A 62,548-nucleotide genomic window follows, 5' to 3' on the forward strand; every position below is an offset into this window, starting at 1 on the left:
AGTTTTTCGTTAATATATATATTTAAAAAAATTGTTTTTATTAAAAAACTTATTTTATTATTATTATTATTTTAATTTTTACTGAAAATGGAAAGGCAAAGACGGAAAGAGACAAGAGACACGAGCTGCGTGGCAAAGCGAAGGGACAGGGGTAAGAGAAACGCAGCATCTTACCATAATAATAGCAACGCAGCAGCATCTTTTCGCACGAACCAACAAACAAACAAACAATGCTCTCTTCTTCCATTTTCCTTCTCAATCCACCACTCTAACCCTCGCACGCTTCGTTCAGTGAGTCTTCTTCTCGCTATCCCCTTTTCATTTTTTCTCTTAATGCTTTCTCGGATCTGAATTTTAATTTTCCCGTTAACAACTAGATTGTTAAGATTCTGAATTTTTTTTTATAGTTTCGTCGATTTACTGTTTCTTTTTAATTTGTTCCACTTGAACTTCTGGAATATTTTTCGGATTTTTATTTTGTTTATTGAAGTTTGTGTTTGTAAATGCGTCGGTTTTGAACACTTTTTGCATGTCTGCGAGCGTATTTATATGTTGTCGTTGAGAATTTTTCGGAACGAGGAAAATTAGGGTATTGTAGATGGCAGCATTTTGAATCCGTTGAGGGGTTGGATAACTTGGGTTGGATGTTGGTGTTGAACAATTGAGAAAGAGATTGTTGTATCATTGTATGTGGTGGAAACTGGAATGGAATTGAGGTATATGAGGACGTAGTTTCGGGGTTACTCAAAGGTTGACTTGAGACCTTTCAGGGTTTTGACGCCTTGGTGCGAGATGTGTTGATAGCTTGCATGTCTAAAGGAAGAAAGGCGCCAATAGTTTGCGTGTCTAACCTAAGAAAGGCACCAGAGACTGTACAATTTGTTAGATGTCTGGACATTTTAGAGTTTTTTCCAGCTACTAGTAGGGCGTGCCTTGTGTGGACCAAAAAGGCTTGCCAAAGGTTGCATGGGCCTGGGACAGGGAAGCGCCCCCTATCAGCAGGAGTGAGGAATCACTGATCCATTCTGCCACCTCACAAAACTAGTTTTCATGTCTAACGGAACAAAGGCGCCAATAGCTTGCATGTCTAATGGAAGAAAGACGCCAAAGAGCAATGGGCAATTTGTTAATTTTTTTTTATGTTCTGACTGTTTAGCCCAATTAGAATCAAAGTTAGCAAGTTAGATGGCTGGACATTTTGGGTTTTTTCTAGCTACTAGTAGGGTGTGCCTTGGATGAACCAAAAAGGCTTGTCAAAGGTGCCATAGGCACGGGCCAGACAGTACCTCAATCAGCATGAGGAGCAGATCCACTCTGCCACCTCATCAAGTTAGATGTTCCTTATGGTGTATTTGATATGCCACTTTTCTCTGTTCAGCTCTTCTATGGTAAGTGAAATTTTTTACACCAACTAAATACCAGGAAAAAGTATATTCTTTCCTGAATTGTACACCAAATGCTGGCAATTAAGCAGATAGTTTCCATTAAAAAAATGGAGCCTCATTGATATTTATTTAAATCCTAAGGCTACTGGCTCAAAATGGAGTCTCAAACACCTGATAGTGGAACTACTCATTTATTTTGACTTTTTATCACTCCTTTAGTGTAACACTCAACTATTTGGATGATTGGGCATGTTATGTTAATTGTTATGTTATTTATGGCTATCAATTACTCCATCCGTTTCAAAATAATTGCCACTTTTGGGTTCTCTAAAGCACTAATTACTATTTTCAACTTATCCTTGTTTTTTTTGTTGGTATTTTACTTAATGGAATGAGAGGGTAATGTAGTCAAAGGAACTTATTTTTTCTTAAAATTGTAAATATTTATTATGCTTAATCCTTGTGCAAAACCTTAAAATGACAATTATTTCAAAACAGAGGTAATTGGTGGGTGTTAAAGGCACATGTCTGACTTGCAACTCGAAAGTCAACGAAACTGTAGGTAGTGAAATATTTTTAAATCTTTTCTTTAATTGGAATAACAAATGAAACAGTACTTGGCCTTGACTTTAATGGCATTTTGGGAACTCTTTAATTGGATAATGTGATTCTGATTTCTTGGATTCCATGCAGCATATAAGGTCTTGAATACACATATCATCCATTGATATTCCAAATTAATAGCACATAAATTATTTTATTATCATTTATCAAGGCTTCATATCGCATAGGATGCCTTTCTTTGCAGCCTATCTTTGTGGGTGGGAGAAGTAACCTCCCTTTCTTTCCCTTAACCTCGATCACCCAGTGAAGGTGTGATTATAAAATTACTGTAAAGCTATGCCTGGGATGCCAATTGAATTTGTACAACTGCTACAAAAGTCCTTGACATTTTTTTGACCATTTTACATATGATCCCAGTATATATTATTCATTTGATATGTGATAACCTTCAATCTAATTTTCATTTGTGCATCTATTTTTATATACTCTTAGAATGTGAGTTTGGGCCTAACTCAACCCCAAAAGCTAGCTCATGGGGTGAGGGTTGCCCCTCACTTATATAATCTATCTTGGTCTTGTCTCTAGTCAATGTGTGACTTGGATTTTTTCCAATATATATGTTTATGTATCTGATTTTTCATGTTTCTTTCTGGATTTGCCTCTAGATTACAAAAATGGACAGATCAACTGGCCGTGGTGGTGGTGGAAGTGTGGACATGTTTCTCCGAAATTATAAGTTGGGAAAAACACTCGGCATTGGGTCCTTTGGCAAGGTGAAAATTGCTGAGCATGTACGGACTGGTCATAAAGTTGCTATAAAGATCCTTAACCGCCACAAGATTAAAAACATGGAAATGGAAGAAAAAGGTCTGAATCATTTGCATACATAATTTTGACTGTTTATCTAACTGCAGGATCTGATTTTAATTGTTTTCAGTTTTCCTATATTTTTAAGCACAAGTATATGTATATATGTATGTGTATGCGCGCATGCTCGTGCACACACACAATTGATAGCTTAGTTGCTTTATCTATAGTTTTCAAATTCTACATGTTTGCTACCACAAAGTTTTGGCTGGTTAATATTGAAAATTTGCCTTAATTGCGGTCATCCGTAGGCTGCTTTAATTGCAGTCAATTTAGAGTTGGTTGCCAATGTCTGAAGGATGAGTGAAACATCGTAGTGTGTAGCTGTCCAAACATCAACTCTTGGGGGGTTAATATCACACATTGACTAGAGATAAGGCCTAGGTAGTGCTTATAAACCTTGGACAATCCTCACTGTACAAGTCGATTTTTTGGGGTTGAGTTTGACTCTAAACTCAAATTCTAAGATGGTATCAAAACCTATCCAAGACTCGTTGGGCCACTTGTATTGCCATGCTCAAGACCCATAGCCTTGGGCATGAGGGAGTGTGTTGGAAAGCCACGCCAGTTGCGCTCACCCCTAGCCCGCTTTAATTGCAGCCTGTCAAAGCCAGTTTCCAATGTCTTGTAAAGGACTACCTATGAAGGGGCTGACCAGAAGGGCTGAGTGTAGTGTCTTAGTGTGCAACTGTCGGGACATCGACTCTTAGAGGGTTGAGATCCCATATTGGCTAGATGTAAGGCCTAGGTAGTGCTTATAAGGCGGCATTCCTTCCCGTACAAGCCGGTTTTGTGGGGTTTAGTTAGGCTCTAAGCCCAAATTATTAGGAGTTACATATATAGTAATATTTTTTACCTTCATTTTTGTTGTATATGTGGAGTTTAGGGATTGATAGCTGAATTGCTTTAGCTATGGTTTTTAAATTTTGCGTGTTTGATACTGGTAAGTAGCAAATGGTTAAATATTCTTACAAGTTGTAATGTTTTTATTCACTCCAATTTGTTGCAGTTAGAAGAGAAATCAAAATTTTAAGATTGTTTATGCATCATCACATTATAAGACTATATGAGGTTGTAGAAACCCCAACAGACATATATGTTGTTATGGAGTATGTGAAATCTGGAGAGCTCTTTGATTACATAGTAGAGAAGGGTCGGCTGCAAGAGGATGAAGCCCGTCATTTTTTTCAGCAGGTATAATTTGTAATATTTTTGTGTGCTTCAGAGATTTGTGCTTGCCACATTATTGAATCCAACTTATGTTATGAAAACAGATAATTTCTGGTGTGGAGTACTGTCACAGGAATATGGTGGTTCATAGAGACCTGAAGCCTGAGAATTTACTCTTGGACTCAAAATTTAACATCAAGATTGCTGATTTTGGGTTGAGCAACATCATGCGTGATGGTCACTTTCTTAAGACAAGTTGTGGAAGCCCTAATTATGCGGCTCCAGAGGTTTGTAAATAATTAAATTGTAACGGAATAGGATATTATTATTAATGTTATTATTATTATTATTATATCACTACTTCTGAGACTTTACATTTACCTCCTTGTGATTAATAAATCAAGGATAAACTGTTGTTTTTCACAGGTTATCTCTGGAAAATTGTATGCTGGACCAGAAGTAGATGTCTGGAGCTGTGGTGTAATTTTATATGCTCTTCTCTGTGGCACTCTTCCTTTTGATGATGAAAACATTCCCAATCTCTTCAAAAAAATAAAGGTACTATTTTTCTTAATTTAATTATTATTATATTTCCTTTTTCTTTTTATGGGTTTCAAAGGACTGATAGTTAAATTTCCTACCACTGTCGTGTCAAATTATATTCTTACCGGGTTTTGAGCTTGCCATTGTCCTTGAGCTGAAGGAGATTATGACTAATCCAGAATGGCTCAATACCTTTTAGGTCAATACTTATTATATCTTTAACTGTCTTTGTTTAAATGAAGGTTAGGTTAATGGTATTCCTCCCTTGTTGCAATGATAAGTTGGTTTTAAGTAACATTGCTATGCGTAAAAGGCTAGACATCTAATTAGTATATTATCATTATAATCCTTAACAAACGCATTATTAACCTGCAAGAGTAAATAATTCTAGGTGACCCACTAAAATTAGAATTATATTACATCATTTAGGTTAGTAATAGCAGTTGAAGATGGCCAGAAAAAAAATTACACTGCCTTGGAAAGAGATGGGGTAATTATTCCAAATTCCAATTACTATTCCTATTGTCATTACTATAATTCACGATAGGTGGGAGTGGGAGCGAAAGTGCTATTGAGTACTTGTTAATGGCCTGTGGTTTAGAAGATTCCTGATTTGATGGGATGGGTCCAGGTTCCAAAGGATAGACTATTGGTCATAGGGACATTAGAGAGGAAATCAATATCTCTAGACAAAGAGGTAGGATCCATAGGTAAGAAAAATTAATGAAGTATGATGGTTTTGCTAGTTTCCTCAACCTACACGGATCATGATGTATCATGCTACTCATACTATATGTTCTTGCACACATTCCTGCCATGATTCTCATATTTCTGTGTTTTGGCACACGATCTAGATTGCTCTGATGTTGATGATTTTGGATTTACCCATTGCCTATCCCTACAATCATTGATGTTACCGGTAAACAGATCTAGTTTTGCTTCTGATGTGTACCTCACTAATTACTATTTTTATAGGGTGGGATATACACTCTTCCTAGTCATCTATCACCTGGTGCTAGAGATTTGATACCAAGGATGCTTGTGGTGGATCCCATGAAGAGGATGACCATACCTGAGATACGCCAACACCCATGGTTCCAAGTTCATCTACCGCGTTATTTAGCAGTGCCACCACCAGATACACTGCAACAAGCCAAAAAGGTTTGGTTTTTACTTGTTTTTGGGCTTCTCCTTTTTTGTTAATTTTTAGTTCATACAATAGTTCTTTTGTAATATTTAATTGGGAAAAGAGTTTTTAGGCACCTTAAACTTTATCCCTTTTACAAATAGACATCTTAAAACTTTAATTTTGTCCCAATTGATCCCTAAACTTTATCCCTTTTGCAAATAGACACCATGAACTTTAATTTAGTTTCAATCAATCCTTAAATTTTACCTCTTTTACTCATAGACCCTAATTTCTGTTTCATCTCAAATAATTGTTAAAATTGACCCCTTTCACAGATAATATCTTATATTAAATTGGAGTCAAATTATTTAAAAAAAATCTTAATTGTTTATTTATTTAATCTCAACTGTTTATTATTTTTTTTACAAATAACTTTTTCAAACATTAAAACATAATAACGTTTAGAATTAAAAAATCATTTTTTTATTTATGTGATTATTTTCCCTTTATATATATATATATATCTTCTATATTTATATTCTTTATTATATTTTAAATATGGAAAAACGAGTTGCAAAAAAATGAATGATGGGCGTTTAAGATAAATAACTTGAAAAAAATATTAGTAAAAAGATAAATTTTAAAGATCAATTGAAATGCAATTAAAGTTCAAGGTCTCTATTTACAAAAAAAGTTAAAGTTTAAATATCAATCATAATAAATTTAAAGTTCATGGTGTCTATTTGCAAAAGAAGTAGAGTTTAAGGATTAATTGAGACAAAGTTAAAGTTAAAGTTTAAAGAGACTTAATGCTCTTTTCCTTATTTAATTCTACTTGATTGCCACTTGCCAAAATTTGGTAGAAAAAGCATGTTTTAGACAATGTCTTTGGAACTATGCTGTTTTTAATTGTTAAAGTTACATTAATACAGTGGTATTGGAGGTGAGTTGAAATAAGGTATTTGCTGAATCATATAAGGTTAGTCCAAAGTGTTCCATGTTTCTTTAAATTTTTCAATTTCATTTTCGTTTTGTAAATAACCCTTGGCTCATGAAATTTGTCTGTTGGCACTACACAAGCTTGCACTTTTGTTAATTCTATGTTGTCTAAATTTTCCACCTTTATATCAAAGTGCTTGGATATAAGCATTGAGTAGATTTACAAGCCATCTGTTAGGACTCCCAAGAACAGAAACCAGTGTATGAGTGTTATTCAATTCTAAAGAACTGAGCCAAAGCTCTTTCAAGATCACAACCAAGGACTCAGGTCCTTCAAGTTATTCTCTGTCAAAATAAATAAAATACGACAATTACCTTAGCTTGCCACACACCTCTTCCCTATATTCCTGCTACTCTCCCAACTGAATTGCCTACTCAGCATAACAAATTCCCTTATGCCATTCTGTTGCCTTCTGGAATGAAGTATTTGGATCACATGTTTCTTTGGGCTTTGGGTTAAATACAATAATTGTCCTTAGTCCCATTTTGCCCCATTATCTTAGTTATGCCCATAACTTAGTATCTTATCACCATCTACATTTATGGTTTTGGTTTCCTTTTGCATTTCTGTAGAATACTAAATGTTTCAGTGGCTTTTGTGTGTTTGTTTTCGAAGTCCAACACCACACGCATAAGTATTGCAGATAATATGGTGTTTGTTACTTAATATGTTATAATCCAAAAAAGAAAAAATCAACGAATATCACGGTTTTGTAGATTGATGAGGAGATTCTTCAGGAAGTGGTTAATATGGGATTTGACAGGAATCAATTGGTTGAATCTCTTAGCAACAGGATACAAAATGAGGTTTGTGATCTTTTATTTTCACCTCAAGTGTACCTGCCAGATTGTCTCATCTCACTGTCTGTATTTCAGGGTACTGTAACATACTATTTGTTATTGGACAACCGGTTTCGTGTTTCTAGTGGTTATCTTGGAGCTGAATTTCAAGAGACAATGGTGTGTTTGTTTTTCCTTTAATCGTGTAACATTTCATTAGTTGTCTGTCTTTATTGAAGTGATTTAGTCATTTAATTTATCTAATAGTTTATAAGACACATTTTTAGTCTGTTTGTAAATTATATCCCCCATGTGAAATGTGCTGTAGCAGTCCCAAAATGGCATACTATTTTGTATTAGAGCTATGACTTATGAGAAATCATGCGATTGAATATATGTATCTAGATTCTAGCCTTAACATAGTTCTTTAAGGAGTTTGTAATGTAACCATGAAATTTTAGGTTTTCTATTCTTGTATGAAGCCCTGATACTAGGTATGACACGGATATGGGGACATGACAAATTTTTTAAAATTTAGGATACAATACGGTTTGGGTATGTTAACAAAAACTTATAAAATATTTTATACAGATGCAGAATATTGGTAAAGAAAGAGACATTGATCATATCTCATTTATTCATGTTAAATGAAAATTAAACCAGAGGCATATTGTGCTGAAACCATGTGTTTGAATGGGATGTGAGTTTATAAAGGCTTATTGTTTTAATTACATATAAATAGAGGATATTCAGTTTCCTCTAAATTAGAGATTATATGCCTATAAACTACTACAATTATTACAATGAAAGCAGAATATTACATTCTGATTCTTAACAATTCATAACTATGGTAATCGCAATTTACGAAAGGATATTTGTGATCATAACAAAAGAAAAGATAGTTTCTGCCTATACCATAACCAGTCTTGGCTAACTTATCAATAAAAGCATCTTTGGTAGAACTCAAAACAAGTATTGACTCTATACAATAGCGAACAATTCAAAAGCATCATTACTAAATTACTGTCAAATACTAATGTTATCATTCTACTCTTTTCTGTTACCATCATTCAGAAGGAGAAAAAACATAGCTTCTGAGTTTAGTTCATCAAGAGAGACAACTTTGTCAATTTAAGAAGTCTAGCACCATCACCAAGTGGATCCTGTATGTCTCCACTAGTGTTCCACAAACTTGTCTCTCCTTTTTTATACAATTATACCCTTCATCTTTTCTAGACAAAAGTTGAAGGTTGGAATGCACATAAACCAAATATTCAGCCCTTTTTTGAATTGTTTTTGTTTCTCTTCAAAGAATGAACAAAGGAGTATGTACTCCAATTCCTCTTGCAACACGAGGAAAAACATGGCTGCACAAGGTTTTAAGGCAAGCTTTTCGGATGCTATTCAGATATGTATCCAAGCCATATCCTAGAAAAAAAATTAAAAAAAAAAGATTGGATACTTTATATCCTACAAAAAAAGTTAAAAAAATAAATAAAAAAAGATTTGATACTTTTTGGATAAGTATCAGGAAGTATCCGAGGAGTATCCATATCTAACACTGGTGTGAGATTGATACTTTTCCATTTCTGGATTATTTGGGCTTCATAAATTACATTTTTGTCTTTTTAGAACAGGATAGGCTTATTAGTTTTGCTTTTGTATGTGACTGCATAGGATTCTGGTTTTAACCGTATGCATTCCGGCGAAGTTGCTTCTCCAGTTGTTGGACACCACAGCACAGGGTATATGGATTATCAAGGGGTAGGAATGCGGCAACAGTTCCCTGTTGAGAGAAAATGGGCCCTTGGGCTTCAGGTGCAGTGTTTTTACTTCATAGCTGTTTTCATATTGGACCTGATTCAATAACAAGCTTTTTTTTTCCTGCTTAGTGTATTTAATTTATACTACTATCACCATTATGGTTCCTAGACTTTTAACGAAATAATTATTAGATGTCAATTGTCCTGAACTGGTTCCATCTCTCTTATGAGTGAGGCATCATTAATGTGTGTTACTGTGCTGCTAGCATTTCACTGATTGATGTCAATTTTTTGTAATTTCCAATAAATTTGAGTTAATAATAGTGTGTTACTGTGCTGCTAGCATTTCTCCATTATTAATGGTTATCAGAAATATTGAAGTTCTGATGTACTTATTTTGATGGTTACTTGTGACTGAGGTCTTTGTTGGTTATGTTTGTTAACTTGTGATAGTCTCGAGCCCAACCACGTGAAATAATGACTGAGGTCCTTAAAGCTCTACAAGAATTAAATGTTTGTTGGAAGAAGATTGGACACTATAACATGAAGTGCAGATGGGTTGCTGGCACTGCTGGTCATCATGAAGGAATGATTAACAATTCTCTGCATAGTAATCATTACTTTGGAAATGATTCCGGCATTATTGAAAATGAAGCTGTTTCTAAGTCAAATGTGGTCAAGTTTGAAGTGCAGGTAATTATCCTGACAAGCATAGTATCTATTGTGCTTGGATTCAAAATGATATGTTTAATTACAGGCTTAGTAGTATCACCCTTTTTTTTTTTTTAATACTAAACAATTAGAGTCATTTCTTTACTTCTTTGGGTGTACATTGTACAATAATGCTTTCATTGCAATGACTAGTATGCTATTATTGCTTACATTTGGCAAATGAGATTCTCTTGAATGACTAATTCTTGGGTAGTGCTATTCTTTTTTTTTTTTTACTTGAGCATTCTCAAACTCGTGTTAATTTCTTTGACAGCTTTACAAAACTCGTGAGGAGAAATATCTGCTTGATCTTCAAAGGGTCCAGGGCCCACAGTTTCTTTTCTTGGATCTGTGCGCTGCTTTCCTTTCACAGCTACGTGTTCTCTAGTGAAGCTCACAAGTCGCAAAGGAGACCTTGAGGTGTCTTGTGTGGCATGTGAATAAGCTTACGTTGTACATATCAATGCCCTTTCAGTATGGGTATATCTATCTGTTTGTACTTTTTAGCATACCCCCAGTTTTTATGGGTTATCATGATTGGGGAAACCTAAATATGGAATTTGCTTTCCTTAATCATGGTGTCTGACTAGGTCTGTCTTTTTAAAAGTGAATTGAATTTTCTTGATCCCGTGAAATCCCTGAGGATTTTATGAAAGCATTCGCCTCCAACAGAGACATCCATTTATGGTATTGAATTTTGTGTTGTAATTGACTACTTATGTCTGTCACTTGGAAGCCGAGGGGTTGTTTGCCTAGGCTGCATCGAACATGAGCTTGCAGATAAGCATTTTCTCCCCGCTTCCCTACTTAATTACTGCCTCCTCTTATGGATGCATGTTATTTGACAGTCATGGTTTATTATGTATTTTAGAATCCATGTAAACTGAGTGAGTATATTTTTCGGGCAGTCATAATGAGTTATGATTGACGAAGCTGCTTGATCCATGTGGTGGCATGTATTGCTATGTGATGACTGATGAGTATATTTTCCGGGAAGACTTAATGAGTTATATGATTCACCAAGCTGCTTGATCCAAGTGTTATTGCTATGTGATGAGTATATTTTTTGGGTAGTCATAATGAGTTATGATTAATCAAGCTGCTTGATCCATGTGTTATGCATTGCTATGTGATGAGTAAGGTGGCTTGTTGCTTTTCTAACTTCACGGCATGTTTTATTAAATGGATTAGGATGAATGTTAATAAATACTCTTAGGACATTGGTTAAACAATAGAAAACTTTAATAGAATAGTATTATTATTCTATATTGTGATTTTCAATGCATTGTCTGTGATTTTCATTTTTTATTTGTTTATTGATTCATTAACTAGTGTACGTTAAAACATTTGTCCATAGGAACTAAATACTGGATAGTCTTGACTTGAGGCAAGTTTGGGAATTTATAATATAGCTTTATTGGTCCAAATGTGTTAACATTGTGAGTTGTGACAATGGTTTTCCATGGATTAGTTATGTATAGTTTGAAACGTAGTAGTGGGTGTCACTTTTATAAAGAACTCAGTTGAGAATTCATCGTGTGCAGTATTGCTTTACATTTTAGTTTTGAATTTTATTGGTCGTGGTTCTTTAGTTTTATTGACTTGTATTGCTTAGTTTTCAGGCTCAATTTGAATGCATCTTTTCAAGATGAGTGTGTAGATCCGAAAGTAGCCAATATGGATACAAATTATTGCATGACAATGACAAATAAATGGAATTTTTTTTATTAATGTTTGAATTTAAATTTACTTAATACTTAAACATCATATTTGGGAGTATTTGAAAATATGTATTTGATTGATAATAAGAAAAGTATAAAAGAAAGAGGATAAGTGCACAAAACAGTAGTTTGGTGTTTGGAATTTGATTACTTCAATTAAATTTGTTTCGTTTTTAAAAGGCTGTTTGGATGATATTTAACTCCAATATTTAGCAATTACCACTTCGTCAACACTGCTTTCAATATTTGGCAAATTGCCTCAATGACCAAATCTTGTTGTCTCTCGAATCTTTCCATTATTATTTAACGTGGACGAGAACTTGAGCCGCCAAGTATTAATGAACGATGATAATTAAATAGAACAATTGATGGATTATAATTATTTTTAAAAAATATTGGTAGATTTGGGTATTAATTGTCAAAAGTGTTATTGAAATAAACTAATTTAATTAGCAAGGAATGAAGATCAAAATCTATGTCTTCATATGTCTAACCTAATCCCCCAATCTCCTACTACTAACTTGACCCTAGTGGTTCTATTCATAAAACAGTTATTTGCTTAGGGGAATTACAATTCTCTCTCTCTTTGAATTGCAACTGTAATATAGATGTCAATTAAAGAATAAAAGGGAAACAATTGTGAACACAAAGAGTTAAGTGTTTTTTTTGTTGAAGATCACTTTACCCTTTAGTAACTGCGTACTCCCTTTATTAATGTTAGACACTACTTCCACATATAGATTTTTCCTTCCTATAAACTGATTATTTTCACCATTCTCCATTCTATTAGACCACCGTTGAGTTATTGTCCTCTCCCATTTAATATTTTTACAATTTTCTCTCACATAATAACGTTTAACTAAAAAACACGAATGAACTTCTCTCTTATTTTATCAAAAGGTACTACAGCAATAGCCAAGAAATTCTAATTCTCCTTTGTCAAATGAGCTTAATTTCTTTTTATTTTTTATTTCTCTATAATTTTATAATTTTTTTGCGTAACCAAGAGTTGTTAGTTTATTTTTTAAAAGGAAGGATTGATGATTTATATATTTTTTACTACAACATCTCATGAGAACATTACATGTGCAGTGGGGTCTTTGGTTTCTGAATTAGAACAATCAATGTGTAAGAACAATAATATATCCATTTCAGCCTTTTGCCAACTTTCAATTTGTTAGTCTTAGCTAATGTCATTGAAAACTTTTCATCGGCAATTTTGCTTGGAGAAGGTGGATTTGGACTAGTCTACAAGTGATAAAGAAAATTGATATCCATAACTTCTATTTTTCTTAAAAAATTTCTCTAAATTTCTAACTATAGTCAATAATTATTTTTTCAGGGTTCACTAATAGAAGGGAAAGAGTTAGTTATGAAAGGATTTCAAAGAAATTTGGACAAGGGTTGGCATAAGCATTTCAATTTTTAAAATTTTAACTGCCACAAATTTCTGGCTTTGCATATCCTTCTTATCCCAAGTTAGAGTCCTTCTCACTCTATCTATGTATTAGTGATTTTATAGGTTTTCATCCCAACTCACTCTTACACATATTTTTATTTTTAATTTCATTCACTTATTACTAATATTGTTTTAATTATTTCAATAGGCCTAGCCAAAAATAATTTCATCTATGGAGTTGGAGACACAAACAAGTTCAATATATACTTTCAAATTTTTACTTGGTTTTGTGAGTCATTGAAATAAATTGAAGTTGGATATGGAGATAGGCCTTGTTACAAGAACTTCATTTATTTTTTTGTTGAGTATCTAATTATATGGATTTACTGTTTAACAATTTTTACATGGAAGATTGACCAATAAATGGGAGACAAATTGGGGAAAAGGATTTGGGGGGAGGGAGGAGAATATTGATGAACTTTTCAATTACAATGCGTAGAGAATGATGTATATTTTTAAAATTTTGGATATTGAATGACAAATGTTGATGGGAAACTTTAATTTTGTTTTTCATATTTTATATTCAACTTTGGTTCCCCTCCTTCCCTCCTCTCTCTTTTAAGTTTCTCTTCTTTTGCATATATCACCATCAACATATGTCAAACTCCTTTTAAAATTTTTTAACTCATTTAATATATTGTATGTTGCTTCAATGACTTATAAAACTCATTTTTTTTTATTTGTTTGTTTCAACATTCGAAAATATATATTGAACCTGTTTGTGTTTCAACACTTAAAAAAATTAATCTCAAGTGATTTCTACCAAGGCTTTTTATCTGTCCAAAATAAACCTTTCCACCCACATTTTTTTTTATAATTTTTTGAACCTGTCTAATTTATTGTATTTTTGTGTTTCAGGTTGCACTTGATTGTGTTTCCTCAGTTCTAAAAATAACCTCTCATTTCTAAGTTTTCAAGCAAAACCAATTTTTTTGAGTTCTTGGCTCCTATCCCTTTGATTTTTAGTTCAAGTATTTTACACTCTCAATGTTTGTCAAGACCAATTTCAAAAATTATTTTAATAATCAATGGCTTACAAAATCTTATTTTTTGTTCCTGTTTCAACACTTGAAAGGAAATGTTGTGCTGTCTTAAATGACGATTTGTAACTACTGCTTCTATCTCTTAATTTATTTTCTTTCTCCTCAGTCTATGGGTTAATCTATAGATAAGAAGGAATAATGAACTTTCCTAATTTCATATCAATTTGTCAATGCTTAATCACGATAAAAAATAGTTTCTATTTTATCTAAGCTATATGTGAATTTTTTAATTAATATTAATGTTGTTTTAATTGAAAAAAATTGATTACACTTTCATGTTTAAGGTAATATCAATTTTTTTACATATCAAATTCATTGTATGGTACTTCATTGACTAATAAAATCTATTTTTTAGTTTTAATTTTTTTAACTTATCTAATTCATTGTTTGTTAAGTCAATGTCTCAAAATTCTAATTGTCTGTGTTTTAGCATTTAAAAGGAGACACAAATGGTGATTATTTTTTAGCACATGAGAAGTGATTTTAATCCAATGAAGCAAGGCTTTTATATATAATTATTTTTTTGAGTTATTGCCTCCTATCTCTTTGTATTGCACTATTGGGTTTTTAAACTTACCTAATCTATTATATTGTTGTGTTTCATGTTATACCTGTATGTGTTTCAACACTAATCTGTTAATTTCATTAGTTTATCAAATTTAATATTTCTATTATATTTTTGAATTTTTAAATTATATCATTAATAATAAACTAATTATTTTAAATGTTGGTAAAAGCTGACTATTTTTTTTAAAAAAACCAAATTTTTGTTTATAGATCCCATCTTTCTTAACACACAAACTATTCCTTTTCTTTTCTAATTCCTAGCTTATTTGTTCTTAAGTTATATCTACACTATTTTTTTTTCACGTGTATAATCTATAATTTATATATTATAGTCTATATCCACAACCTATCTATATAACAATATATAAAGATATTTTCAATTTTGGTGTATACAATTATTTTTCCTCATTTTATGCCTTTAAAAGAGGCATGTATCAAATATTTCTTTTATCTATATGTAATTCATGTTAAATATTTTTCTAGCCAAGTATCCAATGTTTTTGAAAACCGTCCATTTTTTAATTTTAAAAATATATCAATTAACAATAAACATTTTTAAAGCCCACCTTCTTAAAAAAAAATATTTTTTAATTATGGGTCTTATCTTTCCTAACACCCAAACTACCACTTTTCTTCTCTATCTACTTATTCCAAATTCTTATCTCATTTGTTCCATTAACTTTCAAGTTTGTAGAAAGAAAATTAAGTTACCCAAAAATAATTTTCATCCAATAAATTCAAACCATAAGTAATCCAATTATTTTAATCTTCAGTTTCAAATGACTAAACGGGTTGGTAATACCAAATATTTTATACAAGTTTTGTCCATACAACTATTATTGTTAATTGATTTTTAACAATATTTTTTGAACACAAATGTTTGAATTAGAGTTATTGACTCAAATCTCATCATTTGTACACGAGAATAAAATAGAATAGAATAAAATTGAATTGTTCATGAGTCCATCCATAAAAATTGATATGTTAATTGAGTTTTAAGTAGAAAGAATAATATTTTACTATTATTTTTTATAAGTTTTGAAATGAAAAAAATTATACTTTTTTTCTATTTGTATAAATTTTCAAGTATAAGATTAAATCCAACCTATATACAACTAATTTTTTTTTTGTTTTTATCTATAAAATTTAACAAGTTTTTATGTATTGAGCTAATGTCTTATTTCATCAAAATTGTTAAAATATGTTTTACCTCAAATTCAAACCAAAATTATTATAATTATTCAATTATCATATTTTTATTTTTTTCAACTTGTACTTATGAGCTAATCAATTATTTTAGATTAATAAGTTTGGATAAAAAGATAAAATGAATAAATATTTTAACTTTATCACAAAAAAATGTAATATCAACATAAAAATACGGATACATAGATGCGACAAGTCAATAATATAGTTAATATTAATATTTTTTCATTAAAAGGATATAAACATATTAAATTAATTAGTGTAATAAAACACGGTGTGTAATAGAAATGCGGACACGGTATTTCTCCTAGTGATGATAACTGTGGTGATGCATTATGTTGATGTGAATTATTGCAACATTTTAGGAAGTTTTTCCCACTGTAGCCTATAGGAAAGAAAGAAAGCAAAATGTAAGCAGTGGGCCATTGACAGAAAACAAGACTACGTAAATCAATGAAAATAACTAATTTTTTTAGGCAAATTAGTGAATTTCAATTAATGATATCATAAATTTAAATTTTATTTTAAAAATATTCATAAAATTAAATTTTAAGTATTATATTTAATATCATTTCATAATTCAAAGGATAATTTTTCATCAATACACATGAGTTAGGAAAAAAAATTATACACTTGATAGTAATAATAATAATAATGTAAGTTTTGTATTATCATCTAATCACAAATACCTATATATGATATGTTTCTTAAGTTTTATAATAATTATCTTTAATGTTATATAATAATTTATGATTAAATTAAAACATAAAATAGTTTTAAAATATATAATTATTAAACTCATATTGTTAATAGTCTAATGATCAATACAGCTGCTTGCTTAAAAATTGAATGAGTGTCTTGTTAATAGAATTTATAATAAATTAAGTATATAAAACGAAATGAACAATTATTTCATTAAAAAAATGAGTGCATGTTTCATGCGATTCCCTTCACATCATTTAGCATTATCCTTTACTTTGAATTAGAGATTCACGCAGAGTATCAGACCAAGAAAAATAATAATTAACTTGATGGATAAAATTAAAGGGTTGGATAATCAACATTCATGCTAGTAATTATTTAATAATTACACATTCTGTAATATTTTTATTTAAAAAATATAATCTCTGACAACTTATGTGGATATAATAGTTACTATCAGAAAATGAAAAAAAAAAAGAAAAAAGAATCACTGATCGCATTACAAGCAACATCAGATATATAGCCATATGTTAGTTTATAACTAAGACAACATGGTTTGTACTATAGGCTTCCACGAGAAAGCAAAACATTATTATATCATTTTAGCATCATTTTTAATTATTAATGACTAAGAAATGTTTGACTTGCCCTAGTCTTGTTTTGGTTTATTATGTTTCAATTAAATGTCTAGATATGTTAAGTCATTCGATCGAGCGAACTATTAAACTTGTAAAATATTTGATTAAATTCACTGGTTTAACAAAAAATAAAGAAACACAAAAATTCTCAATTATATAAATGAATCAATTTTAAATTTTATGAATTTGATATTAAAAGTTCACGTATAATTTCCAGGAATGTATTTATTGAACAAAATTTGTAATTTAGATAAAAAAATAGACAAATAATATTTTACATTAAGCTAGTTCTTAATAAGTTATATTTTTATGAACAGAGTTGTATTTTTTTTATATCTTTACATGATCTACCTGTTTTTACTTCATATTTTAACATTCACATTTACAATATACATTAAGCACATATTTTTATAAAGAAAGTTATAACTGAATTAAACAAATTAAACTCAAGTTCTACATCTTTTTAAACAAGTGAAGTTTAAACTTTAATTTCGATTCATTCAAATAAATGAGTCAATGTTTGAGCAACGTTTTTTTTTTCTTTACAGGTACTACTCTACTTCACGTAGTGATTGACCTATTTTTTTTTTCTTCTTCTTCTTAAAATAAAGTTGGGTCAAATACATTTAAAGTAATGCTATTAAAATGAAAGTAAACAACTTAATTTTTATAAAAGAAAAAGAGAGAAAAAGTAACTTAAAAACTAAATTGCTTTTAAAAATAAGTTACATAAGTGAATCTCCATTTCTCTCATTCAAAAACTAGTCCATGTGAAATAATGAAACAAAACATTTAATTTAAAAGAAACTTTTAAATTAAAATTATCAAACAACTTCTACTTTATTTTTAAGAGATCTTATAGTTAACTTTAAAGTAGCTAAAGCTAGCATAAATTTATTTGCACCCGTAGCATAATACACTAATATTTCTAAATTTTTAATAAATTAAGTGAATACTAGTTAATGGATCAGAAGACAATTGATATACTTGTATGTTGGCAAACATTGTAGAATGTTAATGATAAGAAAACTTTTCTTAAAATTATTGTGATGAAGGAAGATTTCTTTTTTTTCAATGCAGGTTTAAATTCAGTATCTACTGAGGTCTGTTTGAACTTGAATGAAATAAGAAAATAAGAACTTTGATGCAGGTTCAAATTATGAATGAAGTAAGAAAAACTTTAAATTCAATGTTACTCATTGATACTAGGAATTATGAATGAAATAAGAATTTAAATAATTTCAATTAGCAGAAGATATTACTTCATGCTTACTACAAAGTCTAATGTTACAATATAGTTGTGCTCAGCATAAATAATGTTACAGAAAATGAATGGATATTGCTAATTGAATGAACCGTTTTCTAGCAAGTTAACAAAGCAAATAGGAGGAAGATCAAGTGAATTCCAAAGCAACAGTTCCCCATCAACACTTGAAGAATCCATGTCAGGTGATGTTTGTTGGTGTTCTTCTTCCTGTCTCCTATCCATTGTTCCAATGTATTCTTTCTCCTCCTTGTTCTTCTCGAGTATGTTTTTGCTACAAGCCATTTGAAGGCTTGTTAATTGATCAGCTAGTCCTCTTCCCTTCATGTTCCCTGATTCAAGTTTCAACTTCAAGCATTCAGGTATTCCATTGAAGGCATAGAGAGAAGCTGAGAACTTCCTCTCATAAGTCATTCTCTTCATCACAGCTCTAAGCATTGAAGGCTCATCGCCATAGTTCTCATTCTCAGGCTCCACAGGCTCCTCCTCCATCTCTTCAGCCATCTCAAAGGGAGAGTAGTAACTAGGTGGAGCAATGTTGTCCAAAAACTTAAAATCATGGACATCCAAATTTGTGCTTTGCACACCCAAATCAGAGCCTTCTTCTTCACTATCCTCCACTCCTGAATTGCTGTCATTGCTTGAAGTCTGTGGTGTCACATTCCTGGATTTGTATTGCATATCAATTTTAGTCCCACCATCTTTTTCAGTTAAGCATGATTCAAAGCTACTAGTAATGTAGTCAATTTGTGCACTGTTGTTGATGAAGTCATTGTTGCTTGTGCTATAATCTTCAGGGTCATTGAGGAAATCAGTGAATTGGTCAATTGAGAATTGTGTTGAACCTTCTCCATATGCACCAACTTGCTGATGCATTTGTTGGTGGTTGATGAGAAGTGAAGTGGAGGAGGACGAGGACGAGGAACAAGTGTTGTTGTTGTTCCTTTCTTTAAGCCTTTGAAGGAGGAGATTGGTGATCTTTGAGGAAAGAGCTGGACTTGTGGAGGATTGAGAACAAGGCCAGAAGTTAGTCCTTGTGTTGGTGCCACGAAGCAAGCAAGCAGCCTCATCATAGGCTCTTGCAGCTTCCTCAGCAGTGTCAAAAGTTCCCAGCCACACTCTTATCTTCTGAATGGTGTCTTTGATCTCAGCCACCCATCTACCTGATGGCCTTTGCCTTACACCAACAAACCTCTTCCTGGCTCTTTGCACTCCTCCAAGTGCTGCAGCTTGTTTCATCATCTCATCCCAACCCAAGGTTCCCTCACATAGGTCTCTCTCTTCCACGACTTCAGCAACCTTTCTCTTCCTTGCCATCTGTCCCTTTTGAGTTCTTTTTGTTTCTTGAATTGGTTAAGCTTATAGGGTGATTCTTTAAGGGTACTAAGCTTGGTTTTTTTGGTTAAACTTATAAGATGAGTATTAGAATTTAGAAGGCACTGAAGTTTGGTTGCTATGCTTTGGCTTAGCTGGTTTGTGCTTTTATATGTGGTTTAAGGAAGTGAGTGACCCTTGTCCCTTTGAACTAGTTGAGTTTTGGATCTGACCAGGTCACAATGATTAATTAGTTTCATATATTTGTTTCTTTATGATTTCGGCTTCTATATCCAAACATTTGGCGGTTTCTCAGGCATTGTAATTAGTGCAGCTTGTTTGACTTGGCCAAAGGGCACATAGATTTATTTCTCTTGTGAGATCTTATTTGAGAACTTGAGCATATTCTATACCAAGTGTAGTAGGACTGAATTGGTCATTACAATTTCATTTATTCTTTCCATGTGATCCAAACCTAGCTACAAAACTAAATTATTGTGATCTATGATGTTTCTTTAATTTCAATTTTCATTTTCTGCCCAAATTCTACCACTTTGTCCAAGGCAAGAAGTGAAATGTGAGACAGAGTTTCACACTCAGTTGCCAAGAAAAACACCAAGAAAAACAACCTGAGTAGCCAAAACCTATGGGCTATACAGAAGGAACTAGAATACTTAACAAGCTACAGTTAATGTTTGGATTTTACCTTAGAAGTTAGGTTTATATTTGATTACCCATAACTAGACTTGTTGGTAGTTTATGAACTTTTTCAACATATCCGTTCATATATGTTTTGTCTAGCCAATACAATGAGAGTGTAAAAAACAAAAGTACATTGAAGATATGGTAAGTTTAGGAAATCAAGTCTCTTAGATGCTTATTAACATTTTTTTTATGTAAGTTATGATGGAGAGTTAAAGACTAATCTTTGAGGTACAAAATTATTTAAGGGAATAATTTCTTTTAATAGATACTCTTTCATAAACATGATCTGAAAATCAAACTCTTGATAATATGCTTAAGGAATATAGTTATTTATCAATTATATCACATCATATTGATTCTTAGATACTTATTAACTAACAAACAAAAAATATTTACTCAAATTATTAACAGTAATATGAGAAGTCTCCTTCGTCCCAAAACAATGTCCCTCATTATCTTTTATCAATCATAACCACACAAAAAAGCTAACTAATGTTTTGTGTTCGTCATTGATGATGAATGTCAAGCAATGTGATTCCCCTAATGCCCCACCATGGACATGATGCCAAGTCTAACCCACTTAAAATCTTAAAGAATGAGATTTTCTTCAAAAACTTTTTGTAATGTCGTCATCAAGCATTGATTGATCAATTATTTTTGTGATCATCTAATATTTTAATGTGAAAATCTTTTATGGGATTTTCGTCATGCAGCACTAGAGATGGTGACATTTCTAACTTAGGAATCATCTTGTGAAATATTATCGATTGATGCTCATAACATATATCAAACATCAAATGCAAATAAAGCAAAAACCATTGCTAATTTTACACATCTAATTTTGCATTTCTATAATGAAATTTAATTAGAATAGAATGTACTAACAGTTTTTTATATTGTCACTTAAGAATATAATTGTTATGAATAGCAAAATTGTAAAAAAAAAATTGCTAAATTTTGTTATAATTACTTAAAAAGTCATAATTATATCTAACGTGATTTCTCATTAATTAATAATGTAAAAAAATTATACTGAATATATATTAAAATTAAATTTTTTTAATAATTATTTTTAATTCTATTTTACCCTTTAAAGCTTGCATTTAATTGAAATATATTGATATATTAAATCATATATAGATTGTTATAATTAAGAATTATTAATTTTTATAATATAATAATTAGTTTAATTAAAAGTTGTGTTTGGAAAGGTTTCTAATTGATTGAAAATATTTTTTTATAATATATCAAAATTAAACTCTTAAAACTTGAGATTTTCATTAAGCTCAATTTTTTTTGTTCTCCATTTGGAATCATTTCATTTGCTTTGACTTTCTAGGAATCTAATATTGTCTTGATAAGAACAAACGATAAATGCTGAAGAAAAATACATGTAGTCTTATTATAATAATTAATAGTAATTAATTAAAATGAATGATGGTGACTTGTGAGAAAACGAATCGCACTGTGCCGTTACACTTGAAATTATACGCAAACCAATTTTTAAAAAAACGTTAAAATTACGTGAAGATGGGACAAACTTGGCCTTTTCGCTGTTTACTTGTGTTTATTTTATCATCACATTGATATTAACTAATATCTTGCCTTAAAAAAACTAATATCATTGCTTCCTGTTTACATTTTAATTCTTAATACCATTCTTAAGCCATCACCTAAAGCATCCTACAATATTTAAATTCATACAACAGAAGAAATTTTCCTAAGAACGAGTTTTAGAGTTTTCGTAATATCTTTAAGTAGAAAAAAAAAAAGTAGCTTCCGGCATAATAGGAAGAATTCGTCTAACAAGGAATTTGTTAGAAAGTCTTCATCTATTAAATGCATATTTGGTTTACTTGATAGAATTTAAAGATTTGACTAATTCACATATTTTCAATAACTTTTAATCAATATAAAAGAAAATGTTAAAAAAAATGCGTGCTCCTCTTTTAACCATGAGTTACCATAGGCGAGCTTATGTGCTAATAGTGGTTAAAGAATTTAAAAATCGAAACAAAAAATACTTTAAGTAATTGATGATTAAAACGAGTAAAAAACATGATGCATGTGATTCTTATTTTAAGGTTTAAATTTCTTTTTACAGCATGTTTGAATTTATGTCCGTCTATAATTAGCAGGCCTCAGCTTAAAGCTATGGTTCCTTACTTTGTGTCATTTTTTTTTGTTCATTTTGACATGATTTTATCAGATTATGAGCGTCTTGGAAACAAATTTAAACACACAAACACATTAAGAAACTCTCTTTGATCACAAATCATTTATAAAAATCCTTGTTTAGTACAATTTTTTTAATGAAAATCGATGGAATGCAATTGTAATTTACAATTTTCTTTTATCTCTTCGTGTGGTTATGCGAAGATTTCATGGGTCAATTTAGAAGTCATCTGTTTTTTTTTTAAGCCAAAGAAATATACTTCATTCATGAGTTTCATTTTTCTTCAAATTGTAATCTTTTAATTGCTTTTAATGACTTATAATATTTGATATTCAGATTTCCAAAGCCAACCTCATTATGTTTTCTATAAAAAAAAAATTACTTCATTCATGAGCTTCATTTTAATACCTTTCTTTTTTCTTGAACACTTCTTGGACGATAAAAATGTATTCTCTAAAAGAAATACCAATTTCATTCATTCAATTTGCACTGAGTTTGCTAGAATCTGAAATTGTCTTAGTAGCAACCAATGTGCAAGTCAGAGGAAAAAACAAAAATATGAAAAAGAAAAAGGAAGACATATAATTGGAGAGTTTGTTTCCATCAACAACCAAAGGAGACAAAGTCCTTCATACAACGACAAATTTTGCCTTTATGTCCTTTATTCAAATTTTTCCTTTGATATTAACTAACATCGCTTTCTTTCTCTCCCTCTATATAATCATCCTTTTTTTTTATCCATAATATTGGATCACAAGTCTCATCACCAAAAAAGTGTATATGTCATATAATTATAAGAAAATAATTGAAGTTATAATTTTTCAGTTATTATTAACAACTTTCTCAAGAGTGAGCCTAGTTTTTTCTCTTATTTTTTTTATTTTTAATTATTAAAAATGAAGAACAAAACTAGCAGAATCAGGAATGCTTCATCTTGCGTACAAGAATGACTAATTATGAGCTGTTTAATTATTCTTTTTTTTAAAAAAATGAATAAAATATCCCATACAATAATCGCATATTAAGGATGACTTTTTTATGTTTCTGACGTAAAACTAAGTATATATTTACTAATAATTCATATGTTTTAAGAAGAGAGATTGATTATATTAAAAAAGATAAATAGTTATTTTTGTTTCTGAATGTGTAAAATACTAATAAATTCATCTTTGTAAGATGAAAATTCAAATTTTAGTGTCCAAAAGTGAAAAAAATAATATGATAAATTCATTCATCTGTTAACTTGTCAATAACCGTTAATGAAAAGGCCTATATGACATAAAGAGACAAAAATATTACAAAAATGATTGCTAATACGACTGCTGAGTAGATTTAATGACTGCTTAGTAGATTTAACCAAAATGTTAATAAGTTACTGTTGGACCAAAATGTTACTAAGTTATCATTGAACCAAAATGTCAGTAATTTTTCATTAGACCAAAATGTCTCTACGTTTCCATTAGACCAAAATGTCAGTAAGTCACCACCAAAATATTAGTAATTTTTTATTGGATCAAAACGTCAGTAATTTTTTTTGGACTAAAATGTCAGTATGTTTTCATTAGACTAATTTGTTAGACTCCAAATTTCATTTCATTTAAGGGTAAAATATGATTTAATCTTCATCTTCATCCTTTTTTTATCATTGCAAACATAATATTACAATAAATACGGAAAAAATAAGGAAACCAACATAATAATAAACATAATCTTGATTAATAAACATTTTTCTAAGGATTAATTTAATAGTTCTGCATTTTTGTTTGAGTTTTATATTTTGGATAAAGTACTATCACATTAGAAATTTCATAACAATAGATAGATTATACTTATTATTATATTTATTTTAATTTATGTTTGTTTCCCTATTTTTTTAAGTGTTTATTATAATGTTATACTTGAAGCGATAAAAAATAGAGAGAAAAGATGAAGATTAACTTATATTTTACCCTTAAATGAAATGAAAATTTGGATCTGACAAATTAGTCTAATGGAAACATATTGACATTTTAGTTTAAAAAAATGATTAACATTTTAGTCCAATGAAAATATACTGACATTTTGGTAAAAAAAAATTATTAACATTTTGATCCAATGAAAAATTATTGACATTTTAATAATCTAATTGTAACTTACTAACACATTTTGGTTCAATGGTACCAACGGAAGTTAACAGAAAGATTTGTTGTACTTGTTTTACTTTTCGAACTAAAATTTGAATTTTTATCTTTTGAAAATGAATTTATGAGCGTTCTACACATTCAAGAATAAAAAATATTATTTACTATATATAAAAAAAAAGAGATTGATTACAACTTTCAAAAAAATGAAATCATAAATCGCTGAATGAATATAAAATAAGCTACAGTTACATATATCAAAATTAAACCCTAAATTTAACTAAATGGTTAGAGGAAGATGCCATTGAACAACCTCGCCTTCTTCCACGTGGAAGCCTTTTAACGAATCAATTATTGTCTCCATTTTAGTAGAATTGTATTCAAACCTTGTCAAATTGACTAAGTTTCAAAAAAGTTTCTTATATAAGGGTGATGTCCAGAAAGATACAAACCTGACCTTTATGCTATATATTAACGTTTTAATTTTCCCTTTCAATCATGCCACAAAATAGTGATCAATTTGGGTGTTTGAGTGATTATTAATATTAAACTAATGCTAGTGCAACCGTCTCTTTATTTTTAATTTTTAATAGATTCATAAGCAATCCAACCCATATCCAGAATTAATAGTTTGACCCATATAATTTACATAAAATTAAATTATTTTTTTCTTTTGATTTATTATTAGTTTAATTTGATCCTCTAATTTTAAAAAATATTTAATTTAGTTCTTTAATTTTTTTGTTTAATTTAATTCTCTAATTTTTAAAATACATTTATTTTTTTAAAATGTACATTATATGATAATTTAAAATTATTTAGTGACGATTTTTTTAAACTGACACAAATTGTTACAATTTAGATTAAAAGACTATGTTGAATTGATTTAAAAAATTAGAGAGTTAAATTGAACTAAAAAAATTAAAACACTTAATTAAATCTAAAAAAATTAATTTAATCTTAATCATAAATCTTACCCAAAAAAATAAAAGCCACCCTACATATGCCAACCCCACACACACATATAGGGTGACATTTATGATTATGTAAATTATATATATGCCTCAGCAAGTAATACTTTCTCCCCCACTAGGGTGGGTTTAGTTGGGTTTTGTGAAAATTAAGGTGCTTTAGAGTTTTAGGTTGCTTTAGGTATATAAAATGGAATTTATTTGAATATAATAAGTAAAAGATGTAACAATTTCCCCTTCAAAATGAAATGGCTCAGTGATGAGGCCTTGTCAAGTGTATCGGTTTGTTGCAAGTAACAAATTCAAATCGCCCTTCAATTCTTGAGATAACAATTTCCCCTTCCAACTCAATAGTTATATATTATTATAATTATAATAAATATATAGGTATATCTATAACAAGGGTAAATTTCACCCAAAAAGTATTTTCACAAAACATACCAACAGATGATTGGTTTAAGAAGTACATATTATCAAACAAAGTTTCAAATTCAAATTTTGTATGAAAAATATTTTTGACAACAATGTTTATCCCACAATATTGTGGATGTTCCTGGATTAAATAGGATTACCTCAAAGATGAATGCTGTCTAGAAAAATAAATAATAGTCAAATCAATAAATAATATTAACAAAATCTATATATCTATATATAATATTAAATCTCTTCTACTAGTTGTATGACATCTTTCTGTATTTTCCTTTTTAAAATTCCTTTAATTTATTTATTCACTTATTTTCATTAACCTTTCATTTATTTCATCTACATGTTTCTTTATATATATATTGCATCTATATGTTTCTTGATATTTTATTTTTTCAATCTTTTAAATTTGAGGGTTTCGTAGTTATTTTTTTAAAAATCAAATAAATAGCAATAAAAAGAAAATAGTTTTTAATAAATTAAAAAATCTCTTTTATATATAAGGTAGAGAATAATCTTAGTAGCAGCATATATGATATTAACAAAAACATGAAAAACAATAATAAAATGGTAAGACATGTATTGTTGAGGGGTCTACTTCGACCGACATATCAACGTAAGTGACAAGGCCCTTTATATACTGACAATTTTGCCTTTATGCAAATTATTTAGTTTCTATCATCTCTTTCACATAACTACCGCCACAAACAAGCATCAATCACCAAAATGTGTGCGTGACGTATGAAGAGTAAGAAAATAAAAAATTAAAATTTTATATTTTTATTTATTTAAAATTTTAAAATTTTAAATTCTTCATAAAAAATATCTAAATAATAAATTTTAAATTTAAATTCTTTAATAAATAATTTTCCTCGATTAAAATTATTTATCCAAACACACACAAAAACTATAGATTTTCAATTAATATTAATAAGTTGCAAAAATTTCTCCTTTGCGTGCTTCATTTTATATTCTCAATAGTTGAAACACTGCCAGCACAATAGAATATGCTTTCCCAGTTTCCCTTGCTTAGCAATGAATGGCGAATTAACAATTGTTTATTCACTTTTATATTGACTAGAAGAAAAATGTCAGATATAAATTTGACTGGATCTGCATGTGACTGACAGGCATGGTGATTGTTTCCCGGAGATGTTATTGTGCTATGCTCTTCTGCCACCTGGAAGCTATTTCGGATCAGTTGTCCCTGGAACAATATTGTTTTTCATACCTTATTATTCAAGTTTCTTACTAAATTAGTGTGTATGTGTTTAATTTTGAAGATAAAACTAAAAAAAAGAAATTTTTTAAATTAAAATAAAGTATAAGAAGTGTAAATTTTATACGAGACTCATAATTTTTTTTTTCTTTTTTATTCTCTCTCAATCAAACACATCCATGAGTTGGGTGGTCCACCATTTCCATATTCTTTACCATCTAATTGTCTATTTCAGAAACCAAAATGCTTATACTAAACTTGAAAATCTCTTAAATATTTTTTTTTTTGTCATTGATAATTGATTTTTAATTGGGATGTCAATTTGTACTGTAAACATGGATCCTCGCAAGAATTGTTCGGGTCCCGCAGACGAGAATCTTTTTCCCTCGAGGATGAGGATGAGGATAAATATTTTTCCGCAGAGACAAGAACGAGGATCATTCCCCCCACCCCGTGGGTCCCCAGTCTGAGGAAATTATAAAATTGCTAAGAAATTCTACTAAGTAACAACTCATTTCCCGTTAAAGCTCAAACCTTTAAATAAACTCATTCACTTCACTTCTCGCTCTAGACCGCGTCGCGTCGTTCACTTCTCCCCAAACCACACCATCTGATGCAATCCTCCCTAGGAAGGGACCAGTCACTAGAACCATGAACAAGAGGCTCCAAGAAGATTGAGCTAGAGCTGCTGAAAAAGAGCCTAGGGTTCTCATGAACCTTAGGGTAGATTGCTGAGCCCATGGGTCAAGGTTGGGTCCAATTATCTTTGTACATATTAGACTAGGATGTCATTATATTTGGTCCTTGTATTTAGGGCTCCATATCGTAGATGGGGTACCCTAGAAATATAGGATTTTTTGCCCTTGTATTGAAGGCACCTAGACTAGTTTTTGTATAAGGGGTAATTTTGTAATTTCACATGCACTAAGTGGATATTGGATGTGTGTGGTTGGAAATAAATTTAATTGAATTGGTAAAAGCCCAATCCAATTAAATTTTAGAGGGGGAGGTGAGCATTTGCTTACTACACCCCATTGTCACATTATATAGTCACACTTTGTGCATGTCCTTCATGCTTTTCATGCCTTATGACACCTAAGCACACTTAGTGGAGAATCTTAGAATTGATCTTGGATTAGTGGGCTGAACCATAACTAAAATTCACTAATCATAATTAGTGAAATTTTGGCTCCAAAGTTTGGCTCCACAAATTCAATTTCAAATTCAAGTGAAATTTGAATTTCCCTCCAATTTTGTGTGACACTTAGACTATAAATAGAGGTCATGTGTGCATTTTTTTCAACTTTGATCATTTGAATATTAAAATTCAGATTTCAAAGCTCATTTAGAGCACAAAATTTTGTGCTCTTCTCTTCCTCTCCCTTCATTCATCTCCTTCTTCCTCCAAGCTCTTATCCATGGCCTCCTATGGTGGTGAGCTTCTTCTAGACTCATCTTCTCCTTGAAGTGGCGTCTCCTTTCTCTCTTCCTTTCTTCATTCCGCTGCCATTCATCTTCCAAGAAGCAAAGGAATCCATTGATGAAGAAGATCCTAGGCCTACAAGCTCCAATGGAGCTTGCATCACCATTACCACCCAGTCTTGTCACCACTCACGACCGATCACCTTAGAGTGTAAGTGTTGACTACTTTCTTTCGGTCAATGGATTTGTTTCCTACACATTACCTTCATTGCTTTTTTTTTTTTCCATGGTTTTGCTTGGTCATTTCGAAATTACATTTTACATTTGAAAGTTTTAATCTTCTATTTTCTTTGGGCATTTGGTTGCTTGGATTTCAGTTCAAACTCAAGTTTGCTTTCATGTTTTGATTGCCGAGACTTTATTTATTTCTTTGAAAGATCATTTTTTTTGTGAATTAATGGTCGTGAATGATATTACAAGTTATGTTAATGGTTCATCATTTACAATATATAATTTGGGGCTAAATTGTTCCCCTGTTTGTTTCTTGTCTTTTTTTGCCATAAGTTGTTACTTGCAGCAGAATGATGAGTGCAGTACACTGACAACAAAAGTTCATGTTTAGTTTCCCATTGATGATATCGAGGTAATGGATATATACTAATATACTATTAGTTTACTGACTTGCAACATTGGAGGATTGCTAACTTGCTGGTTGCTGAATTAGAGGACTTAGACTTGTTGGTTGCTGAGCTGGAGGGCTTAAGACTTGTTGATTGTTCAAAATATTGCAAAAAAATATTTGTAGTTTGAACTATTTGTATTATTATTGAACATTATGTTTGTATTATTTCAAATGAAACTTATTGTCCAAGTTTGTTTATTTGAGTTTAACATTATATGAATTATTTGAATTTGAATATTATGTTAATGAGATTTTTAAGTCTTTTTTAAATTTATTTATATTAGAATTTAAAATTATATATTTTTTTAAAAAATGTCCTCGCGGGGGACAGGGAGCGGAGAAGTACTCCCCCCTTCCTCGTCCTACCCCATTGACATTCATACTTTTTAACTATCGAATGATATCATGTGATTAATGAAATAAAACTTGATTGTTGTTGTATATTTATTCTCACTTTATGCTTTTTCCCTTACATAAAAAATAAAATTATAAATTTTAGTCATTACACATGTATATAAGTTAAGTTTTGGTCTGTGTCATTAATACTGTCATTAACGTGGTTAATGGTGTCACCGTTAATATTGCTAACAAAATTTCTAATAGTGTAAAATTGCTACAATTTTTTTTAGTCTAAAACATCACACAAAATTTCCACTAAGAGAGACCTCGATTTGCCTAGAACTATTGTGTTTTTTGTCATCTATTGCATTCTCAAGTGCCTCATGTCTTGATATGTTGATAGTTTAATTTAATTGGTGAATGATTAACTATTCATACCATGGTATAGACTGACGAATTATTTTCCTGTCATTACAATTTCATATTATTATTGTTACTTTGCTACTGAAAGAGCTTTCAAAAGGTAATATGATAAGAGAAAAGTTAGTTCTAGGGGAAGAAGATTAACCTAAGGTACCATGGTTTCAATAAAGCTTCTCGAAACATTTTCTGTTTATTGAAGATCAAAGGTACAGAGAAGCATGTTTACAAGTAATGGAATGAAATTGGCTATATAAAGCTGTTACTAACAACCAATCCTAATAGCTTTTCTCAACAGAAAACGGTACCAACTAACTAAACAGAAAATGGTACTCTCAGTGACAGACATGTGCCCTTCAGCAACTGCCACACGTGGATGCTTCCGCTTTGCTCAATATCATAATAGTTTCGAATTCATCATTCAGATTGAATATGACATTGGAAGATGACAAAGAATGCACTAGAACTAGATAGATCTTGGTTTCTCTTATTTTTCTGCTATAGAAGAATTATCCGACAACTTTAGACCAACCCTAGAATTTTGCAGTGATTTTACGCTATCGGAAAAATTTTGTTACGGTATTAGTCAGCCACATTAGTAGTGTTTTCGTGGACGACCAAAACTAAACTTACATGCATCATGAATGTGTAAAGACTAAAACTTTTAACTTATAATTTTTCCATATATAAAAAAAAAGACCAATTCTAGGGTGGACGACCATGATAGGTGATTCATTTTTTACCATGATTCCTGACCATTAGATTAATCTTAGTATGATAGGTCATTCCACACCAAATCCCCCACCCCCTCCAAGTAACCGTCGTTTGTCACCGTCGAAGGCGATTTCCGGCGATGGCGGCATTTTTTGCCCCACCGCTGCACACCCAATTCCCTACCCTTCTAACCAGTTGCGACTTTGATATCGCAGCTCTGATCTCGCATCTTCGACTCTGCAAATCTTCTCTAAAGCCTCATCGACATCCTCGCCATGAACTGCATCAAAATCTTCATATAGCTAAAACCAATCTGTTTCAAGGGGAGGGGGAAGAGATATTGGAATACAGATCTCAAGTGATAAACTTTGTGTACAAGAACGTCATCGGTGCCGGAGAGATCTCGACGACAGTGACAAGAATGATCTCATGTTCCTAACTCGCCGCCGCTCCATTCATTAGATCTATCGCAGATCTCCGACTTCATGGTCTGAATATACCGTAGAAACAAAAGGGAAGAAAAAATTGTCATCAGAGGTGGTGGGTGGTGATGGGGTCGCCGGAAGCGATAGAAGGGCCGCCGAAAATGGTGGAGAGAGAGGGAAGGAGAATGAGGGTAAGCATTTGGTGTGACCAAGATTCAAGTTTCTGAAACACGACACTCTACAGTGGTTGGCAACAGTCGTTGGTTGTTAGGAAGAGGATTGATAATCTGGTGTAGAGGATGTAAATATGACCTATGGAATGAGATTAATCTAACGGCCCCGAATTATCATTCATTCTGGACCATTTGAAATACTAGTCTACTGAAATAATGACTAGGAAAAAAACATAAAGTGGGAACAAATGTAGGACCAAATAGCAATTAAACAGTAATTTATTTTACTTTAAATACGTTTTTTTCCTTGCAAAAAGACTTGTTTAAAATTATACTAAGCAACACGCAACATTTTTTAAGGGAGATATTTGGTTTTATGATATCCATTTGAGGCATGTCAAATTAAGCACATTTTGTATGCACCATCTTTGTGGTTATGTATATGATAAGGAAGAGTAAGGAGGTGATTTGGACCCTGATTTACAGATAAACTTGGATGATTTCCAGCAGATATTTTATTATGGCTTGGTGTATATGGTTTAGTTGTAATCAGATACAAACTAATGTTTTGGTGGATCGCTACTTTGCCACATTGGATGCTACTAAGCTGATGAAGTTGAAACATAAAAAAGAACATTTTGCCTTTTTTATCAACCGCTGCCATCTTATTACACTTTTAGTCAGTTACTATATTTCTTATAGTGATGATTAAGTTTCCACACTAATTACAAACAACAGACATGTTACATCAAGGACAACCAAATCAGTACGGAGGTCAAAGTGAAAATACATTGCCTTATATACAGTTGCAGCCAAGGTCAAAGTCAACTATTCAGAACTGTGAAGAAGTGGAGTTCTGTGTGTTAATTATATGCCTTAAATTAAAAATAGTAAATATTATTTAAGGTAAATTAATATAAACCATATATATTAATTTAAGTAAATTAATATGGACCACATGTAAGTTAGAGGTTTATATTCTTTGGATCCTATTATAAAAGGGTCATTAAGGTTTATAAATTTTCATTCCATCAAGAAACATCAGAGAGTTTTGAGAGATAAAGAATTCAAGAGAATTCTTCTTTGTAGTTGTTTTCTTTTCTCATTAATAAAGAGATTCTTTGCAGTATAATTTTCACGTCATAGACGATTAAGCACAACAAACTGGTATCAGAGCTATGCCGTCTACAAAGTTTGACGTTGAGAAATTTACTGGCAAAAATAACTTCAACCTATGGCGGGTAAAGATGCTCGCTCTCCTCACGCAACAAGAATGTGAGTTGGCGTTGGAAGGAGAAGAAATGCTGCCAGCCGAAATGACAGCTGCACAGAAAATGGTGATAATGAAAAAGGCATATAGTGCAATATTATTATCACTAGGTGATGAAGTTTTGGGAGAAGTCTCTGGAGAAAAGACTGCTGACAAGCTTTGGGCAAAGCTTGAAAGTAGATACATGACAAAGTCTCTCCATAATCGTCTCTGTTTGAAGAAACAGTTATATACTATGCACATGCATGAAGGTGAGTCTATTCACAAACATATTGATAATTTCAACCAGGTTGTTCTTAGTTTAAAAAATATTGATGTTGCGGTTGATGACGAGGACCAAGCTGTTCTTCTTCTTAGTTCTTTGCCAAGAGCCTATGATAATTTTTTAGACACAATAATTTTCAGTAGAAGCTCACTATCTATGGAAGAGGTGAAAACAACCTTACAATCTTGGGAATTGAAAAGGCGAATCACAGATTCATATGGAGGTACTAGCTCTGGTGAGGGGTGAAGGTCTAATGGTAAGAGGAAGAATGGATGAAAGAAAAAGTTTCCAACGAAGACGATCTAAATCGCGCAGCAAGAATAAGAACAACAACAAATGTCATAACTGTCAGAAGGAAGGGCATTGGAAAAGGAACTGCCCGGAGCTCAAGAAAGATAAAGTGAGTACTTCAGAGTTTGGTGGAGCAGCTGTTGTCTCCGAATAATCAGATGGTGGAAATGTTCTCTTTGTCTCATCTAATGTTAATGATGATGACTGGATTCTTGATTCAGCATGTACTTTCCACATGACGCCTAACAGAGACTGGTTTGCCACATTCCAAAATGTTGATGGTGGCAAAGTTCTGATGGGGAATGATGGTGCTTGTAGTATAGCTGGCAAAGGTACGGTGCAGATCAAGATGAATGATGGTATTGTAAGAACATTAACTGATGTGAGGTATGTTCCCAAACTCAAGAAGAACTTAATATCTTTGAGCACTTTAGACTCTCTTGGTTGTACATATCGAGCTGGAGGTGGAGACTTAAGAGTTTCTAGAGGTTCATTGATAGTTATGAAAGGAAAATTAAAGAATGGACTATATATTCTGCAAGGCAGCACGGTGGAAGGTACAACTGCAGTTTCTTCTATTTCTAATACTGACCAATCCCGTTTGTGGCATATGAGGTTGGGTCATATGAGTGAGTGTGGAATGGATGAGCTTAGCAAGAGAGGCTTGCTTGGTGGACGTCGTATTGAAAAACTTGACTTTTGCGAACATTGTGTTTATGGTAAACAAAGTAGAGTAAAGTTCAGCACTGGTGTTCACAGAACGCGAGGGACTCTTGACTATATCCATTCAGACCTATGGGGTCCGTCAACTGTTCCTTCTCATGGTGGAGCAAAATACATGTTAACTTTCATTGATGATTATTCACGGAAAGTTTGGATTTATGTTTTGAAGCAAAAGAGCGATGTATTCCTTAAGTTCAAACAATGGAAGTCACTAGTGGAAAAACAGACGAAAAAAAAGGTCAAACGACTTAGGACAGACAATGGATTGGAATTTTGCAATAATGAGTTCAATGAGTTTTGCGCAAATGAAGGAATAGCACGTCATAGAACTGTAAGACATACACCACAGCAAAATGGCGTGGCAGAACGGATGAACAGGACATTACTGGAGAGAGCTCGATGCATGCTCTCAAATGCAGGTTTGCCAAAACAGTTTTGGGCAGAGGCAGTTAATACTGCATGTTATTTGGTAAACAGATCTTCTTCTACAGCTATTGATTGTAAGACTCCAGAAGAGATGTGGTCAGGCTCTACAGCAAATTATTCAATTCTGCGTGTATTTGGGTGTCCAGCTTATGCTCATATTAATGAAGGAAAGTTGGAGCCAAGAGCCAAGAAATGTATATTATTGGGTTATCAAGATGGTGTAAAAGGATACAGGCTGTGGGACCCAAAGGAATCTAAGCTCTTAATTAGTAGAGACGTGACCTTTGATGAGACAGCTATGCTTAACCCAAGACCACATAAAGACCATGATAATAAAGTTGAAGTTCATGGTGATATCAAGAAGGTGGAGTTTGAAGTTGAAGCACGGGAACCAGAGGAGATCTATGATGAATCTGAAGTGACACCTACAGAGTTTGAACATACATTGGCTAGTGATAGACCAAGGAGGCAAACTAGGCCACCTCAGAGGTATGATGACTTTGTTGCTTTCGCACTCAACATGGCCGAAAGCATCGATGATGAACAAGAACCAAGTTCATTCCACGAAGCAGTTACTTGTGATGAAGCATCACAGTGGATTGGTGCCATGAAAGAAGAGCTTGAATCCCTCCACAAGAATCATACTTGGAAGCTTGTTGAGAAACCAGTTGATCAGAAGATTGTGGGTTGCAAGTGGATATACAAGAAGAAAGATGGGATAAGGTTCAAAGCAAGGCTTGTAGCAAAAGGCTTTACACAAAGGAAAGGTATTGACTTTAATGAAGTTTTTTCCCCTGTGGTAAAGCATAGTTCCATTAGAGTGCTTCTTGCTTTAGTGTCTTTGCTTGACTTGGAGTTGGAGCAATTAGATGTGAAGACGGCTTTTCTCCATGGTGATTTGGAAGAAACAATTTATATGCAACAACCAGATGGGTTCGTTGTTCCAGGAAAAGAAGACCATGTGTGTCTTCTTAAGAAGTCATTGTATGGATTGAAGCAGTCACCTAGACAATGGTACAAACGTTTTGACTCATTTATGATTGATATTGGGTACATAAGAAGTGAATATGATAGTTGTGTTTATCAAAAGAAACTATTTGACAACACATATATTTACTTGCTTCTTTATGTTGATGACATGCTAATTGCATGTAAGCACCCAAATGAGATCAATAAGATGAAAACACAATTAAGTGGTGAATTTGAGATGAAAGATTTGGGTCCAGCTAAAAGAATCCTTGGTATGGAGATTATACGAGATCGAAAAATTGGAAGGTTGTGTTTATCTCAAAAGAGCTATGTTGAGAAAGTTCTAGAGAGATTTGGAATGCACAATGCAAAAGCAGTTAGTACACCTTTTGCGGCCCATTTTAAGTTATCTGCAAATATGTCACCACAAACAAAAAGGAGGAAGAGTTCATGTCTCGAGTTCCTTACTCAAATGCAGTTGGGAGTCTGATGTATGCTATGGTTTGTACCAGACCAGATATAGCACATGCAGTGAGTGTCGTTAGTCGTTATATGGCTAATCCAGGAAAGTCTCACTGGCAAGCAGTAAAATGGATTCTCAGATATTTAAGGGGTTCAACTAATCTGGGTCTAGTGTTTGGCAAAGCAACAAATGAATGCAATGGTCATGTCATTGGATATTGTGACTCGGATTATGCTGGTGATCTTGATCGTAGAAGGTCCTTGAGTGGTTATATTTTTACGCTTGGAGGTAGTGCTATAAGTTGGCGTGCGACTCTACAGTCCACTGTTGCCTTGTCGACTACAGAAGCAGAATATATGGCAGCTACTGAAGCGGTGAAAGAAGCTTTATGGCTTAAAGGTCTTGTTGGTGATCTTGGTGTAAGTAAAAAGGAAGTTGTTGTGCATTGTGATAGTCAAAGCGCAATTCACTTAACCAAAAACCAAATGTACCACGAAAGGACAAAGCACATAGATATAAGGATGCATTTTATTCATGATGTGGTAACACAAGGTGATGTGTTAATAGAAAAGATTTCTACTTCAGATAATCCTGCTGATATGATGACAAAAGCTCTTCCAACATTAAAGTTCAAACAGTGTCTGGACTCAGTGGGGATTAAAATTGACACAGGAAGTAGATGGAGCAACACTAGCACACAGTGAAAAGTTTAAGGTCATAAGAAATTTAAGGCAAGGTGGAGATTTGTTAATTATATGCCTTAAATTAAACATAGTAAATATTAATTTACCTTAAATTAAAAATAATAAATATTAATTTAATATTAATTTTAGTCATGTAAGCGTGAATTTATGAGGACTATAAATAAAAAAAATTAAAATCATAATGGGACTAAAATTAAAAAAACACAAATTTACAGAAACTTAAAATGAAAAAAAAAATTTACGGGTACCAAAATTGAAAAAGTATAAACTTATAAGACCAAAATTAGAAAAATAAACTTATAGGGACCAAAAATGAAAAAACACTAATTTACAAGGACAAAAAACATATTTAAATCGAGGTTTTACTAATAGATATGTTGCGTGACAGGAAAGCTTTGTTACATTTATTTTCTTTTTTCTTGGTTCTTTTCTGTTTTCTTCTTCTATTTAGGAGGATCCTTATCTTCCTTTCTCTATGTTACTTATTCTCTTCGCCTCAAATCTCAATAGATTTCTTCTTTTATCCAAAAAAAAAGGTTCCTCTTGGATTTCAGCTAAGAATTATTTCATGTAGAAGGACAAGGCTGCTCCTATCTTACTCTTGTTTCTCTTTCTTTATCAATGAATACCTTTGGAATAAATACAGACAGAAAAACAAACTTCACGAAAGTCGAATTATTTTTGAAAGTATATTGGAAAATACATTTAATGCACAAGGAAGCACATCTCACTGCTTGATCAATACTAAGTTAATGACCTATACAAGCAGATGGTCATGCAGAAAAGACAGATCAGCTCAATAAGAGAATAGCAGATCCCCAAAAGATCAGAGCATGTGAAGTTTTCCTCATAATAATGTCAGCAATTAAAGAACACTTCATCATCTCACTAAAAAAGTATTCTCTCAACATGCTGAGATCCACTTTGCTCCTCTAGCCATCAAATTCTAGTAGCATCTGCTCATTCTAGTCCCTTTACTGCAGTTACTCTTTCACAGTAACATTTCTTCTGGGCTGTGCATCACTCTGTTTGTCTACATGCTCGTTGTGCTGTCTCTCAAGTCTCATGTGCAAGGGGTGCCTGTATTCTTCAGTATTGCGTTTCAAGTCATATTTGTTAATCACATGGTTTGTGGAGTCAATTATGATTTAAGTTGTATTCTTTTGATAAGTGTTTTTATTTGTATCAAGCTAAGGGATTAGTAAGCTAAGGTTTGAAAATATTGTCCTTATTAACACGACACTCTAACAAACTGAATTAGATTAATTATGTTAAAAATAATTAATGTAATTATATATAACACTAAAATGTTTAATATATATTTAATACACATATACATATAAATTTACATAATAAATTTTGTAACAATTAATTTTAATCTAGTATGATGAATTCGTAATTCATATGAGTCATACATAAGAGTATTTTTGATTTTTCCCTCTCATTATTGGGTGTATGTGTATGAAAAAATATGTTAGGTGTAAAAACCTAAAATATATTTAATGGATTAATTTATCATCAAACTTTTATGATTAATTATTAAACTTATAATACAATCAATACATATACATATATTTTACTTATATTTGTTTTGATCAATGATCCATTACTCCCGTCTCTTGATCATATAATGATGGGTTCAATTTTTAAAATTGTGATTTACTCAGTAAATAAACAAATAAAAATAATAAGAAAAAGTCAAGTGGCCATCCTAATCATCCTCCACAATTCCCCTCACAAAACACAAAAATTAGTTAAACAAGTAATTTAAACTCTCTGCAGACAAATCCTTCCATCCCACCAATTACTGAAAGAGAATATACGCTCTCATCATTCGCCATTTCGCTGTCCACTAATTTTCTTTTTTCCTGCATTGTCGTTTTGATCCCTCCCCCAAACGAAACGCACCCTCTCCTCTTTCGGAACCTTCGCCGCCCTTCTCCGGCCAAATTCCCCGCGGTTTCTCGAACTTCCGACGCCATCTCCGGCCACCTCAGGTACCTTCGCCACTTCCGATCTCTCTCTCTCTCTCGCTCACCACTTTCCAATTCTCGCGTCGCCGATCATCCTCCTAATTTTTGCGCTTCCGCGTTTGAATTAGGGTTTCGGAGACGGATTCTCGATCCCTAGGTTCAGATTTCGTTTTGCTTAATTGGCTGATAGGTTCTTTTAATTTAATTTAATTTTGTTTCGTTTTGTTGATCATGAATTGAACAGAGAGTGAAGAAGGTCGTTGACGATGAGCAACGTGTTCGAGGGATACGAACGCCAATACTGTGAGCTCTCGGCGAATCTAGCGAAAAAGTGCACTGCTGCTGGTGTTCTTAATGGAGGTACTAGAAGATTCTAACTTGATCTTACTCTTTTTTATTAACGAGTTCTCTTCTGTAGATGATTTAATCTGTATTTGATTGTATAATGTATAGTTTCAGTTAATTTGTTATGTTCTTTTGGTTATTTTGTATGCTCCTGGTGGTAGAAATTCCGTCCAGAAAGTTTCTCCTCTTGATACTTTCCTAAGCCTCACAGATCCTATGGGGGGGGGGGGGGGGGGGGGTCTTGCTAATGTGTTAGAATTGCAGTCTCTATGGTTTTATTTCTTGACATTGTAAGCTCCGATTAGGAGCAGAAAATGCATTTTGTGGATTTTGAACATTATTATATTATAAAGGTTAACAATGGCTATAAGTAAAGTCACCTTTCTATCACTTCTGTATCTTTGTACTGTATTATTTCATAACTTGTTTTTCTCCCATTATGTTTGATGCCCACCTTGTTTTTGTTTTCTTTTGTTAGTTGAGTGGGTGGGGGAAGCATTCTAATGCAATCATCATAGAATAAAGTGAATTCTAATACTCATTTTGTGAGACAACAGTATTTGGCTCTCTATCAATTCTTATGGATTTTAACATATTCATGTAAGAATGTCTTAATTCTTTAAGTAGTGAACTACACAAATGACAAACTATTGAAAGCCTTTATTGGGATGGAGTAAACATTGAATCTTATGATTTATTTTGGAGTAATGCATATTCCATTATAATTTTTTATCATTTTCTTGTCTGCAGAGCAAAAGAAACAGAAAGTTTCTGAAGTAAAGGCTGGAATTGATGAAGCAGAAGCTTTGGTACTTCTTTTTCTCCCCCATTAGGAAGCTGACTTTATTTTTTCTGTATTCTGGGGTTCTGATATGGTTTAGCTTATGAAATTGTAGATTAGAAAAATGGACCTTGAGGCAAGAAGTTTACAGCCAAACATCAAGGGTGTGCTTCTTGCTAAGTTGCGAGAGTATAAATCGGATCTCAACAATCTTAAAAGTGAAGTTAAGAAAATTGTATCTGGTAACTTAAACCCTTCTGCACGGGATGAATTGTTGGAATCAGGCATGGCAGATGCTATGACGGTATGAATCATTTATTTTAACATCCACTTTTGGTATTGGTAATATGGTATTCAGAGATGATTAATTTTGCTGTGAAACTATAACAAGGAATTAATTTGATCATCTTTTTTCTTTGCAGTTATATACTTTTCTATTAAAATTAATAGATTAGGTGATGGCTTATTGTTGCTGATATTGTTTTTCCTGGTCAAGCAAACCACATCCCTTCTTCATTACTATTTCTTTAGCCATTGCAAACATAAGTTGTTTGTAGTTCACATTTGAACTGTTACAGTATGTGGACCAATATAGTATTGAATTCTTATTGATCAATAAGTAATTTGTCCATACTTTGTGTTTATTATGATTCCACGTGTTCTCTAGGTTGATGACTATGTTCTTGATAATCACAATCATTTATGAGATGAAGTTCAAACATTGAAACATAAATCTTTAATGGTAGATAAATTGTAAAGAGTAGTTATGACACAACTAAAATTAGATCTTTTGAGGTCAAATGTAAGATTAATTGTCTAGAAATGATCTTAGAATTTTTATCCAATTGATTCCTTTTGAGTATTTGATGATCATAACAATTTTTGTCTAATTGATTTGTTTCTGAGATTTGGTTGTTACTTGTTCCATTGCTCTGTGGCCAATTTGTTGTCGCCATGTTTTGTGATATAGGTACCTTTTCTTTAAGGTACACTTGATTCTCTCATTAGTCCTGTATTTGCATAGGATGGGCTGTCCATTTTCACATATAATGTAGACAAGTGTATTAACATTTAACAATACTAGTCTGTTCCCTATGCAATGCTAAGGTAACTTTATACTAATTTTAAAAATTGTAATGTTTTATATTTTTTATTAATTATATTTAACTAATTTAGACCAAGTAAAATTGTTGATAAGATACAGATCTAATTTATAAGATTAGGATAACCATTAAAGGTTTAATTTGACCATTAATGGATAAATAGATTTTTAGTATGTTCAACTTTTTCTACTAGTAGATGCTTTGCTATCAAATTTTTTTTTCCTTGAACTGGTTGGTGAGACCTCCGATATTTATATATACGTTAGATTATAAATTTGCTTGGCTACTTTCAGGCCAATTGTGCCAAATGGCACTTCTATTGTCTGATTTCCAGATATGAAGAATGACTTTAAGCTTAAATTCAATCTTCATTTCTGATCTCCCAACTTCTTGGATTGGCAACACCAAAGCTGACACCAATTTCTAATGTGAATACATTAGGCATCTGCTGATCAGAGAACAAGATTAATGGTGTCAACTGAGAGGTTGAATAAGACCAGTGATAGAGTTAAGGATAGTAGGAGAACAATGTTGGAAACAGAAGAGCTTGGTGTCTCAATTCTTCAAGATTTGCATTCACAGCGGCAATCTCTATTGCATGCACATAACACGGTAATCTTTTTTCTCTCTTGTTCAATAGATGACGTGCTTGCAATTCTATTACTATTAGTAACATGATATAAGAATTTCAATTTTCTATTATTAGTAATTTCACATGAAATATAAAATGTTCTTTTTTCCTGAGTGGAACGAGTAGTATCAATAGTGATGAGAGCATAAAAGTATATATCCTTTGATCTACTGATGGTTGCATTCCCTCATGCAGCTCCATGGAGTGGATGATAACATAGGCAAGAGCAAGAAAATTTTGACCAACATGTCAAGAAGGATGAACAAGAACAAATGGGTTATTGGTGGCATTGTTTTGGTCCTGATTATAGCTATCATCGTGATCCTGTACTTCAAGCTTTCTAAATAGCCAATGACAGACCTTTCCTTGTAATGGCCATAAAGGTCGCTAAGATACAAGGATTACTATTATTTCCCATTGTTCCCCCTCCTCTTCTGATTATGATTTGTGAGTGTTCGGACAAAGATGATGCTGTGAAGTGCTGCCAGATGATTTCATACTGTTGGCTTCTTTCAATGTATCTGATGATGGATTTGGCATGTATGGAATATTGGTTTTGATTTCTTTATGGCCAGTTATTGCATGAATGTTAATCATGAAAGCAGAATTCTTTGTGGTTATGCTGTTCAAATATAGACGAGATTTGGTTCTAATCCAACTTCTGAGTTTTGTATATTATAACATGCGTCTGAAGTATTTGAAGAGTGAAATTGCGGACTACAGTATAGGGTCTTCAAAATGTAATTAAATTTTTTGCTACATTAAAGGATACGTTTAGATATAATTTAATTAAATGTTTACTAAACATTATTATATGATTGCTTACGAAATTTATTGCAAGAGTCAAACTATTTAAACAAGTCCAAATTGTAAGTTCTTGTTTTATCAATACGAGTTATTAGTCGTTGAAATTGAACGTGATCATTTTATATGCGTTAATCTTTCTGTAAATGGTTATTGCGGAAGTGTAATGAAAAGCATGAAGAGAAATATTAATTAAAAACATGTAACATAGTTATGCAAATTACGACGAGTTACATTTAAGATGGCAAATTAATATTGTATGGCATATTATTTACATAAAGGGTATTCTCTTTCAATCTATTTTGTTTTCATTCTTAACTTAGGCCCAACAAATGCAACATTAGATTGGAAGAGAGTGACCCAAACGTCTAGAGCTTTCCATGAGCGTGTTGAGGATTTCGATAGAAATAAGTACAGAATGGAGTGAACTAAAGATTACAGCTTTACATGAAAACCCAAGAGAGGAGGAATGCTAAAATTCTTATCTAACTTTAAGATAATTTTTACCTGGGTTTTGACTTTTGACTTTTGACTGTTTAAAGGAAGGAGATAAACCACAAAGCATACAAATTAATTGACATGGGAACATGAGATTATTCATACTTAAACAGAGGTCTTGAGTTCGGAGTCCTAGACGGAAGATGTTTGTGGTTTAGACCAAATAAAATAAAAAAAAGGAAAGAGATAAGGGATGGGGAAGACAATGGCTGAAAAGTGAGAAAAGTATTGAGATTTTTCTTTTCTTTTTTAAAGTCATTGGCGAGAGAGTGCACATGCAATTATGCAAAGCACAAAATTTCAGAATACTTAACCTCTTAACTCCCAATCTCCTCATAATTACATGACCCCAGAACTATAAAGCCCAACCATCTATCCTAACTCAAATAATCATCATATTATGGTATGAGATGGTCACACACCACACAACAGCACTGTGCTCTCATATTCCGTTCTCTTCTCCGACAATGCGCCCGCGCCTCCGCCGTCCGCCCCGGCGAGCAACTCCACGCCGCCGCCACCGTCTCCGGCCTCCTCTCCTCCCCCTCTCACTTCCTCCTTAACCCTCTCCTGCTCCCTCCCTTACCACGCCCACAAACTATTCGACCAAATTCTCCGCTCACACAAGGACTCCGTCGACTACACCGCCCTCATCCGCTGCTCCCATCCCCTCGATGCCCTCCGTTTCTACCTCCAAATGCGCCAGCGCGCCCTCCCCCTTGATGGGGTGGCCTTAATTTGTGCCCTCCGTGCTCAAGGCTTGGGGACAGCAACCTCGTGCCTCAAATGCACGTGGGTGTGGTGAGGTTCGGGTTTTTGAGGCACACCAAGGTTTTGAATGGAGTGATGGATGGTTATGTCAAGTGTGGGATTGTGGGTGAGGCTAGAAGGGTGTTTGAGGAGATTGAGGGCCTAGTGTTGTGTCTTGGACTGTGGTGCTGGAAGGTATCGTGAAATGGGAGGGTGTGGAGAGTGGGAGAGTGGTGTTTGATGAAATGCCTGTGAGAAATGAGGTTGGTTGGACTGTTATGATAAAGGGGTATGTTGGGAGTGGGGTTTACAAAGGAGGTTTTTTTGCTTCTTAAAGAGATGGTGTTTGGTAACCAACTGGGATTGAGTCTGGCAAAAGGGGCTAGTCTCCCAGAACGTAATGAATCAAGGTTGGGAGAGGTGACTACATTTAGTACCCAACAATGCCTTGAACGTAATTTACAATACAGTGAGTCAAGGTTGGAATCCTTGCAGGGAGAGATATCCACATTCCATGTTCAAGAGTGTGTTGAACATGATTACTTCCAAAGAAAGCTACCTTTAGGGAACCAAAAGGAAAAGGAGATTGTTTTTGGTTGTGGGTTTGGGTTGAATTCAGTTACTTTGTGTTCTGTTTTGTCTGCTTGTTCTCAATCTGGGGATGTGAGTGTGGGAAGGTGGGTTCATTGTTATGCTGTTAAGGCTGTGGGGTGGGATTTGGGTGTTATGATGGGGACATGTTTGGCTGACATGTATGCCAAATGTGGGGGGATAAGTTCTGCTTTGATGGTGTTTAGGCATATGCTAAGGAGGAATGTGGTGGCATGGAATGCCATGCTTGGTGGGTTGGCCATGCATGGGATGGGGAAGGTTCTAGTGGAGATGTTTGGTTCCATGGTGGAAGAGGTGAAGCCTGATGCTGTGACTTTCATGGCTTTGTTAAGTTCTTGTAGCCATTCGGGTCTAGTTGAACAAGGTCTGCAGTATTTTCATGATCTCGAGTCTGTTTATGGGGTGAGGCCGGAAATTGAGCATTATGCTTGCATGGTGGATCTTCTTGGCTGAGCTGGACGTTTGGAAGAAGCTGAGGATTTGGTGAAGAAGATGCCAATTCCACCAAATGAAATTGTTTTGGGGTCCCTTTTGGGCGCTTGTTATTCACATGGTAAGTTGAGGCTGGGGGAGAAGATTATGAGAGAGTTGGTTCAGATGGATCCCCTCAACACAGAATATCATATTCTTCTTTCAAACATGTATGCATTGTGTGGAAGAGTAGACAAGGAAAATTCCCTTAGGAAGGTTCTTAAGAGTAGGGGTATCAGAAAGGTGCCAGGAATGAGCTCCATATATGTAGATGGCCAACTTCATCGGTTCATTGCTGGGGATAAGTCACACCCAAGAACTGCAGATATTTACATGAAGCTTGATGACATGATATGCAAGCTGAGGTTGGCTGGCTATGGTCCCAACACAAATTGCCAATTTCTGTTTGGTTGTCCCAATGGGGATGATTGCATGGAAGCAATGGAGGAGGTAGAACAAGTGTTGTTCACTCATAGTGAGAAGCTAGCACTTTGTTTTGGCCTAATGAGCAAACCATCTGGTTCTCCCCTATATATTTTCAAGAACTTAAGGATATGCCAGGATTGGCATTCTGCTATTAAGATTGCTTCTGATATATACAAACGTGAAATTGTTGTTCGAGATCGTTATCGTTTTCATAGTTTCAAGCAAGGTTCTTGTTCTTGCTCTGACTATTGGTGAATTACCCTTTAACCTGACAGACCTTTTTGGACCAGCAGATTGAAGTTTCATTAATCAGGACTAAGGAGAATAACTGGGCTTACAATTCAGATACATTATTTTTGTACAATGCTTTCTACAATAATATCCTTTTTCTCTATCACATTCTTTATCTTTTCTTTCTTTCTTTGTTATAAAATAAATTGTATAAATCTCAATTGGGTTTTCTTTGTTTTAAAATAAATTGTATAAATCTCAATTGGGTAATGGATTTGCTGCAGTAACTTTACCATGGTAAGAGCTCCTAGTCCTAAAATAAATTTCATCAGTATAATATGTTTTCATTTTAAATTTGGGATTTAATCTTGGCATAGTCAAGCATTTTTTTTTTTTGACAGAAAATCTATTTCCATAAATTTGTAGTATATTTTTTTTTTCCTGTACGAAGAGGTGCATCCTCTACTCAGAAGTATTGTTAGGAATGAAATCTAGCTTAACTATAAAGAACATGAAATGAGTAGCTTTTACTTTCAAGACCTGTGTTGTATGTATGCACTTTTCTTAACTTTGGAAAGTTCTAAAGAAGATCAATTGAACTTTTCTTTTGCAGTGTCAGAAAATCATTAACCAAGAGAGTAGACGGGAAAGGTCCCCCCAAAATCTGCAACTTTGCATGATCAATTGATCATGCGTAAATAATGACTTATAGATGTTTAGCAAGTTTAGGTTTCAATATTCTGATTCTGGTACAACATTCACGAAGCACTTAAATACTAAAAGATTATAAGTGGTGGGAGATAGAAAAGTTTGGTAAATGAAAAAGAAATCTAGGAAAATCTTAGAGAGTATTTGGTAGGGGTGAAGTTTTTTTTATGTCCAGAATCATATTTTCTAGGTACAAGTAAAATTTGTTTGATTGATCATTGAGAACATTTATATAATTTTTTTAAGAATTGAAGACTTACATGATATTTTTATCAATTATTTAGTACATTAATAAGAGTCATGATATTTTTACTATAATAAAAAAAATTATACTCAAAAAAGTAAAATTTTTACCTTTTTCATGAGAAATTTGTTAAAAAATATTATTTTTCAGGAATCTTATTTTTTCATGGGATTTAATCATATTTTTCAAAACAGGAAAAACTAAGATTTCTAAGAAATTCTAAACTTCTCCCCCTACCAAATGCATCCTAAAGGTTTTGGATAAGATTGTTTAAGGGGTGTTTTCTAATAAAAAATCATATTAAATTCATCTTAAAAAAAATTTATTGAAATTTGTATATTTTTAATATCAAAAGATTTTTTAAAGTTATAAAAAATCTTAAGGATGTATTCAATTAAGATTTTTGAAGTAATACAATAAAATTCGATAGTGTTCAATTAAATTTTTAAAAAACTTAAAAACAATCATGTAATATTTAAAAATATACAAATTTTGATGAATTTTTTGTGACTTTTTAATAAAAAAATATAAATAACACACCTATCAAACAATTTCACTCAAAACTTTGGAATTTTCCACCACTTTTTATCTTTCTTTCTTCTTCTATCTGTTAGTAGATTTATTTCTTCTCCCATCAAATATGGCAAGTAGGTATTGGGGGAAGATACTTTTTGTTTGGTTTGTGATTGGTATACGTTGTTTTGCCCAGCAATGCAACCTACATCAAGAGTCATTAGTTGGAATACGAAAGTGTAACATTAATTAACAGCTCTCCCTCTACACACTCCACTAACACCATAAAAGTTAAAACTCCTACAACTACCAATATGAACATGTGCAACACTTCTATTACCTTGCAGAGCATTCAGTTCACATGCCCTTCCTAGAGTCAATCACCACCCAAAAATACTATGTGAGAGCCCAAATACACAAGGATGGGTTCATATACCATTCGTAAAAAGAGAAAGCGAAATTGCGGATCTTTGCTGAAAGCCAAGCCAATCTAATTTGCTCAATTGTCTCACTGAAATCCAAGGATTCCCCCTCAAAAATAATTTGATTCCTATGATACCAGCCAGATTGATCATGTGATCTCGTTGTTTTTATTTTGTGCTCTTTGGTTACATATTTTTATTGGAGAATTCGTGTACTGTGGTAAATATATTGCTTAACCAGGGAAGCTACTAGAAATTTATTTCTTCAAATCGGTAGCTCTGATACTTTGGTTATCAATATACCATTTGTTTTACAAAATAAAAACATAAATTCTCATTAGAAATAAAGAAGAAGGAAAAGCTAGACATCATGACCCGTAGAGGAAGGTTGCAGGTAAAGATTCAATGACACGTGAAGCGGGACGGGAATTCTATGGGTTTGGGTTTATATCAGTGAAGATATTACAATTATTTAGATTTTTTTACTGGTTATGGGAACTTTAGGAATATCATATTAATGTAATCTTTGAAGGGTTTTTATGAGTCGTATAGACTTTATATTGCGTTGACACACCTTGTGTTACAGCTGAGCTAATTTATTTGTTATCTTTTTATAACTCTTTATCATTTTAAATATTTTTAAAAAAAAATTGGACTCTTTTCAAATCTTGTAAATTTATAAATTCTTTTCAAATTTTATAAATTCATATATTATAAATTCATTTCTTATAAAAAAATATCAAAATAGTCTTTTAAAATTTTAATCCAATAGGTCTCTTTAATCGAATATCATTAGATTTTGTTGAATTCAAAGTCTTAATTAAATACCGAAGACTTATTTATATATTTTTAAAATTCTAAATGAATATCATGTGACTTTTTTTATATAAAAAATTAAAATCTCTTAAAATCTTAATCTAATACACCCAGTAAACTCGCTTTAAGATTCTAGTCTTGTAACCAGTAAAATTTATACTTAAATACAATCGTGCACAATATTATAAATGGGGACGTAGCTCAAATGTTAAATACGTATTGGAGTGCGGAGCATGCGGAGGGTGAAGTGTGTGCTTGTATATAATCGTAACTATTGCAAAAATTATAAAAACATGTACTTCGTAAAAATTAACACGAAAATTTAACTAGTTAGTATTTAAAAAACAAAATAAAATTAAAGTAAATTTAACGAGTCAATATTTATTATTTATTATTTAAGAATTGATAAATAAATATATTAAATTGAAATTAACATGAGTAAAATATAAAAGAATTAGATTATTAATGGAATCAATTTGATAAACTTTAGTGATTTACTTTTGGGAGTAAGAAGTTGATTGAGTTGTTTAAAGTAAGAAATGGAATGTAATATTGTAGAAAAATGTGAAATATTATTAAAAATACAGTAGAGAAACTTTGATGAGTTTCTTGGTTGAAGAGATTTTTCATCCAATACATGAGTGTGTAGGCACATGTGTATACAGAGACATGCACACAGACACATGCATGCTGATACATAAACTCATGCACTCATACACATATCTACTATTTATCCATTTATTATATTACTATTAACTGTGAACATTGTAAATGGTTTTTGAAAATAATTTTTGTTTTTAAGATGCTAATCGTCACCGGTGATTTTATTGATAAATAAATATTCAAAAGTGAGACATAGAATCCATCTTTTGATTGTAAGTTCTTTTTCGTCAAACAAACAATCATAATTTTTAACTTAACAATCATAATTTCTAACTTAAGAGAGTTGCTTAATTATTAACAAAAATAGTTAATATAATTTCGATAGTAATATTTATTTTGATAGTTTTTATATAATAATCTCAATAGTAATTTTGATAATAATTTCATTTTAGATAGTAATAAGAAGTAGAGATTAGAATGTGGAATATCTTTAATCTTTAATCCTTATTTTTATTTTTTATGCGGAAACTAAAAATTTGGAAGTACATATCCTAGAATAAATTACCAAAGGCCCTAGGATCAACAATATGTTTGATTATTAAGGATTAGAAAAAAAATACCTAGATTTGAAGTTGATTCCTAATTAAAGCGTTTTTTGACAATTGTTGAATCACAAATAACCAATGATCTTATGGTTCTTCCTCAACAGGAGTCTCTTTATTTTTCAATGGGACTTTCACAACTCTTGAGGTTGGGAGAACAAAAACTATGTTGATGACTCGGTATATTGAGGATCATAGTCTTCTTATAACGTGTTAATCTAATAAGGTTCTTATTATCCCCTAATGGACCAACACTCACATATGCCCATTTAAGTCCATATCATCTTATTTAATAGTCTAATGAGCTCACTTAATTTGACTACATAAAATAAAATTCACTAATGATAAATAGCTAATATAATTGTCTTACGATATTAGCCCACATTAATTATTGGAATAAAAAATTCCAACATAGAATAGTAAAAGTTTCGAGAAGAAATGGAGATTGGATAAAAGTAGAGTTTAAAGAGGAAATGGAGATTGAAAGAAGATTAAGGATTTAGAGAAATTTTATTAAAAATGAAATGAATACATACACTTCGATCTTCAAACCGGTTGCCATTTCATGAGAGTGGCATAAGTGGTGTTTAAGGATTTGAGTGGTAGTGATTCAAGGCACATTTCCCTGTTTGGGATTCTTTTAGAAAGAATTTCCCAAACTAGGGCTCTTCTGAAAGTATTTCCCAGGGGGTGTCCTTTTTCACGTAACTGGCCATGCATGGCGCCAGTTCTGATGGCGCCTTCAAGCTGGACGAGGCACGTGGCCACGGAAACGCCATTGTCAGCAGCGTTTTCGCTTTTGCTGAGCTGTCTATGGAAGCGCCAGCAGTAGTGGTGACTAGGCCCTAGGTCCTTTGGAAGTGCCAGCAGCAGTGGCGACTGCTGTGCAGATCCTAGGTCCTTGTTGCAGTTGCAGAGGCTTGCAGGGAAGCGCCAGTCATCACAGCGTTTTCACTTTTGATGCTTGGAAGCGCCATTGGTACCTGCGATTTGCATGGAAACGCCAATGGTGATGGCGTTTGAAGGTGTTTAAATACCTTCGTTTCTCAGAGGCTTCTACATTTGTTCTGAGCTTTCCTTTTTAATATCCTACTTTCGTTTTCGTAGCTTAAGCATTTTGAATATCTTGTGGTATGAAGCACTTTCGTTTAAACATTCTGGTTTCGTTGCGGCAGCTGTAGCATTTTAGTTGGTTTGAAAATTTCTATGGGATGAAGCAATTTTTTTTAAAAAAAAATTATATTAGCTTTTATATTTTTTCTTCAGCGCTTTCCCTTTGAATTTTGTTCTCGTTTTTGTAGCTTTGGTATTTTGGTGGCTTTAGAAATTTATGTTGTATGAAGCATTTTATTTTTAAAAAATTATATTAGGTTTTATGTTTAAAAGGCTTGTTAGTGTGTGTTTAAATTTAAAAAATAAACAGAAAAATTGTGTAACGATGTTTATTTGAAGAAAATATTTGGAATATGAAATTTGTATTATTTTTTTAATTAAATTAGGTTGGTGTTGATGGACGTATGAAGTTTGAATAAAAAAAAATTATAGATGATATTTATTTGAAGCAAGTATTTGAAGTAAGTATTTGTAGTATATTTTTAAATAAATTAGGTTGGTTTGTTGGTGAGTTAAAAATGTAGAAACGTTGAATTTGAAAGTGTTATTTGATGCTTTATTTTTCCTCGTACTACAAGTATTTTATTATATTTGTAGTAATTTTGTAATTACCTTTTTCCATTTTAAAGTTATTAATGGTTAAAATTAATTATTTATACTACTAACTTTGTTAATGAATTATTAAATTTTCTGTTAAAAATGACTATGTTGAAATTGTTCATTTTTTATAAGTTTGTCCCATAAAATTAATTTGAAGTTAATTAAATATTTTTAAAAGAAAAATTGAATGTGAAGTTCCAATAAAGAGATCTTTTGTGATTAAATTTTATTAGTTTTGGTTAAAAAATTAAGTTTTATAAAATCGTTTGTGTTATTTAAGTGTGTTGATGTGAAATTTATTTAAAGTTAATAATTTTAATTACATCTTGATTAGTTTAAAATTACTACATTGAAATTGTTAATTTTTTTAAAGTGTCTTAATGTGAAATTGATTTTAAGTTAATTTATTTTTAAAATTGTTTTATTTTGAAGTTTCAGTAATGATTTTTTGTGATACCCATTTTGTAATTTATTTGATGTGTTCAAATATTATTTTTGTAGGTACACGATGAATTCGGTTATAACAGTGTTGTATTTCAATGGAAGGGTATATGAAGACAATGATGGTGTAATATTTGAAGGCAGTAAAAAAGCGATTCAGATTAAACGTGGAATTAGTTTCAATGCTTTGAAGAAAAAAATTGGAGATAAGGTAAAGTTACAAAATAATGAAATTATTTCTGCTATTAGCTGTAGATTTTTAGTGTCAGGAAAATATATTGCCTTGCAAATTTGTGACGACGAAGACATTGAAACAATGTTGGAAAGTTTTAAACAACAAGACCAAATGTCAGTTCTGGAATTGTACATAGAAAAGGATGTGGCTGGTGGTTCAATGTTTCATTCTGCCAATTCGCTTACATCATGTGGAAATTACTTATCTAATGATGAGACAAACCGGCAACAAATATGAGTAATTTACATATTGACGAAGACGATGATGATGATGATGATTATCTTGTGTCTAACTCATACGTTGAAGAGTCTTTAGACGAAAATGACAGTGTTGACGGTATATCTGACACAGACGATGAAGTCACCAACATTCCTCAACCAGTAAGAATTGTTCACCCAGCAGAAGGTATAATGTGTTGTATAAAAAAATTAGACAATACATTTATTATTTGATGACAATTGTATTCAATGCTAAATAAGTATTATTTGGTTTTTTATTTTGAACTGTTAGGTGCACAACGAATTGAAAATCCATTTTGGAATGATGCCTCACATTATAACAATATCAACTGGACTTATCTTGATGAGGAGGACATTTGCGGTTTGGAGATGCCGTCAACCTTTAATGTTGGCCAAGAATTATATGTTGGCATGGAATTTGATAGTAAAGATGCGGTAAAAAATGCAGTCAAACAATATGTTATGAAGGTGCATCAAAGCTTCAAAGTTGTTGAAAGCAAAACGAACAAGTATGTGGTTTGTTGTGTGAATAAAAATGCAGAGTATCCTTGCCCTTTCTATATGAGGGCAATTATATCTAAAAAAACAGATACGTGGAAAGTCACACAATGGGGTGGACCACACACATGTCTGAATATGACCATGACACAAGATCACGAGAAACTTGATTCAGATTTAATTGCCACTTGTGTAGTAGGTACGTATTTTATGTTCATATTATGTTCATTTTTTAAATTATCATTTAAATTTTGTTATGTTATTGACAGGCATGATCAGAGAAGATCCATCAATAAAAATTTCTTTGATTCAAGAGAGGATTAACAGTGAATTTGCGTACAAGGTGTCGTACAAAAAAGCTTGGTTGGCGAAACAGAAAGCCATTGCAATTGAATATGGCGATTGGGATGAGTCATATGCGAAACTTTCGTCGTGGCTAACACACATGCAAATCATCTCTGGATCATATTTTCAAGTACTACATGACGATTTTATCGTTGGGAATACGGTTAGTCGCGAACACCGTCAGTTTCATAGAGTTTTTTGGACTTTTGGGCAATGTAAATAAGCTTTCAAGTACTGTAAGCCAATCATACAAGTTGACGGCACACATTTGTACGGCAAATACCGGGAGACCCTCTTAATGGCCACATCACAAGATGGAAATGGTGGCGTCCTTCCTCTAGCATTCGCGGTGGTTGAAGGTGAGACGTTGACAGCGTGGTCATGGTTTTTGGCACACTTGCGTGAACACGTCACTGATAAGAATGGTATTTGTCTCATATCTGATCGACACGCGAGTATCAAGTCCGCTGTCGCTAACGAAGCACTTGGTTGGCAACCTCCCCACGGTTATCATGTCTATTGCGTGCGACACATAGCAAGCAACTTCAATCGAAAATTCAATAACGTCAAACAAAAAGAAATGTTGAAGAAGTTGGGTAAAATTTCATATTTGATGGCCACGTTTATTTTACTTTCATTTATACTTTAAATTGTTATTCATAACTAATTTTATGCAGCCTACACTCCTTGCAAGCACATTTTTTATCAAAATTTAGAAAAATTTCGTGAACTGAGTCCAGCCATAGCAACATGGATTGATCGCATCTCAAAAGAAAAATGGACGATGGCTTACGATAGAGAAGGACGTCGATATGGCCACATGACAACGAACCTCTCAGAATGTATCAATAAGGTTTTAAAGGATTGTCGCAACATTCCCATAACAGCATTGGTGAAATCAACGTACAGTAGGTGTCGAAAGTACTTTGTTGAGCATGGCCGCCAAGCCCAAAGACAGTTAAATGAAGGCCAAGTATATTGTTCAAAGCTTGTTAAAGAACTGAGGAAAAATCAAGAACAAGCTTGTACGCACATCGTTCGCGTGTATGATATCCACTCCACAAGGTTTGAAGTAGAGGAGAGCTTCAACCCTATAACGCAACGTGGCGGACAAAAGTGGGCAGTAAACTTGAATGGTCGTCATTGTCAATGCGGAAGGTATTCTGCGCTTCACTATCCATGTTCACACATTATTGCAGCTTGTGGTTACGTGAGCATGAACTACTACCAATATATAGATGTTGTTTATACAAACGAGCACATCTTAAAAGCTTACTCCGCACAATGGTGGCCTCTTGGGAATGAAGCGGCTATTCCTCCTTCTGATGACGCATGGACACTTATCCCTGACCCAACTACAATTCGTGCGAAAGGTCGCCCAAAATCAACAAGGATAAGAAATGAGATGGATTGGGTCGAACCATCTGAGCACCGAACAAAATGCAGTAGATGTGGAGCCGAAGGGCATAACAGGCGTCGCTGTCCAATGCAATCTGAGCGTGGGAGTTGTTCAAATCCTTGATTTATGTATGTTAGTCGAGTGACTTGTATTTGTTTCCGTTTTGTTCAATGTATTGAATTTCTGGGGTTCAATGAATTCAGTAGTTAAAAACATTTTGCCTTTTGTACATGACTTATTTGTGGGGTTCAATGAATTCGTTAGTTAAAACCATAAACATAAACCCTAAACCTAAACCACTAATTTTGACCCTCAACCACTAAACCTAAACCCTAACCACTAACCATAAACCCTAACCCTAACACTTAACCTCAACCACTACCCTTAAACCCTAATCACTAACCATCAACCCTAACCCTAACACTTAACCTCAACCACTACCCCTACAATTAGTAGCTTCAAATCAATAAAAGATGAGAAAGCTAAAATTAGTAGCTAAAATTACTTATTTTGATTTATCTACTTTAATTTTTCTTTATGATTTTATTTATTATTTTAGTTTGATGCGTGACATAAAAATAGTCATTATGATTACTTAACCATAACCCTAACCCTAACTCATATCACTACACCTAACTCATAACCCTATACCTAACTCATACACCCTACCCATAACCCTAACCATAACCTAAGTCATAACCCTTGACTAATAAACCCTAACCCTAACTCATAGCTATGCACCTAACTCATTACCCTAAACCCTAATTCATAACCATACCCATAAAAATAAACCACTAACCCTAAACCCCATCCACTAACCCTAAAAATCAACCACTAACCAAAACACTAACCCCTCACCCTAAAAATAACTAATTAACCCTAAACATAAACCACTAACCCTAAACCCTAAACCACTAACCCTAAACCCATCCACTAACCCTAAAAATAAACACTAACCCTAAACCCCATCCACTAACCCTAAAATAAACCACTAACCCTAAAAATAAATAATTAACCCTAAAAATAAACCACTAACCCTAATCCAAACACCTAAACCCTATCCCTTAACAATAGGAAACAACCCTATCCTTCAACCCTAGCCCTACCCTAAATCATAACCCCCCCACAATCCACACCCATAAGCTCTAACCTAAACCCAAACTCACAAACCCTAATCTTGGTCTCCGATTTCTCTTATTTTCCCTGTTGTTAGGTAGGTCTTATAGTCATTCCATTTTTTCCTTCATCCTTTTGGTCTTCTTGTGAAGTTCAGTCTTTAGTATTTAAAAGGCAATAACAACTTACTTCGACTGACGAGGGATGTTGTACACTCCACTTGTGATGTCGCGTCTAAGAAGTGTTCCTTTAGCCTGGGATTTAGGGTGGGAAAAATTATGGTCTTCGTGATAAGTGTAATTGAATTGACTATGAGGTAGTGGAAGCAAGTTGTGGAGGAATAAGAGTATTTTCTCAAGATATTGTTGAGAAAAGACATTGTTGTCCTGAAAAATGTTAGGAAAAGACATTTGTAGCGTACTTGGTGCCCCTCAAGAATTTAAAGCATGGGTAATTTTTTCTTAGTTAACTAAAATGGACAAAAATATCTTTGTACTCCAAAAGGTCATTTCTGCTTTCCATTGTTTGGTATCGCAAGTGTATAATATCACCAAATACAAACCCTAAACCCATAAAACCCTAAAACAAACCCTAAACCATTAATCTACTAACCTCTAAAAACCATAATCCAAACCCTAAACCCCATAAAACCCTAATACAAACCCTAAACCCTTAATCCACGAAACTCTAAACATAACCCATAAACCCTAAACCCACAAACCCTAAACCTTAATCCACAAAACTCTAAACCTAACACATAAACCCTTAATCCAAACCCTAAACCCTTAAACCACTAAACTCTAAACCTAACCCATACACCCCTAATTCAAACCCTAAACCCTTCAACCACTAACCTCTAAACCTAACCCATAAACCCTTAATCCAAACCCTAACCCATAAACCCTTAAACCACTAAACTCTAAACCTAACCCATACACCCCTAATTCAAACCCTAAACCCTTAAACCACTAACCTCTAAACCTAACCCATAAACCCTTAATCCAAACCCTAACCCATAAACCCTTAATCCAAACCCTAACCCCTTAAACCACTAAACTCTAAACCTAACACATACACCCCTAATTCAAACCCTAACCCCTTAAACCACTAACCTCTAAACCTAACCCATAAACCCTTAATCCAAACCCTAACCCATAAACCCTTAATCCAAACCCTAAACCTTTAAACCACTAAACTCTAAACCTAACCATACACCCTAATTCAAACCCTAAACCCTTAAACCACTAACCTCTAAACCTAACCCATAAACCCTTAATCCAAACCCTAACCATAAACCCTTAATCCAAACCTTAAACCCTTAAACCACTAAACTCTAAACCTAACCCATACACCCCTAATTCAAACCCTAAACCCTTAAACCACTAACCTCTAACCTAACCCATAAACCCTTAATCCAAACCCTAAACCCTTAAACCACTAAACTCTAAACATAACCCATAAACCCCTAATCCAAACCCTAAACCCTTAAACCACTAAACTCTAAACATAACCATAACCCTTAAACCACTAACCTCTAAACCTAACCCATCCTCCAAACCCTAAACCCATAAACCACTAACCTCTAACTCTTACCATAGCCCTAACCGTAACCCTAATCCAATTTATTTTTCCTTTGTCTACTTTATTTTTAGTTGTAAACTTGGTTAATTATTATAGTTTGATGCGCCACATAAACTCTATACATTAGTAAGGCATTAGTAAGGCATAATAAATGAGATGCGATAGATTAATTGTCAAAATCAAATGTCTAACAAACAACAACAAAATTACACAGATACATCAAAATCAGTCATTATGGTGTCCGTGATGTCGTGAAGATGTGCCACATGGTCGATCCCATCTTCGCGCTTGACGATCAGGATTTCTTCTGCCGCCGCGTTGTCTCCCCGCTTCTGCTTGCTCAGCCTCTGCAGAAAAATCCTGACGCAAATCAACACCTAATAAGTCGCCCATATCAGGTATTGCTCCGGGTACATTCCATTGTGGAGCAAATGGGGCGTTGGGTGTTGCAATGGGGGCATCGTGCTGCTGTGAAGGAGTCATAGTGGGCCATGAAAAATGAGGCTGTGTTTCCGCAACACCACCGAACGAATGTGAGGTCTCAGAAGTATCAGTATGATGACCTGCAAAAGGATACTGATACATCTGTGAAGGATATTCGGAAAATGTTGTTGGCGTGTAATACATTCCGTGTTGACGCTCCATCATTTGTTGGGAATATTGTTTCGCTTGAACAGGCTCCCTTCGTCTGCCTATGCCCCGAGTTTCAACACTTGACTGAAGAATGGGAAACTCTTGGGCTGGGAATTCACGCTCTGATGCTGGACCATGTGACACTGGTTCAGTGATTCTCTCTTGCTCTTCAGATATAATTGCTAACTTATCCACGTAAGGCACAAGATCATCGACCGTCCACGTGTTCCTCCCTTGTGGTGACACCATATATTGTAAAGTCTCCACAACTTCACCCTGCAATTAGTAGCGTCAACAAATTAATGCTCATGCTTAAGAAATTAATTAGAAGTTAAACATTGAAAAATAGATAAATACCAATGCAGCTGTGTTTGCATTGTTTGGGTCGACAAACATCTTTGTTTTACGCCTATACCACACCATGTAGTCCGAGTTATAACCCAGTAGGCCCTCCTGTCGAGGATAAACGTCGACCCTAAACTCTGCTCGATTGTTCCACTGACCAATGATTGGGGCCAACAGGTGGAACCAATTCTCATCTTGTTTGCCTTTGAGCGTTATGCCATGGAGATTTTGCAATTGCGAAGGACACCCGGGAATGGGTTGTTGCAATCCAAATTGTCGTAAAACTCTATCGGGTTGGTGCCACTCAACAACATGGAAACAAATCAGTGGCACCACCGCAAACCAGGCTACTCCTCCAACCACACAAATTGGAGGCAACGCTGCCATCACAGTTGCTGTGTATGGCTCCCAGACAAACTGCATATAACAATACACTTGTCAATTTTCAGTCAAACATAACATATTAAAATTCCATTTAAGCATTACATTACGATGTTCTTACCTCATGTCGTTTCATCAAATCCAATTTGCGACGGAAAAGTCTAAGATCATCATTGCCAATATGCTGATTTCCACGTCGCAACCACCTACAATAAAAATGAAATCATCATTGTCAACACGTTCCATCATTAAATATTTTATCATTCAAACCTAATTTTTTAAACGACAAACCTGTGTCCGAGTGGTTTATTTTCTATGATGAGAGGCGTCCTCTTTGGAGCTAAGGTCGTGCATCGTTCCCATGCCCACATTTGGATTAAGATGCACATACCTCCGATTGATTTAACTTTGTAATCGGTGGCGCTGCACATCTCTCTATATAAATACGCAAGCACGGCAGGTCCCCACGCATACATGCTGCATTGTTCAAAGTCACGTAGAAATTGTAGGTACCTTAAGGACACTCTGCTACTACTTTTGTTAACAAAAAGGACACCTCCTATGAATCGAAGGATCCACGCACGGGTAAACCTTTGTAATTGCTCAATGTTACCCTCATCAATATTTATGTGAGAAAAATGGTGAGCCAACCAACTTAATTTGACGACACTGCCTTCAATTTCCCCTTCCTGTGGTCTGATTCCTAATAATTCTTCACACAAGTCGGCCCAAACAAGATTAGTTGAACCAATTAATGGTGCTCCGTCACTATGCAGACCTAGTAAAACTGACACATCTTGGAGAGTAATGGTAGCCTCTCCGCATCTCAGGTGAAACGTGTGGGTTTCGGGCCTCCATCTTTCAATGAACGCACTAATTAAGGCCGCATTTATCTTTAGGTATCCCATCCTCATGATCCAATAAAACCCACATTGCCGAAGCAAAGGAACAATTTCCTCCGGTATTTGTTCTTCACCTTGATACGTCGGGACTGCTCGCCTGATGTGTAGTTTTCTGTCTGGTTCCCCATTCCAAACATGTTCTGAAACATGCTTGGATTGCATCCACAACACGTCACTATCAATTGGACCAGACCTAGTTTGTATACTTGATGAGCATGACGACGAAGAAGCCATTGAGCCTACAAAATAAAATATAATACAATTAATTGACAATAAAATTTATACATTAATTATACATACACAAATTAAGTATATTTACACAAAATTAATTAAAATAAATAAGAAATTATATTTTTTAAATTTCAATAACAAAATATATTATACAAATAACCTAATTCATATATATTCTATAAATAAATTAAATTACAAACAAATATAAATTTAAATATATAAATTAATGACTACAAATAATTACGCGTTAAATAATTTAACATACAAAATCAATAATTTAAAATACGTAAAACTATTTTAATTTAAACATAACATATGAAACTGATAATAATAACTAAAAGTAACGTAATATAAAAAATTTAATTCTAACCTAATTTAAAATTACTAATTTACACTACATAAAATTATTCTTAATCTATCATAACAAATATATACAAAATTAATGACTTCAAATAATTATGAGAAAAATAATTTAACATACAACATCACTAATTTAAAATACCTAAAATTATTCTAATTTAAACATAACAAATGAAACTAATAATAATTAAAATTAAAATTAACATAATATAAAAAATTTAATTCAAACCTATTTTTTAATTAATAATTTACAATACATAAAATTATTTCTAATCTATCATTAAATATTTAAACTAAATGTAATCTACCATATAAAAATTTAAACTAAAGCTAATCTAAACTTAATACGTTATGGTACCTAAAATTATTCCTAATCTAAAATTATTAAATTATGATACCTAAACCTATATAAAAAATTTCAACTAAACTTAATCTACCATATAAAATTATTCCTAATTTATCATATAAAAAATTATTCCTAATTTATCATATAAAAAATTTAAACTAAATCTATTATATCCTATAACATTAAAAATTCAAACTAAATTATACAAAATTATTATCTTACACTACCTAAACTATACAAAATTATTATTATTATCTTACACTACCTACCTAAACTATACAAAATTATTATCTTATACTACCCAAACTATACAAAATTATTATTATTATCTTACACTACCTACCTAAATTATACAAAATTATTATTATTATCTTACACTACCTACCTAAATTATACAAGATTATTATCATCTTACACTATCTACCTAAATTATACAAAATTATTATCTTACACTACCTAAATTATACAAAATTATTATCTTATACTACCTAAAACCATTATATTATCAGAATATAAACATCAATATAAATAAAAATATACAAAAGATTCAATATATAACTTACAATTTTTTTAGAAAAATGGAGGAACACAAGCAAACAGCACCAACCAAGCAAGAAAAACACCAACCAAGGACTCTCTCTTCACACAATATCACTCTGCAAACTCAAAAACGCAGGCTACAATTTGAAGGCCAAACGGATTTTATAGAAGAAGAACGACGCGCCAATGGAAGCAGCGCCTTCAGGAGGCAGGAAACGCCAATGGCAATGGCGTTTCCCTGCACCTATGGCTAGCCCTGCACTGCTGCTGCTGCTGCTGCCTGACCCTGCTGCAGTCAAAGCGCTAACGGGAATGGCGACTTGCAACGTGAAATCGCCAACCATGTCTGCGCTTTCGTCCAGAGCTTGCCACTTGTCGCACATGCATGAAGTCGCCAGTTCAACTGGCGCTTCCCATGTAGGGTACGTGCAAAAAAAGCACCCCCTGGGAAATATCTCCAGAACAGCCCTATTTTGGGAATTTGTTTCTAAAAGGACCCTAAACAGGGAAAATTGCCAGTGATTCAATCCAACAAAAAATGGCTGCCAGAGGCCTTATTTATATACAACAATTTACTAACTTCCTACATCTAATGGTGCCACTTGTTTCATCTAGTTCCTTGCAAAAAACTGTCACAACTGCTCCTATTGAATTCGAATTTGAATTTTATTGAATTCGAATTTGAATTTTTTTTCCTAATATGTAGACTTAACTATCGAAACCAACTTTTGTTGGAAAAAGGCTTTTAGGGATAATAGTAAAATATTTAACTCTATCATTTTTGATAAAATCCCAACAAACTACTTTTTGTCAAAATTAGTAATTTAGACAACTTTATTTTTTGATAAGATCCTTTCCTTGTAACCATTTTTCTATTGAAAGAATCTTTTTGAAAGTAATTCTTAATAAAATTACCTATTATTCATTTTTGATAAACTTCTATTAAAAATATATTTCAATAAAGAGACGAGACTTAAGAATCAAGGAAGTCACTCAGTTTATTATATAAGTCATCAAGGAAATGAAGGAGCTAAAAAGAAATTTATGAAGAAGCATGATAAGGGAAAATGGCCATTAAAGATCAATGAGGCATTAGTGCAAATCCATAAGAAAGCATCAAAGAGCAATAATTGTCACTATTGTAGGAAAGCTGGACAAGAAAGGTGAACTTAATGTTTATGTATATTTTGAATCAAATTTAACTAAAGTTCCCCATAATACATGGTGGATTGATTCTAGATGTATGACTCATGTTTCTAATACTATCCAGGATTCCTTACAATGCAAACATAAACCAAAATGAGAAGTTCATCTTCATAGGGAATAGAGTGAAAGCCTCGATGGAAGCAATCACAATTTATCATTTAAAACTCGCCATTGGATGTCATTTAGATTTACTCAAAACTCTTTATGTACCTAGTTTATCTAGGAATTGAGTTTCACTATCTAAACTTTATGTTATTGGATACTCTTTTAATTTTGGTAATGGATGTTTCAGTTGACTTAAGCATAATCATCTCATTGGTATTGGTGTTCTTTGTGATGGTTTATATAAATTGAAATTAGATGGTTTGTAAGCTGAAACCATTTTAACTTTGCATCATAATATTGACACTAAAAGTAGTTTAGTGAATGAACGATCTGTTTTCTTGTGGCATAAACACTTAGCTCACATTTCTAGAGAAAGGATGGAAAGATTAATAAAGAATGAAATTCTTCCTAATCCAGATTTTATGGATCTAAATATTTATGTGGATTGTATTAAGGGAAAACAAACAAAACATACAAAGAAAGAAGTTACAAGAAGCACTCAGCTTCTTGAAACTATGCATACTGATATTTGTGGGCCTTTTGATGTTAATTCTTTCAGAAAAGAAAGATACTTTATCACATTTATTGATGACTATTCACGCTACGGTTATATCTACTTACTTCATGAGAAATCTCAGGCAATGGATGCCTTAGAAATTTAGTTGAATGAAGTA

At 32.8% G+C, this 62,548-nt stretch overlaps 4 protein-coding genes and 1 pseudogene across 4 annotated transcripts; 4 read left to right on the plus strand and 1 right to left on the minus strand.

Annotated features, from left to right (window-relative positions):
• The first annotated feature begins 205 nt into the window (after positions 1-205).
• SNRK1 (SNF-1-like serine/threonine protein kinase) lies at positions 206-10,944 on the plus strand. The gene is made up of 11 exons (NM_001251194.2): positions 206-291; positions 2,615-2,816; positions 3,826-4,010; positions 4,091-4,273; positions 4,413-4,544; positions 5,505-5,690; positions 7,375-7,464; positions 7,534-7,617; positions 9,115-9,255; positions 9,654-9,893; positions 10,186-10,944. Exons 2-11 carry the CDS (start codon positions 2,624-2,626, stop codon positions 10,297-10,299), a joined length of 1,548 nt encoding a protein of 515 aa, NP_001238123.2. The 5' UTR covers positions 206-291; positions 2,615-2,623; the 3' UTR covers positions 10,300-10,944.
• Positions 10,945-18,532: 7,588 nt separating this feature from the next.
• On the minus strand, positions 18,533-19,952 carry LOC100786711 (ethylene-responsive transcription factor ERN2). Its single transcript, XM_003543812.4, has one exon. It carries the CDS (start codon positions 19,826-19,828, stop codon positions 18,590-18,592), a length of 1,239 nt encoding a protein of 412 aa, XP_003543860.1. The 5' UTR covers positions 19,829-19,952; the 3' UTR covers positions 18,533-18,589.
• Positions 19,953-38,519: 18,567 nt separating this feature from the next.
• Positions 38,520-42,189, plus strand: LOC100816145 (vesicle transport v-SNARE 13-like). The gene is given in 6 exon segments (NM_001252786.2): positions 38,520-38,722; positions 38,943-39,058; positions 39,794-39,852; positions 39,940-40,128; positions 41,369-41,539; positions 41,754-42,189. Coding segments are annotated over 5 exon segments (666 nt in total). The 5' UTR covers positions 38,520-38,722; positions 38,943-38,964; the 3' UTR covers positions 41,907-42,189.
• A 668-nt stretch (positions 42,190-42,857) lies between these two features.
• On the plus strand, positions 42,858-45,516 carry LOC100785673 (pentatricopeptide repeat-containing protein At5g15340, mitochondrial-like; annotated as a pseudogene).
• LOC106795619 (pentatricopeptide repeat-containing protein At5g15340, mitochondrial) lies at positions 44,715-45,374 on the plus strand. The gene has a single exon (XM_014766215.3). The coding sequence runs from the start codon at positions 44,715-44,717 to the stop codon at positions 45,372-45,374; it is 660 nt and encodes a 219-aa protein (XP_014621701.1).
• Positions 45,517-62,548: the final 17,032 nt, after the last annotated feature.

This window comes from Glycine max, chromosome 13 (assembly GCF_000004515.6).
Source record: "Glycine max cultivar Williams 82 chromosome 13, Glycine_max_v4.0, whole genome shotgun sequence".
Lineage (NCBI taxonomy): Eukaryota > Viridiplantae > Streptophyta > Magnoliopsida > Fabales > Fabaceae > Glycine > Glycine max.

Coding starts and splice junctions, on each gene's coding strand:
- SNRK1 (NM_001251194.2), top strand. CDS start 2,624: ATGGACAGATCAACTGGCCGTGGTGGTGGTGGAAGTGTGGACATGTTT. Junction 4,274..4,412: donor CTAATTATGCGGCTCCAGAG/GTTTGTAAATAA, acceptor TGTTTTTCACAG/GTTATCTCTGGAAAATTGTA. Junction 7,465..7,533: donor GCAACAGGATACAAAATGAG/GTTTGTGATCTT, acceptor TCTGTATTTCAG/GGTACTGTAACATACTATTT.
- LOC100786711 (XM_003543812.4), bottom strand. CDS start 19,828: ATGGCAAGGAAGAGAAAGGTTGCTGAAGTCGTGGAAGAGAGAGACCTA.
- LOC106795619 (XM_014766215.3), top strand. CDS start 44,715: ATGCCAATTCCACCAAATGAAATTGTTTTGGGGTCCCTTTTGGGCGCT.